The following is a 72,089-nucleotide window of genomic DNA, read 5'->3' as shown; positions in this document are numbered from 1 at the left end:
CACAATTTACCATTTTCCACCACGATGACAACGGAAAACCCAACAAAACACCCCAAAAATGAACGGGACCACTCCAAAAACAGAAGATAACCCTAAAAAAAAAACAGAAGAAATCCCCCAAAATCATAGATTCAACCCCCAAAAATCCTTAAAATCACCTGATGTTCTCCAAAATCCACAATTTACCCTTTTCCCCCATGATGACCGAGAACCCAACAAAACCCAACGGAGACCACAAAACACGTCAAAAACACCTCCCCCAAAAAAAAGAATCACCCCAAAAACGAAAGAAAACCCCAAAAACCATAGATCGACCCCAAAACCACCCTACACCTACCTGATGTTCTCCAAAACCCACAATTTACCATTTTCCACACTGATGACAACGGAAAACCCAACGAAACCCAACAGAGACCCCAAAACACGTCACAGACACCCCAAAAAAAGAACACGATCACCCCCAAAGACGAAAGAAAACACCCAGAACCATAGATCCATCCCCAAACCACCCTAAACCTACCTGATGTTCTCCATAACCCGCAATTTACCCTTTTCCACCACGATGACAACGGAAAACCCAACAAACACCCCAAAAAAAGAACGGGAACCACCCCAAAAAGAGAAGAAAGCCCTTAAAAAAAAACAGAAGAAATCCCCCAAAACCATAGATTCACCCCCCAAAAATCCTTAAACTCACCTGATGTTCTCCAAACCCACAATTTACCCTTTTCCAACCTGATGACCGGGAACCCAACAAAACCCAACGGACAACCCCAAACACCGCAAAAAACTTCCCAAAAGGAACGGGACCAGCCCAAAAAAAAACAGGAAGAAAACCCGAAAAACCATGAATCTGCCCCAAAAGTCCCCCTAAACCTACCTGAAGTTCTCTAAAACCAACAATTTATCTTTTTACACCACGATGACCACGGGAAAACCCAACGAAACCAATCAGAGACCCCATAACACGTCAAAATAACGCCAATAAAGAAACTGGATAAGAAAAACAAAACAAAACAAAACAAAACAAAAAGTATGAATTTTCCCTAATACCACCCTTAACTCACCTAATCTTCTCCAAAACCCACAATCCAGTCCCATTTATCTTAACGACCAACGAGAACCCAACGAAACCCAACGGATACCACAAAACACGTCAAAAACACCCCAAAAAAGAACACGATCAGCCCAAAAAACAGAAGAAAACGCCAAATACCATGAATCCGCACCAAAGGTCCCCCTAAACCTACCTGAAGTTCTCCAAAACCCACAATTTACCATTTTCCACCACGATGACAACGGAAAACCCAACAAAACACCCCAAAAATGAACGGGACCACTCCAAAAACAGAAGATAACCCTAAAAAAAAAAACAGAAGAAATCCCCCCAAAATCATAGATTCAACCCCCAAAAATCCTTAAAATCACCTGATGTTCTCCAAAATCCACAATTTACCCTTTTTCCCCCATGATGACCGAGAACCCAACAAACCCAACGGAGACCACAAAACACGTCAAAAACACCTCCCCAAAAAAAAGAATCACCCCAAAAACGAAAGAAAACCCCAAAAACCATAGATCGACCCCAAAACCACCCTACACCTACCTGATGTTCTCCAAAACCCACAATTTACCATTTTCCACACTGATGACAACGGAAAACCCAACGAAACCCAACAGAGACCCCAAAACACGTCACAGACACCCCAAAAAAGAACACGATCACCCCCAAAGACGAAAGAAAAACACCCAGAACCATAGATCCATCCCCAAACCACCCTAAACCTACCTGATGTTCTCCATAACCCGCAATTTACCCTTTTCCACCACGATGACAACGGAAAACCCAACAAACACCCCAAAAAAGAACGGGACCACCCCAAAAAGAGAAGAAAGCCCTTAAAAAAAAACAGAAGAAATCCCCCAAAACCATAGATTCACCCCCCAAAAATCCTTAAACTCACCTGATGTTCTCCAAAACCCACAATTTACCCTTTTCCAACCTGATGACCGGGAACCCAACAAAACCCAACGGACAACCCCAAACACCGCAAAAACTTCCCAAAAGGAACGGGACCAGCCCAAAAAAAAACAGAAGAAAACCCGAAAAACCATGAATCTGCCCCAAAAGTCCCCCTAAACCTACCTGAAGTTCTCTAAAACCAACAATTTATCTTTTTACACCACGATGACCACGGAAAACCCAACGAAACCAATCAGAGACCCCATAACACGTCAAAATAACGCCAATAAAGAACTGGATAAGAAAAACAAAACAAAACAAAACAAAACAAAACAAAACAAAAAAGTATGAATTTTCCCTAATACCACCCTTAACTCACCTAATCTTCTCCAAAACCCACAATCCAGTCCCATTTATCTTAACGACCAACGAGAACCCAACGAAACCCAACGGATACCACAAAACACGTCAAAAACACCCCAAAAAAGAACACGATCAGCCCAAAAAAAAACAGAAGGAAAACGCCAAATACCATGAATCCGCACCAAAGGTCCCCCTAAACCTACCTGAAGTTCTCCAAAACCCACAATTTACCATTTTCCACCACGATGACAACGGAAAACCCAACAAAACACCCAAAAATGAACGGGACCACTCCAAAAACAGAAGATAACCCTAAAAAAAAAAAACAGAAGAAATCCCCCAAAACCATAGATTCAACCCCCAAAAATCCTTAAAATCACCTGATGTTCTCCAAAATCCACAATTTTACCCTTTTTCCCCCATGATGACCGAGAACCCAACAAAACCCAACGGAGACCACAAAACACGTCAAAAACACCTCCCCAAAAAAAAGGATCACCCCAAAAACGAAAGAAAACCCCAAAAACCATAGATCGACCCCAAAACCACCCTACACCTACCTGATGTTCTCCAAAACCCACAATTTACCATTTTCCACACTGATGACAACGGAAAACCCAACGAAACCCAACGGAGACCCCAAAACACGTCACAGACACCACAAAAAAGAACTGGATCACCCCAGAAAACACAAGAAAACCCCAAAAAGCCATAGATCCACCCCAAATGTCCCCCTAAACCTACCTGATGTTCTCCAAATCCCAAAGTCCACTCCAGACCACCATGAAACCCATTAGGAACCCAACAAAACCCAACGGAGACCCCAAAACACGTTATAAACACCCCAAACAAGACCAGGATCACCCCAAAATGAAAGAAAAACCACAAATACCATGAATCCACCCCAAACGTCCCCCTTAACACACCTGATGTTCTCCAAAACCCACAATTTACCATTTTCCACCATGATGACAACGGAAAACCCAACGAAACCCAACAGAGACCCCAAAACACGTCAAAAACACCACAAAAAAAGAACAGGATCACCCCCCAAAAAAACAGAAGAAAACCCCAAATACCATAGATGCACCCCAAAACCACCCTAAACCTACCTGATGTTCACCAAAACCAACTATTTACCATTTTCCACACTGATGACCAACAAGAACCCAACTAAAATCCAACGGAGACCCCAAAACACGTCAAAAACACACCAAAAATAACTGGATCAAAAGAAAAAAACCCAAAACCATGATTTTCCCGCCAAAACCACCCTAAACTCACCTGATCTTCTCCAAACCCCACAATCCACTCCCATTGACCTTAACGACGAACGACAACCCAACGAAAGCCAACGGAGACACCAAAACATGTCAAAAACACCCCAAAAAAGAAGAGGATCACCCCAAAAAAACAGAAGAAAAACGCAAATACAATGAACCCACCCCAAAAGTCCCACTAAAACTACCTGAAGTTCTCCAAAACCCGCAATTTACCCTTTTCCACCACGATGACAATGGAAAACCCAACAAAATCCAACGGAGACCCCAAAACACGTCAAAAACGCCACAAAAAGAACAGAATCACCCCAAAAACGAAAGAAAATCCCCAAAACCATAGATCGACCCCAAAATCACCCTTAACCTACCTGATGTTCTCCAAAACCCACAATTTACCATTTTCCACCATGATGACAACGAAAAACCCAACGAAACCCAACGGAGACCCCAAAACACGTCAAAAACAACCCAAAAAAGAACTGGATAAGAAAAAAAAAAAAAACAAAAACCATGAATTTCCCCCCAAAACCACCCTAAACTCACCTGATCTTCTCCAAATCCCACATTTCACTCCCATTCACCATGATGACCAACAAGAACCCAACAAAACCCAAAGGAGACCACATAACACCTCAAAAACACCACAAAAAAGAAAAGGATCACAACAAAAAAAAAACAGAAGAAAACCCCACCTACCATGAACCCACCTCAAAAGTCCCCCTTAACCTACCTGATGTTCTCCAAAACCCACAATTTACACTTTTCCACCATGATGACCAGGGAAAACACAACGAAACCAAACGGAGACCCCAAAACACGTCAAAATCACCCCCAAAAAGAAAAGGATCCACCCCCAAAAAAACAGAAGAAAACCCCAAAACCATAGATCGACCCCAAAACCACCCTAAACCTACCTGATGTTCTCCAAAACCAACTATTTACACTTTTCCACACTGATGACCACGGAAAACCCAACGAAACCCAACGGAGACCCCAAAACACGTCAAACACACCCCAAAAAAGAACTGCATAAGAAGAAAAAAAAAAAAACAAAACCCATGAATTTCCCCACAAAACCACCCTAAACTCACCTGATCTTCTCCAGATCCCACATTTCACTCGCATTCACCATGATGACCAACAAGACCCCAACAAAACCCAACGGAGACGCCAAAACACGTCATAAACCCCCCCAAAAAGAACACAATCATCCCAAAATAACAGAAGAAAACCCCAAAACCATAGATCCACCCCAAAAGTCCCCCTAAATCTACCTGATGTTCTCCAAAACCCACAATTTACCATTTTCCACCATGATGACAACGGAAAACCCAACGAAACCCAACAGAGACCCCAAAACACGTCACAGACACCCCAAAAAAGAACACGATCACCCCCAAAGACGAAAGAAAACACCCAGAACCATAGATCCATCCCCAAACCACCCTAAACCTACCTGATGTTCTCCATAACCCGCAATTTACCCTTTTCCACCACGATGACAACGGAAAACCCAACAAACACCCCAAAAAAGAACGGGACCACCCCAAAAAGAGAAGAAAGCCCTTAAAAAAAAACAGAAGAAATCCCCCAAAACCATAGATTCACCCCCCAAAAATCCTTAAACTCACCTGATGTTCTCCAAAACCCACAATTTACCCTTTTCCAACCTGATGACCGGGAACCCAACAAAACCCAACGGACAACCCCAAACACCGCAAAAACTTCCCAAAAGGAACGGGACCAGCCCAAAAAAAAAACAGAAGAAAACCCGAAAAACCATGAATCTGCCCCAAAAGTCCCCCTAAACCTACCTGAAGTTCTCTAAAACCAACAATTTATCTTTTTACACCACGATGACCACGGAAAACCCAACGAAACCAATCAGAGACCCCATAACACGTCAAAATAACGCCAATAAAGAACTGGATAAGAAAAACAAAACAAAACAAAACAAAACAAAAAGTATGAATTTTCCCTAATACCACCCTTAACTCACCTAATCTTCTCCAAAACCCACAATCCAGTCCCATTTATCTTAACGACCAACGAGAACCCAACGAAACCCAACGGATACCACAAAACACGTCAAAAACACCCCAAAAAAGAACACGATCAGCCCAAAAAACAGAAGAAAACGCCAAATACCATGAATCCGCACCAAAGGTCCCCCTAAACCTACCTGAAGTTCTCCAAAACCCACAATTTACCATTTTCCACCACGATGACAACGGAAAACCCAACAAAACACCCCAAAAATGAACGGGACCACTCCAAAAACAGAAGATAACCCTAAAAAAAAAAACAGAAGAAATCCCCCAAAATCATAGATTCAACCCCCAAAAATCCTTAAAATCACCTGATGTTCTCCAAAATCCACAATTTACCCTTTTCCCCCATGATGACCGAGAACCCAACAAAACCCAACGGAGACCACAAAACACGTCAAAAACACCTCCCCAAAAAAAAGGATCACCCCAAAAACGAAAGAAAACCCCAAAAACCATAGATCGACCCCAAAACCACCCTACACCTACCTGATGTTCTCCAAAACCCACAATTTACCATTTTCCACACTGATGACAACGGAAAACCCAACGAAACCCAACAGAGACCCCAAAACACGTCACAGACACCCCAAAAAAGAACACGATCACCCCCAAAGACGAAAGAAAACACCCAGAACCATAGATCCATCCCCAAACCACCCTAAACCTACCTGATGTTCTCCATAACCCGCAATTTACCCTTTTCCACCACGATGACAACGGAAAACCCAACAAACACCCCAAAAAAGAACGGGACCACCCCAAAAAGAGAAGAAAGCCCTTAAAAAAAAACAGAAGAAATCCCCCAAAACCATAGATTCACCCCCCAAAAATCCTTAAACTCACCTGATGTTCTCCAAAACCCACAATTTACCCTTTTCCAACCTGATGACCAGGAACCCAACAAAACCCAACGGACAACCCCAAACACCGCAAAAACTTCCCAAAAGGAACGGGACCAGCCCAAAAAAAACCAGAAGAAAACCCGAAAAACCATGAATCTGCCCCAAAAGTCCCCCTAAACCTACCTGAAGTTCTCTAAAACCAACAATTTATCTTTTTACACCACGATGACCACGGAAAACCCAACGAAACCAATCAGAGACCCCATAACACGTCAAAATAACGCCAATAAAGAACTGGATAAGAAAAACAAAACAAAACAAAACAAAACAAAACAAAACAAAAAGTATGAATTTTCCCTAATACCACCCTTAACTCACCTAATCTTCTCCAAAACCCACAATCCAGTCCCATTTATCTTAACGACCAACGAGAACCCAACGAAACCCAACGGATACCACAAAACACGTCAAAAACACCCCAAAAAAGAACACGATCAGCCCAAAAAACAGAAGAAAACGCCAAATACCATGAATCCGCACCAAAGGTCCCCCTAAACCTACCTGAAGTTCTCCAAAACCCACAATTTACCATTTTCCACCACGATGACAACGGAAAACCCAACAAAACACCCCAAAAATGAACGGGACCACTCCAAAAACAGAAGATAACCCTAAAAAAAAAAACAGAAGAAATCCCCCAAAATCATAGATTCAACCCCCAAAAATCCTTAAAATCACCTGATGTTCTCCAAAATCCACAATTTACCCTTTTCCCCCATGATGACCGAGAACCCAACAAAACCCAACGGAGACCACAAAACACGTCAAAAACACCTCCCCAAAAAAAAGGATCACCCCAAAAACGAAAGAAAACCCCAAAAACCATAGATCGACCCCAAAACCACCCTACACCTACCTGATGTTCTCCAAAACCCACAATTTACCATTTTCCACACTGATGACAACGGAAAACCCAACGAAACCCAACGGAGACCCCAAAACACGTCACAGACACCACAAAAAAGAACTGGATCACCCCAGAAAACACAAGAAAACCCCAAAAAGCCATAGATCCACCCCAAATGTCCCCCTAAACCTACCTGATGTTCTCCAAATCCCAAAGTCCACTCCAGACCACCATGAAACCCATTAGGAACCCAACAAAACCCAACGGAGACCCCAAAACACGTTATAAACACCCCAAACAAGACCAGGATCACCCCAAAATGAAAGAAAAACCACAAATACCATGAATCCACCCCAAACGTCCCCCTTAACACACCTGATGTTCTCCAAAACCCACAATTTACCATTTTCCACCATGATGACAACGGAAAACCCAACGAAACCCAACAGAGACCCCAAAACACGTCAAAAACACCACAAAAAAAGAACAGGATCACCCCCCAAAAAAACAGAAGAAAACCCCAAATACCATAGATGCACCCCAAAACCACCCTAAACCTACCTGATGTTCACCAAAACCAACTATTTACCATTTTCCACACTGATGACCAACAAGAACCCAACTAAAATCCAACGGAGACCCCAAAACACGTCAAAAACACACCAAAAATAACTGGATCAAAAGAAAAAAACCCAAAACCATGATTTTCCCGCCAAAACCACCCTAAACTCACCTGATCTTCTCCAAACCCCACAATCCACTCCCATTGACCTTAACGACGAACGACAACCCAACGAAAGCCAACGGAGACACCAAAACATGTCAAAAACACCCCAAAAAAGAAGAGGATCACCCCAAAAAAACAGAAGAAAAACGCAAATACAATGAACCCACCCCAAAAGTCCCACTAAAACTACCTGAAGTTCTCCAAAACCCGCAATTTACCCTTTTCCACCACGATGACAATGGAAAACCCAACAAAATCCAACGGAGACCCCAAAACACGTCAAAAACGCCACAAAAAGAACAGAATCACCCCAAAAACGAAAGAAAATCCCCAAAACCATAGATCGACCCCAAAATCACCCTTAACCTACCTGATGTTCTCCAAAACCCACAATTTACCATTTTCCACCATGATGACAACGAAAAACCCAACGAAACCCAACGGAGACCCCAAAACACGTCAAAAACAACCCAAAAAAGAACTGGATAAGAAAAAAAAAAAAAACAAAAACCATGAATTTCCCCCCAAAACCACCCTAAACTCACCTGATCTTCTCCAAATCCCACATTTCACTCCCATTCACCATGATGACCAACAAGAACCCAACAAAACCCAAAGGAGACCACATAACACCTCAAAAACACCACAAAAAAGAAAAGGATCACAACAAAAAAAAAACAGAAGAAAACCCCACCTACCATGAACCCACCTCAAAAGTCCCCCTTAACCTACCTGATGTTCTCCAAAACCCACAATTTACACTTTTCCACCATGATGACCAGGGAAAACACAACGAAACCAAACGGAGACCCCAAAACACGTCAAAATCACCCCCAAAAAGAAAAGGATCCACCCCCAAAAAAACAGAAGAAAACCCCAAAACCATAGATCGACCCCAAAACCACCCTAAACCTACCTGATGTTCTCCAAAACCAACTATTTACACTTTTCCACACTGATGACCACGGAAAACCCAACGAAACCCAACGGAGACCCCAAAACACGTCAAACACACCCCAAAAAAGAACTGCATAAGAAGAAAAAAAAAAAAACAAAACCCATGAATTTCCCCACAAAACCACCCTAAACTCACCTGATCTTCTCCAGATCCCACATTTCACTCGCATTCACCATGATGACCAACAAGAACCCAACAAAACCCAACGGAGACGCCAAAACACGTCATAAACCCCCCCAAAAAGAACACAATCATCCCAAAATAACAGAAGAAAACCCCAAAACCATAGATCCACCCCAAAAGTCCCCCTAAATCTACCTGATGTTCTCCAAAACCCACAATTTACCATTTTCCACCATGATGACAACGGAAAACCCAACGAAACCCAACAGAGACCCCAAAACACGTCACAGACACCCCAAAAAAGAACACGATCACCCCCAAAGACGAAAGAAAACACCCAGAACCATAGATCCATCCCCAAACCACCCTAAACCTACCTGATGTTCTCCATAACCCGCAATTTACCCTTTTCCACCACGATGACAACGGAAAACCCAACAAACACCCCAAAAAAGAACGGGACCACCCCAAAAAGAGAAGAAAGCCCTTAAAAAAAAAACAGAAGAAATCCCCCAAAACCATAGATTCACCCCCCAAAAATCCTTAAACTCACCTGATGTTCTCCAAAACCCACAATTTACCCTTTTCCAACCTGATGACCGGGAACCCAACAAAACCCAACGGACAACCCCAAACACCGCAAAAACTTCCCAAAAGGAACGGGACCAGCCCAAAAAAAAACAGAAGAAAACCCGAAAAACCATGAATCTGCCCCAAAAGTCCCCCTAAACCTACCTGAAGTTCTCTAAAACCAACAATTTATCTTTTTACACCACGATGACCACGGAAAACCCAACGAAACCAATCAGAGACCCCATAACACGTCAAAATAACGCCAATAAAGAACTGGATAAGAAAAACAAAACAAAACAAAACAAAACAAAAAGTATGAATTTTCCCTAATACCACCCTTAACTCACCTAATCTTCTCCAAAACCCACAATCCAGTCCCATTTATCTTAACGACCAACGAGAACCCAACGAAACCCAACGGATACCACAAAACACGTCAAAAACACCCCAAAAAAGAACACGATCAGCCCAAAAAACAGAAGAAAACGCCAAATACCATGAATCCGCACCAAAGGTCCCCCTAAACCTACCTGAAGTTCTCCAAAACCCACAATTTACCATTTTCCACCACGATGACAACGGAAAACCCAACAAAACACCCCAAAAATGAACGGGACCACTCCAAAAACAGAAGATAACCCTAAAAAAAAAAACAGAAGAAATCCCCCAAAATCATAGATTCAACCCCCAAAAATCCTTAAAATCACCTGATGTTCTCCAAAATCCACAATTTACCCTTTTCCCCCATGATGACCGAGAACCCAACAAAACCCAACGGAGACCACAAAACACGTCAAAAACACCTCCCCAAAAAAAAGGATCACCCCAAAAACGAAAGAAAACCCCAAAAACCATAGATCGACCCCAAAACCACCCTACACCTACCTGATGTTCTCCAAAACCCACAATTTACCATTTTCCACACTGATGACAACGGAAAACCCAACGAAACCCAACAGAGACCCCAAAACACGTCACAGACACCACAAAAAAGAACTGGATCACCCCAGAAAACACAAGAAAACCCCAAAAAGCCATAGATCCACCCCAAATGTCCCCCTAAACCTACCTGATGTTCTCCAAATCCCAAAGTCCACTCCAGACCACCATGAAACCCATTAGGAACCCAACAAAACCCAACGGAGACCCCAAAACACGTTATAAACACCCCAAACAAGACCAGGATCACCCCAAAATGAAAGAAAAACCACAAATACCATGAATCCACCCCAAACGTCCCCCTTAACACACCTGATGTTCTCCAAAACCCACAATTTACCATTTTCCACCATGATGACAACGGAAAACCCAACGAAACCCAACAGAGACCCCAAAACACGTCAAAAACACCACAAAAAAAGAACAGGATCACCCCCCAAAAAAACAGAAGAAAACCCCAAATACCATAGATGCACCCCAAAACCACCCTAAACCTACCTGATGTTCACCAAAACCAACTATTTACCATTTTCCACACTGATGACCAACAAGAACCCAACTAAAATCCAACGGAGACCCCAAAACACGTCAAAAACACACCAAAAATAACTGGATCAAAAGAAAAAAACCCAAAACCATGATTTTCCCGCCAAAACCACCCTAAACTCACCTGATCTTCTCCAAACCCCACAATCCACTCCCATTGACCTTAACGACGAACGACAACCCAACGAAAGCCAACGGAGACACCAAAACATGTCAAAAACACCCCAAAAAAGAAGAGGATCACCCCAAAAAAACAGAAGAAAAACGCAAATACAATGAACCCACCCCAAAAGTCCCACTAAAACTACCTGAAGTTCTCCAAAACCCGCAATTTACCCTTTTCCACCACGATGACAATGGAAAACCCAACAAAATCCAACGGAGACCCCAAAACACGTCAAAAACGCCACAAAAAGAACAGAATCACCCCAAAAACGAAAGAAAATCCCCAAAACCATAGATCGACCCCAAAATCACCCTTAACCTACCTGATGTTCTCCAAAACCCACAATTTACCATTTTCCACCATGATGACAACGAAAAACCCAACGAAACCCAACGGAGACCCCAAAACACGTCAAAAACAACCCAAAAAAGAACTGGATAAGAAAAAAAAAAAAAACAAAAACCATGAATTTCCCCCCAAAACCACCCTAAACTCACCTGATCTTCTCCAAATCCCACATTTCACTCCCATTCACCATGATGACCAACAAGAACCCAACAAAACCCAAAGGAGACCACATAACACCTCAAAAACACCACAAAAAAGAAAAGGATCACAACAAAAAAAAAACAGAAGAAAACCCCACCTACCATGAACCCACCTCAAAAGTCCCCCTTAACCTACCTGATGTTCTCCAAAACCCACAATTTACACTTTTCCACCATGATGACCAGGGAAAACACAACGAAACCAAACGGAGACCCCAAAACACGTCAAAATCACCCCCAAAAAGAAAAGGATCCACCCCCAAAAAAACAGAAGAAAACCCCAAAACCATAGATCGACCCCAAAACCACCCTAAACCTACCTGATGTTCTCCAAAACCAACTATTTACACTTTTCCACACTGATGACCACGGAAAACCCAACGAAACCCAACGGAGACCCCAAAACACGTCAAACACACCCCAAAAAAGAACTGCATAAGAAGAAAAAAAAAAAAACAAAACCCATGAATTTCCCCACAAAACCACCCTAAACTCACCTGATCTTCTCCAGATCCCACATTTCACTCGCATTCACCATGATGACCAACAAGAACCCAACAAAACCCAACGGAGACGCCAAAACACGTCATAAACCCCCCCAAAAAGAACACAATCATCCCAAAATAACAGAAGAAAACCCCAAAACCATAGATCCACCCCAAAAGTCCCCCTAAATCTACCTGATGTTCTCCAAAACCCACAATTTACCATTTTCCACCATGATGACAACGGAAAACCCAACGAAACCCAACAGAGACCCCAAAACACGTCACAGACACCCCAAAAAAGAACACGATCACCCCCAAAGACGAAAGAAAACACCCAGAACCATAGATCCATCCCCAAACCACCCTAAACCTACCTGATGTTCTCCATAACCCGCAATTTACCCTTTTCCACCACGATGACAACGGAAAACCCAACAAACACCCCAAAAAAGAACGGGACCACCCCAAAAAGAGAAGAAAGCCCTTAAAAAAAAAACAGAAGAAATCCCCCAAAACCATAGATTCACCCCCCAAAAATCCTTAAACTCACCTGATGTTCTCCAAAACCCACAATTTACCCTTTTCCAACCTGATGACCGGGAACCCAACAAAACCCAACGGACAACCCCAAACACCGCAAAAACTTCCCAAAAGGAACGGGACCAGCCCAAAAAAAATCAGAAGAAAACCCGAAAAACCATGAATCTGCCCCAAAAGTCCCCCTAAACCTACCTGAAGTTCTCTAAAACCAACAATTTATCTTTTTACACCACGATGACCACGGAAAACCCAACGAAACCAATCAGAGACCCCATAACACGTCAAAATAACGCCAATAAAGAACTGGATAAGAAAAACAAAACAAAACAAAACAAAACAAAAAGTATGAATTTTCCCTAATACCACCCTTAACTCACCTAATCTTCTCCAAAACCCACAATCCAGTCCCATTTATCTTAACGACCAACGAGAACCCAACGAAACCCAACGGATACCACAAAACACGTCAAAAACACCCCAAAAAAGAACACGATCAGCCCAAAAAACAGAAGAAAACGCCAAATACCATGAATCCGCACCAAAGGTCCCCCTAAACCTACCTGAAGTTCTCCAAAACCCACAATTTACCATTTTCCACCACGATGACAACGGAAAACCCAACAAAACACCCCAAAAATGAACGGGACCACTCCAAAAACAGAAGATAACCCTAAAAAAAAAAACAGAAGAAATCCCCCAAAATCATAGATTCAACCCCCAAAAATCCTTAAAATCACCTGATGTTCTCCAAAATCCACAATTTACCCTTTTCCCCCATGATGACCGAGAACCCAACAAAACCCAACGGAGACCACAAAACACGTCAAAAACACCTCCCCAAAAAAAAGGATCACCCCAAAAACGAAAGAAAACCCCAAAAACCATAGATCGACCCCAAAACCACCCTACACCTACCTGATGTTCTCCAAAACCCACAATTTACCATTTTCCACACTGATGACAACGGAAAACCCAACGAAACCCAACAGAGACCCCAAAACACGTCACAGACACCACAAAAAAGAACTGGATCACCCCAGAAAACACAAGAAAACCCCAAAAAGCCATAGATCCACCCCAAATGTCCCCCTAAACCTACCTGATGTTCTCCAAATCCCAAAGTCCACTCCAGACCACCATGAAACCCATTAGGAACCCAACAAAACCCAACGGAGACCCCAAAACACGTTATAAACACCCCAAACAAGACCAGGATCACCCCAAAATGAAAGAAAAACCACAAATACCATGAATCCACCCCAAACGTCCCCCTTAACACACCTGATGTTCTCCAAAACCCACAATTTACCATTTTCCACCATGATGACAACGGAAAACCCAACAAAACCCAACAGAGACCCCAAAACACATCAAAAACACCACAAAAAAAGAACAGGATCTCCCCCCCAAAAAAACAGAAGAAAACCCCAAATACCATAGATGCACCCCAAAACCACCCTAAACCTACCTGATGTTCACCAAAACCAACTATTTACCATTTTCCACACTGATGACCAACAAGAACCCAACTAAAATCCAACGGAGACCCAAAAACACGTCAAAAACACACCAAAAATAACTGGATCAGAAGAAAAAAACCCAAAACCATGATTTTCCCGCCAAAACCACCCTAAACTCACCTGATCTTCTCCAAACCCCACAATCCACTCCCATTGAACTTAACGACGAACGACAACCCAACGAAAGCCAACGGAGACACCAAAACATGTCAAAAACACCCCAAAAAAGAAGAGGATCACCCCAAAAAAACAGAAGAAAATCACAAATACAATGAATCCACCCCAAAAGTCCCACTAAAACTACCTGAAGTTCTCCAAAACCCGCAATTTACCCTTTTACACCACGATGACAACGGAAAACCCAACAAAATCCAACGGAGACCCCAAAACACGTCAAAAACACCACAAAAAGAATAGGATCACCCCCAAGACTGGAAGAAAATCCCCAAAACCATAGATCCACCCCAAAACCACCCTAAACCTACCTGATGTTCTCCAAAACCCAACGTCCACTCCCAACCACCATAAAACCCATTAGGAACCCAACAAAACCCAACGGAGACCCCAAAACACGTCATAAACACCCCCAAAAAGAACAGGATCATCCCAAAATAACAGCAGAAAACGCCAAAAGCCATAGATCCACCCCAAAAGTCCCCCTTAACCTACCTGATGTTCTCCAAAACCCACAATTTACCCTTTTCCACCATGATGACCACGGAAAACCCAACAAAACCCAACGGAGACCACAAAACACGTAAAAAGCACCCCAAAAAAGAACTAGACGTGAAGAAAAAAAAATAAATAAACAAAAACCATGAATTTCCCCCCAAAACCACCCTAAACACACCTGATCTTTTCCAAATCCCACATTTCACTCCCATTCACCATGATGACCAACAAGAACATAACAAAACCCAACGGAGACCCCAAAACACGTCAAAAACACCCCAAACAAGAACGGGATCACCCGAAAAACTGGAAGAAAATCCACCAATACCATAGATCCAATCACAAAACCACCCTAAACCTACCTGATGTTTTCCAAAACCCACAATCCACTCCTATTTAACATAATGACCAACAAGAGCACAACGAAACCCAACGGAGACCCCAAAACACGTCAAAAACACCCCAAACATGAACTAGACGTGAAGGAAAAAAAAAAAAAAAACAACAACAACAACAACAAATACACGTCTTTTTGTTTTCTCACTGGTTCAAATCTCCTGTTGGGGGCGCTGGGCCGGTGAATGGAGTGATACGTGATTGATTGATAGGTCCTAAACCCCCTGCAAGACACTCTCACTGTGGGCAACCAAGGGCTGTGGGAATTGCCACTAGTAAAATTCCCGGATGGGTCAGATAAAATCGAAGACCAAGGACCAGAAAGGGAGCAAATTACCAGATATATGACCAAAAAGTCCATTTTGAATAATGATTAGAAATTGGAACTATAGGGGCCCCAGAAAATTAAAGAGTAAATTGAAAATGATCCAGTACTATAAGATAGAATGACCAAAAGAACCCTTAAGACCCCATGTATTTTGATCCACGGAGGACGGGGTCTGTCAGTCTTTAAACATTAATAGTAGAATACCTGTGGATCCAGAAAAGAGCAAGCTGAAACATTGGAATTAGAAATTAGAGAGCAGTTGATTAAGAACGAATATGTGCTACATTTGTGCCTGTGCTGCACTTATACCACCAGATAACAGGAGCCTCTCGGACCCCGAGAACCAGATCAAAAACAACCTCACGGTTCGGACTTTAATCAAGGGGTCTGAGATAAGGAGAACTGTTCACAAAGGGACAGGTTAGGAATATGTATATGTATAGGAATGTTCATGTATATGTAACTCTTTACTAAAGCAATTTGCCACTTAAGGCGTGCATGACTTTGGTGGGACTACCCGCCCCGTGCTGCATGGAACTGAGTAAACGTACCTACTTTACAATCTTACTGATTGTGGAGTCAGCTTTCTGTGAGTCATTTTGGTGAGCCAGGCAGGAGACAGTCTGCTCAGCTGCAGGATCGGCTGCGGCGCGGACGCCCCTAGGTGCACCCTGAGCGTTTTTGCTCGGAGGGGACTCCACTCTCAGCTGCTCACCGCAGGAGCAAAGATCTCCTGAAACTGCAGACAAACGGTACGTTTTCGGCTGCTGGAGGGATACTAACTGGAGTGTCAATAATTATATGTGTTTTTATGTATGTATTCTGTGTTGACATTTTGTATATTGTAATATTTGCATATTGTAAGTATTTTGTGTCGAAAGTGTTTGTGTAAGTGTAAGGCTTTGAAACAAAGTGTTACAAGTCACTTCACGAAGAACACAGTCAGAGACAATACTTGTTTGGTTGGTTATCATTCTAAATTATATTCCTGTGGTATGAATGAGATGTGCTGGAGGCCTCCGTGTGCGATTGTGCTGTGTGAGTGAGACGCAGCGTTCTGCAAAGCGAGTGCAGAGTTCCGATCCGTTGTTCCGTACTCTCCGCAAGGGGAGTGGGCAGAGACGAACGAAGTGCTTGACAGACTGAAAAGAAGTGCTGTTTTGTCCAAGTTTGAGTGGTGGTGCCTAATATATGGGCCCAGTGTATCTTGTGTATCTTGTGTATCCTATTTTTGCTCTTAAATGTTTTGACTGTGACAAGAAAAAGGCAGGAGCATGATATGACATGCTTCCTGCAACATATGAGGCCCGCACAGGCCGAGACCTGGACTCGCTGAGACCTGAACAGGCCAAGAGACCGGAGCGGCACCGAGAGACTGGAGCGGCGCTGGGAGACCCGAGACACTACGGAGGGAACTACCGCTGGACGGAGAGAGCCCTGAGAGACGCTGCAGAGCCACGGATGGCTCTGAGAGACACAGAATAGACCTGACAGAAGCTGCAAAACACGGGGAAATTGAAGTAATTGCGGAACATCCGAGATCGAGTTGCTACAGGAGGCCAGAGGCGTCAGTGGACACCGGTAGCCGACCCTCACCGTGTGGCGAGTCGGCACAGAGCAGAGGAGCGGACATCAGGACCCTGCAGCCTGTCTGACAGAACCATGGAGGCAGCGGCAGCAGCGGCTGTGCTGCTTCACTCTAGCCTTCTTTTTATAAAAGGTTTATCTTGCAATGCAAAAAAGACTGTTAGTCCCCAGATCGGTGTTATAACTATTACTAATGACGACTTAGCTCTATTGCAGGGCAGGAGTGCAGAGACGCAGATTACACTGCCGAATGACCACCGGCAGGCTCTTTCACAAACCTAAGGTTGCAGCTGGCACTGCCTGCAGCCGTATAGCAGATGTTACGCTCTCTTTCCTAACTAGTAATCATGTGTCTCATCCATTTGTGGTGAATGGCCAGTGGCAAAAAGAAAAGGGGGGAGACAAAGACAGAAACGGTACAAGGAGGATGCCACTGACACTAACAGCAGGGGTAATAGGAGTAGTATAAGTGACACAGGTGACGGTGCAGGGCGCTCTGCCTGCTGCTCGCTCTCGCCGGCCTGTGCACTGCTACAGGAATGTGGAAAGGGCCTTATCAGAAGATAAAAAGAAGAAAGATAAAAAAGAAAGTGTAAAAATACAAAAGAAAGTATCAGAAGATAAAAAAATTAAGTGTTTTAACAAGTAGCCACGAGAGGAAAGAATCACTGAACCCCCGATGTGAGGGACTATACCTTTTTTTTACTGGCTACTGAAACAAGGCCCCTTTCAGGTTCCTGTAGCAGGACTCATCTGATAGCCACGGCTACATTCACATTTGTAGCCACCTTTCACGTTGATACAGATTTGACTACAGATACCAGGGTTTTGGCATTCATCAATATCTCCACAGTTTCTCTTGTTTACAAACTCAAACTCAGCTGGACAGTCACAGTCATTTATGTTGCATTCCTTCAGGGGCTCATCACCCCAGTCCTTGCAGTCTCTCTGCTGGTTACACACTTTATTGATATCTATGCATTCTCCACTTCCGCACTTGAATTTGCCAGGTCCAGAGCACTGAATAACATTGTTATAGTTTGCTTCATCAGTGCTATCCAGACAGTCTCTCACACCACTGCACTGCCTACTCCCATGGACACAGTTCCCATCTTCACATCTGAACTGGTCTGGCCTGCAGGTCCGAGAAGGGCAGTTAATTTCATCACTTCCATCCCTGCAATCAGGATCTCCATCACATCGCCACTTCTTGTGGATACATTCACCTGAGCCGCACTGCACCTCACTCGTAGAACACTTCACTGGAGGTGCAGGCAGGCGGCCACACTGCTCCAAAGATTCATCCGAGTGGTCGGAGCAGTCAGCATCATCATCACACACCCAGCTGATAGGGATGCAGGTAGAACTCTTGCACTGAAACTCATGAACACCACAGGTAGGAGGTGCACACTCCAGCTCATCGCTACCATCACTGCAGTCATCTTGAACATTGCAGACAAAGATTTTGGAAATACATTGCCCACTACTGCATGTGAATTCTGCTGCACTACAAGTCACAACGCCACAATTCTCTTCATCTTCTCCACTGTCACAGTCCTTTTCACCATCACATTTCCAGGGCACCAGGATACGCTGGACTGACTGAGGACCACAGCTAATTTAATTTACCCGATATGTTCTCATATGACACAGATCAGCACTCTCATCAGACCCATTTTCACAGTCCGGATCCCCATCACACAGCCATCTGTTTGGCACATACTGACCACTGTTGCACACAAAGTCAGGTTCAGCACGCGTCTTCTTCACACAAGCACTCTCATCACTGCCATCTGAGCAGTCTTCACATTTTACTCTAGCACTGTCGGCGGCAGTGCACAGGCAGGCGAGGGCAAGCAGCAGGCAGAGCGCCCCACAGAGCAGCAGCGCCTGCCACTGCTCCGCACCTGTGTCACTTATACTACTCCTATTACCCCTGCTGTTAGTGTCAGTGGCATCCTCCTTGTACCGTTTCTGTCTTTGTCTCCCCCCTTTTCTTTTTGCCACTGGCCATTCACCACAAATGGATGAGACACATGATTACTAGTTAGGAAAGAGAGCGTAACATCTGCTATACGGCTGCAGGCAGTGCCAGCTGCAACCTTAGGTTTGTGAAAGAGCCTGCCGGTGGTCATTCGGCAGTGTAATCTGCGTCTCTGCACTCCTGCCCTGCAATAGAGCTAAGTCGTCATTAGTAATAGTTATAACACCGATCTGGGGACTAACAGTCTTTTTTGCATTGCAAGATAAACCTTTTATAAAAAGAAGGCTAGAGTGAAGCAGCACAGCCGCTGCTGCCGCTGCCTCCATGGTTCTGTCAGACAGGCTGCAGGGTCCTGATGTCCGCTCCTCTGCTCTGTGCCGACTCGCCACACGGTGAGGGTCGGCTACCGGTGTCCACTGACGCCTCTGGCCTCCTGTAGCAACTCGATCTCGGATGTTCCGCAATTACTTCAATTTCCCCGTGTTTTGCAGCTTCTGTCAGGTCTATTCTGTGTCTCTCAGAGCCATCCGTGGCTCTGCAGCGTCTCTCAGGGCTCTCTCCGTCCAGCGGTAGTTCCCTCCGTAGTGTCTCGGGTCTCCCAGCGCCGCTCCAGTCTCTCGGTGCCGCTCCGGTCTCTTGGCCTGTTCAGGTCTCAGCGAGTCCAGGTCTCGGCCTGTGCGGGCCTCATATGTTGCAGGAAGCATGTCATATCATGCTCCTGCCTTTTTCTTGTCACAGTCAAAACATTTAAGAGCAAAAATAGGATACACAAGATACACAAGATACACTGGGCCCATATATTAGGCACCACCACTCAAACTTGGACAAAACAGCACTTCTTTTCAGTCTGTCAAGCACTTCGTTCGTCTCTGCCCACTCCCCTTGCGGAGAGTACGGAACAACGGATCGGAACTCTGCACTCGCTTTGCAGAACGCTGCGTCTCACTCACACAGCACAATCGCACACGGAGGCCTCCAGCACATCTCATTCATACCACAGGAATATAATTTAGAATGATAACCAACCAAACAAGTATTGTCTCTGACTGTGTTCTTCGTGAAGTGACTTGTAACACTTTGTTTCAAAGCCTTACACTTACACAAACACTTTCGACACAAAATACTTACAATATGCAAATATTACAATATACAAAATGTCAACACAGAATACATACATAAAAACACATATAATTATTAACACTCCAGTTAGTATCCCTCCAGCAGCCGAAAACGTACCGTTTGTCTGCAGTTTCAGGAGATCTTTGCTCCTGCGGTGAGCAGCTGAGAGTGGAGTCCCCTCCGAGCAAAAACGCTCAGGGTGCACCTAGGGGCGTCCGCGCCGCAGCCGATCCTGCAGCTGAGCAGACTGTCTCCTGCCTGGCTCACCAAAATGACTCACAGAAAGCTGACTCCACAATCAGTAAGATTGTAAAGTAGGTACGTTTACTCAGTTCCATGCAGCACGGGGCGGGTAGTCCCACCAAAGTCATGCACGCCTTAAGTGGCAAATTGCTTTAGTAAAGAGTTACATATACATGAACATTCCTATACATATACATATTCCTAACCTGTCCCTTTGTGAACAGTTCTCCTTATCTCAGACCCCTTGATTAAAGTCCGAACCGTGAGGTTGTTTTTGATCTGGTTCTCGGGGTCCGAGAGGCTCCTGTTATCTGGTGGTATAAGTGCAGCACAGGCACAAATGTAGCACATATTCGTTCTTAATCAACTGCTCTCTAATTTCTAATTCCAATGTTTCAGCTTGCTCTTTTCTGGATCCACAGGTATTCTACTATTAATGTTTAAAGACTGACAGACCCCGTCCTCCGTGGATCAAAATACATGGGGTCTTAAGGGTTCTTTTGGTCATTCTATCTTATAGTACTGGATCATTTTCAATTTACTCTTTAATTTTCTGGGGCCCCTATAGTTCCAATTTCTAATCATTATTCAAAATGGACTTTTTGGTCATATATCTGGTAATTTGCTCCCTTTCTGGTCCTTGGTCTTCGATTTTATCTGACCCATCCGGGAATTTTACTAGTGGCAATTCCCACAGCCCTTGGTTGCCCACAGTGAGAGTGTCTTGCAGGGGGTTTAGGACCTATCAATCAATCACGTATCACTCCATTCACCGGCCCAGCGCCCCCAACAGGAGATTTGAACCAGTGAGAAAACAAAAAGACGTGTATTTGTTGTTGTTGTTGTTGTTGTTTTTTTTTTTTTCCTTCACGTCTAGTTCATGTTTGGGGTGTTTTTGACGTGTTTTGGGGTCTTCGTTGGGTTTCGTTGTGCTCTTGTTGGTCATTATGTTAAATAGGAGTGGATTGTGGGTTTTGGAAAAAATCAGGTAGGTTTAGGGTGGTTTTGTGATTGGATCTATGGTATTGGTGGATTTTCTTCCAGTTTTTCGGGTGATCCCGTTCTTGTTTGGGGTGTTTTTGACGTGATTTGGGGTTTCCGTTGCGTTTCGTTGAGTTCCTAATGTGTTTTATGGTGGTTGGGAGTGTGCTTTGGGATTAGGAGAACATCAGGTAGGTTTAGGGTGGCTTTGGAGTGGATCTATTGTATTTGGGATTTTCTTCTATTGTTTGGCGTGATCCTGTTCTTTTTTGGGGTGCTTTTTACGTGTTTTGGGTTCTCCGTTGGGTTTTGTTGGGTTTTGCGTGGTCATCATGGTGGAAAAGGGTAAATTGTGGGTTTTGGAGAACATCAGGTAGGTTTAGGGGGACTATTGGGGTGGATCTATGGCTTTTGGGGTTTTCTTTCGTTTTTTGGGGTTGATCCTGTTTTTTGGGGGGCTGTTTTTGACATGTTTTGGGGTCTCCGTTGGGTTTCGTTGTTTTCTTCTTTATCGTTAAGATAAATGGGTAGGAACTGTGGTTTTTGGAGAATATCAGGTGAGTTTAGGGTGGTTTTGGGGGGAAATTCATAGTTTTTGTTTTTTTTTTTCTTCTGATCCAGTTCTTTTTTGGGGTGTTTTTGACGCGTTTTGGGGTCTCCGTTGTGTTTTAGTTGGGTTCTTGTTTTTCATCATGGTGGAAAAGCTAAATTGTGGGTTTTGGAGAACATCAGGTAGGTTTAGGGTGTTTTTGGGGTTGATCTATGGTTTTGGGCGTTTTCTTCCAGTTTTAGGGTTTATCCCGTTCTTGTTTGGGATGTTTTTGACTTGTTTTGGGTTCTCCGTTGGGTTTTGTTGTGTTCTCGTTGGTCGTTAAGGTAAATGGGAGTGGATTTTCTGTTTTGGAGAAGATCAGGTGAGTTTAGGGTTGTTTTGGGGGGAAATTCATATTTTTTGTTTTTTTTTTTCTTCTGATCCGGTTCGCTTTTGTGGAGTTTTTGACGTGTTTTGGGTTTCCGTTGCGTTTCGTTGAGTTACTAATAGGTTTTATGGTTCTTGGGGGTCGACTTCGGGATTTGGAGAAGATCAGGTAGGTTTAGGGTGGTTTTGGGATTGGATCCGTGCTTTTTGGGGATTTTCTTCCAGTTTTGGGGGTGATCCCGTTCTTTTTTGTTTTTTTTTTTTTTTGACATGTTTTTGGGTCTCCGCTGGGTTTTGTTGGCTTTTCTGTGGTCATGGTGGTGGAAAATTGTAAAAAGTGGGTTTTGGAGAACTTCAGGTAGGTTTAGGGGGACTTTTCGGGTGGATTCATGGTATTTGGGATTTTCTTCTGTTTTTTGGGGTGATCCTGTTCTTTTTTTGTGATGTTTTTGACGTGTTTTGGGGTCTCCATTTGGTTTTGTTGGGTTCTCGTAGGTCATCATGGTGGAAAATATTAAATTGTTGGTTTTGGACAACATCAGGTGAGATTAACGTTTTTTGAGGGGTGAATCTATGGTTTTGGATGATTTCTTCTGTTTTTTTTTTTTTTTTTTTTTTTTTTTTTTTTTTTTTTTTAAGGGTTTTCTTCTCTTTCTGAGGTGGTCCCGTTCTTTTTTGGTGTGTTTTTGATATGTTTTGCCGTCTCTGTTGGGTTTTGTTGGGTTCTTGTTGGTCATCATGGTGAAAATTGTAAATAGTGGGTTTTGGAGAACTTCAGGTTTAGGTGCTCTACTGCGGTGGATCAATGGCTTTTTGGGTTTTCTTTCAGTTTTGGGGGTGATCCTGTTCTTTTTCGGTGTGTTTTTGACGTGTTTTGGGGTCTCCGTTGGTTTTCGTTGCGTTTTCCGTGGTCATCATGGTGGAAAAACGTAAATTGTGGGTTTTTGAGAACATCAGGTAGGTTTAGGGTGGTTTTGGGGTGGATCTATGGTTTTGGGGGATTTTCGTCCAGTTTTGGGGGTGATCCCTTTCTTTTTGGGTTGTTTTTGACGTGTTTTGTGGTCTCCGTTGGGTTTCGTTGTTTTCTTGTTGGTCATAATGGTGATAAAGTGTAAATTGTGGGTTGTGGAGAATATCAGGTAGTTTTAGGTTGGTTTTGGGGTGGATCTATTGTTTTGGGGGTTTTCTTTCGTTTTTGGGGGTTATCCCGTTCTTGTTTGGGGTGTTTTTGACGTGTTTTGGGGTCTCCTTTGGGTTTCATTGGGTTTTCCGTGGTCATCATGGAGGAAAAGGGTAAATTGTGGATTTTGGAGAACATCAGGTAGGTTTAGTGTGGTTTTGGGGTGGATCTATGGTATTTGGGATTTTCTTCTGTTTTTTTTTTTTTTTTTTTTTTTTTTTGTGGTGATCGTGTTCTTTTTTGAGTTATTTCTGACTTGGTTTGGGGTGTCCGTTGGGTTTTGTTCGGTTCTCGTTGGTCGTTAAGGTAAATGGGAGTGGATTGTGGGTTTTGGAGAAGATCAGGTGAGTTTAGGGTGGTTTTGGGGGGAAATTCATAGTTGTTTTTTTTTTTTTTTTTTTTTTTTTTCTGATCCAGTTCTTTTTTGGGGTGTTTTTGACGTGTTTTGGGGTTTCCGTTGTGTTTCGTTGAGTTTCTATTGTGTTTTATGTTGGTTGGGAGTGGACTTTGGGATTTGGAGAAGATCAGGTAGGTTTAGGGTGGTTTTGGTGTTGGATCCATGCTTTTTCTTGATTTTCTTCTAGTTTTGTGGTGATCCCGTTTTTTTTTTGGGTGTTTTTGAGGTGTTTTTTGGGTCTCCGTTGGTTTTTGGTGGGTTTTCCGTGGATGTCCTCGTTTCAGTTAGAACAGAATTAATTTTCTTCCTAGTAGCTGGTGGATTGCTGTGTTTTGGCTTAGGATGAGAAGAGTGTTGATAACACCCCGATGTTTCAATTGTTGCAGAGCAGTGCTTATACTAAGCCAAGGACATCTCAGCTTCTTGCTCTGTCCTGCCAACAGGCAGGCTGGGGGTGCAGTAAGAGCTGGGAGGGGACAGACCCAGGACAGGTGACCCAAACTAGCCAAAGGGGTATTCCATAGCATCTGACGTCAGGCTAAACAATACATAGGGGTGGCTAGCCAGGGGGAGGGGGCCGGACTGCTCGGGGTTAGGCTGGGCATCGGTCAGCGGGTGGTGAGCAATTGCATTGTGCATCACTTGTTTGTACACATTATTAGTAGTGGTACTATTATCATCATTGTATTATTATTATTATTATTATTATTATTATTATTATTATTATTATTATTATTATTATTATTATTATTATTATTACTATTTTGTCTTATTAAACTGTCTTTATCTCAACTCACGGGCTTCACTTTCCATTTCTCTCCCCCATCCCAGAGAGGGAGGGGGGAGGGTGAGCGAACGGCTGTGTGGTGTTTAGCTGCTGGCCGGGTTAAACCACGACATCATGGTGGTGGAAAAGTGTTTAATGTGGCTTTTGGAGAACTTTAGGTAGGGTTAGGGGGACTTCTGTGGTGGATTCATGGTATTTGGGGTTTTCTTCAGATTTTTGGGGTGATCCTGTAAGTTCTTTGGGATGTTTTTGACGTGTTTTGGGGTTTCCGTTGGTTTTTGTTGTGTTTTCCGTGGTCATCATGGTGGAAAAAGTTAAATTGTGGGTTTTGGAGAACATCAGGTAGGTGTAGGGTTCTTGTGGGGTGGATCTATAGTTTTGGGGGATTTTCTTCCAGTTTTGGGGATGATTCCGTTCTTGTTTGGGTTGTTTTTGACATGTTTTGTGGTCTCCGTTGGGTTTCGTTGAATTCTCATTGGTCGTTAAAGTAAATGGGAGTGGAATGTGAGTTTTGGAGAAGATCAGGTGAGTTTATGGTGGTTTTGGGGTGGATCTACGGTTTTGGGGGTTTACTTTCGTTTTTGTGGGTGATCCTGTTATTGTTTGCGGTGTTTTTGATGTGTTTTGGGGTCTCCTTTGGGTTTCATTGGGTTTTCCGTGGTCACCGTGGTGGAAAAGGGTAAATTGTGGGTTTTGGAGAACATCAGGTAGGTTTAGGGTGGTTTTGGGGTGGATCTATGGCTTTTGGGGTTTTCTTCTGTTTTTTTTGGGGGGTGATCCTGTTCTTTTTTGGGGTGTTTTTGACGTGTTTTGGGGTCTCCGTTAGGTTTCGTTGGGTTCTCGTTGGTCGTTAAGTTAAATGGGAGTGGATTGTGGGTTTTGGAGAAGAGCAGGTGAGATTAGGGTGCTTTTGGGGTTGGATCCGTGCATTTGGGTATTTTCTTCCAGTTTTGGGGGTGATCACGTTCGTGTTTGCGGTGATTTTGACATGTTTTGGGGTCTCCATTGGTTTTCGTTGGGTTTTCTGTGGTCATCGTGGTGGAAAAACGTAAATTGTGGGTTTTGGAGAAGATCAGGTAGGTTTAGGGTGGTTTTGGGATTGGATCCGTCCTTTGGGGGGATTTTCTTCCAGTTTTGGGGGTGATCCCGTTCTTCTTTGGGGTGTTTTTGACGTGTTTTCTGGTCTCCGTTGGGTTTCGTTGTTTTTTTTTGTGGTCATCGTGGTGGAAAAACGTAAATTGTGGGTTTTGGAGAAGATCAGGTGAGTTTAGAGTGGTTTGGGGGTTGGATCCGTGCTTTTGGGGGATTTTCTTCCAGTTTTGGAGGTGATCCCGGTCTTGTTTGTGGTGTTTTTGACATGTTTTGTGGTCTCCGTTGGGTTTCGTTGGGTTTTCCATGGTCATCGTGGTGGAAAAGCGTAAATTGTGAGTTTTGGAGAACATCAGGTAGGTTTAGGGTGGTTTTGGGGTGCATCTATGATTTTGGGGGATTTTCTTCCAATTTTGAGGGTGATCCTGTTCTTGTTTGGGGTGTTTTTGACGTGTTTTGTTGTCTCCGTTGGGTTTCGTTGGGTTTTCCATGGTCATCGTGGTGGAAAAGCGTAAATTGTGAGTTTTGGAGAACATTAGGTAGGTTTAGGGTGGTTTTGGGGTGCATCTATGGTTTTGGGGGATTTTCTTCCAATTTTTGTGTTGATCCCGTCCTTGTTTGGGGTGTTTTTGACGTTGTTTTGGGTCTCCGTTTGGGTTCGTTTGGTTTTCCGTGGTTATCATGGTGGAAAAGTGTAAATTGTTGTTTAAGGATAACATCATGTAGGTTTTGTCGTGGTTTTACTGTGGATCTATGGTGTTTGGGATTTTCTTCTGTTTTTTGGGGTGATCCCGTTCTTGTTTGGGATGTTTTTGAAGTGGTTTGGGGTCTCCGTTGGGTTTCATTGGGTTCTCGTAGGTCGTTAAGGTAAATGGGAGTGGATTGTGTGTTTTGGAGAAGATCAGGTGAGTTTAGGGTGGTTTTGGGGGCAAATGCATAGTTTTGGGGTTTTTTCTTCTGATCCAGTTTTTTGGGGGGAGTTTTTGACATGTTTTGGGGTCTCCGTTGGGTTTTGTTGGATTCTTGTTGGTCATTATGTTAAATAAGATTGGATTGTTGGTTTTGGACAACATCAGGTAGGATTAAGGTTTTTTTGGGGGTGAAATCATGGCATTTTGACGTTTTTAAGGATCTGGGTTGATTTTGGTGTGGTTTTGAGGTGTTTTGGGGTCTTCATTGGGTTTCGTTTGGTTCTTATTGGTCATCATGGTGAATGGAAGTGAAATGTGGGATTTGGAGAAGATCAGGTGAGTTTAGGGTGGTTTTGGGAGGAAATTCATGTTTGTTTTTTTTTTTTTTTTTTTTTTTTTCTTCACGTGTAGTTCTTTTTTGGGGTGTTTTTGATGTGTTTTGGGGTCTCCGTTGGGTTTTGTTGTGTTTCCATTGGGTTTTCTGGTGATTGGGAGTGGATTGTACATTTAGGAGAACATCAGGTAGGTTTAAGGTTTTTTTGGGGGGTTAAATCACGTTTTTTCTTCTGATTCGGTTCACTTTTGGGGTGTTTTTGATGTGTTTTGGGGTCTCCGTTGTGTTTCGTTGGGTTTTCCGTTGTCATCGTGGTGGAAAAGGGTAAATTGTGGGTTTTGGAGAACATCAAGTAGGTTTAGGGTGGTTTTGGGGTGGATCTATGGTTTTGGGAGATTTTCTTCCATTTTTGGGGGTGATCCCGTTCTTGTTTGGGGTGTTTTTGACGTGTTTTGGGGTCTCCTTTGGGTTTCATTGTGTTTTCCGTGGTTATCATGGAGGAAAAGGGTAAATTGTGGATTTTGGAGAACATCAGGTAGGTTTAGTGTGGTTTTGGGGTGGATCTATAGTATTTGGGCTTTTCTTCTGTTTTTTTGGGATGATCCTTATCTTATTTGGGGTGATTTTGACATGTTTTGGGGTCTCGGTTGGTTTTCGTTGGGTTTTCAATGGTCATCGTGGTGGAAAAGGATAAGTTGCGGGTTTTGGAGAACATCAGGTAGGTTTGGGGCCTTTTGGTGTGGATTCTTGGTATTTGTGTTTTTCTTCTGTTTTTTAGGGTGATCGTTTTCTTTTTTGGACTGTTTTTTACTTTTTTTGTCGTCTCCGTTGGGTTTCATTAGGTTCTCGTTTTTCGTTAAGGTAAATGGGAGTGGATTGTGGGTTTTGGAGAAGATCAGATGAGTTTAGGGTGGTTTTGGGGGGAAATTCAATGTGTTTTTTTTATTTTATTTTTTTTTCTTCACATCTAGTTCTTTTTTGGGGTGTTTTTGACGGGTTTTGGGGTCTCATTTGGGTTTTGTTGGGTTTCCATTGGGTTTTCTCATGGTTGGGAGTGGATTGTACATTTAGGAGAACATCAGGTAGGTTTAAGGGTGGTTTTGGGGTTAAATCACGTATTTTCTTCTGATCCGGTTCTTTTTTGGGGTGTTTTTGACGTGTTTTGGGGTCTCCGTTTTGTTTCTTTGGATTTTCCATGGTCATCATGGTGAAAAAGTGTAAATTGTGGGTTTTGGAGAACATCAGGTAGGTTTAGATTGGTTTTGGTATGGATCTATGGTTTTGGGAGTTTTCTTTGGTTTTTGGGGGTGATCCCGTTCTTTTTTGGGGTGTTTTTGACGTGTTTTGGGGTCGCCGTTTGGTTTACTTGGGTTTTCTGTGGTCTTCATGGTGGAAAAGTGTAAATTGTGGGTTTTGGAGAACATCAGGTAGGTTTAGGGTGTCTTTTGGGGCAGGGTCATGGATTGTGGTGTTTTCTTCTGTTTTTTTTTGGGGTGGTCCCGTGCTTTTTTGGGAAGTTTTTGAGGTGTTTTGTGGTGTCTTTTGGGTTTTGTTGGGTTTTGAGGGGTCATCATGGTGGAAAAGTGTAAATTGTGGGCTTTGTAGAAAATCAAGTAGGTTTAGGGTGGTTTTGGAGTGGATCTATGGTATTTGGGATTTTCTTCTGTTTTTTTTGGGGGTGATCCTGTTTTTGTTTGGGGTGTTTTTGAAGTGTTGTGGTGTCTCCCTTGGGTTTCGTTGGGTTCTCGTTGGTCGTTAAGGTATATTGGATTGGATTGCGGGTTTTGGAGAAGATCAGGTAGGTGTAGGGTGGTTTTGGGATTGGATCCGTGGTTTTTGGGAATTTTCTTTTAGTTTTGGGTGTGATCCTGTTCTTTTTTGGAGTGTTTTTGACGTGTTTTGGGGTCTCCGTTGGGTTTCGTTGGGTTTTCCTTCTTCATCATTGTGGAAAAATGTAAATTGTGGATTTTGGAGAACATCAGGTAGGTTTTGGGTGGTTTTGGGGTGGATCTATGGATTTGGCGGTTTTCTTCCAGTTTTGGGTGTGATTCCGTTCTTGTTTGGGGTGTTTTTGACGTGTTTTGGGGTCTGCGTTGGGTTTCGTTGGGTTTTCCGTGGTCATCATAGTGGAAAAGAGTAAATTGTGGGTTTTGGAGAACATCAGGTATGTTTAGCGTGGTTTTCGGGTGGATCTATGGTATTTGGGGTTTTCTTCTTTTTTTTGGGTGATCCTGTTCTTGTTTTTTTTTTTTTTTTTTTTTTTTTGACTTATTCTGGTGTCTCCGTTGGGTTTCCTTGGGTTCTCGTTGGTCATTAAGTTAAATGGGAGTGAAATGTGGGATTTGGAGAAGATCAGGTAGGTTTAGGGTGATTTTGGGATTGGATCCGTACTTTTTGGGGATTTTCTTCCAGTTTTGTGGGTGATCCCGTTCTTGTTTGGGTTTGTTCTTGACGTGTTTTGGGGTGTCCGTTGGGTTTCGTTGGGTTCTCGTTGGTCGTTAATTTAAATGGGAGTGGATTGTGGGCTTTGGGGAAGGTCAGGTGAGTTTAGGGTGGTTTTGGGTGGAAACTCATAGTTTTTGTTTTGTTTTATTTTGATCCCTTTCTTTTTTGGGGTGTTTTTGACGTTTTTTGGGGTTTCCATTGGGTTTCGTTGGGTTCTCGTTGGTCGTTAAGGTAAATGGGAGTGGATTGCAGGTTTTGGAGAACATCAGGTAGGTTTTGGGTGGTTTTGGGTTTGGATCCGTGGTTTTGGGGATTTTCTTCCAGTTTTGGGGTTGATCCCGTTCTTGTTAGCGGTGTTTTTGACGTGTTTTAGGGTCTCCGTTGGGTTTTGTTGTGTTTTGAGTGTGTCATCATGGTGTAAAAGCGTAAATTGTGGGTTTTGGAGAACATCAGGTAGGTCTAGGGTTGTTTTGGGTTGGATCTATGTTTTTGGGAGATTTTCTTCCAGTTTTGGGGGTGAACCCGTTCTTGTTTGGGGTGTTTTTGACGTGTTTTGGGGTCTCCGTTGGGTTTTGTTGGGTTTTCCGTGGTCATCATGGTGGAAAAGAGTAAATTGTTGGTTTTGGAGAACATCAGGTAGGTTTAGGGTGGTTTGGGGGTAAATCTATGGTATTTGGGTTTTTCTTCTACTTTTGGGGATGATCCTGTTCTTGTTTTTTTTGTTTTTTTTTTTTTTTTTTGACGTATTCTGGTGTCTCCGTTGGGTTTCCTTGGGTTCTAGTTGGTCATTAAGTTAAATGGGAGTGAAATTTGGGATTTGGAGAAGATCAGGTAGGTTTAGGGTGGTTTTGGGATTGGATCCGTACTTTTTGGGGATTTTCTTCCAGTTTTGTGGGTGATCCCGTTCTTGTTTGGGTTTGTTCTTGACGTGTTTTGGGGTGTCCGTTGGGTTTCGTTGGGTTCTCGTTGGTCGTTAATTTAAATGGGAGTGGATTGTGGGCTTTGGGGAAGGTCAGGTGAGTTTAGGGTGGTTTTGGGTGGAAACTCATAGTTTTTGTTTTGTTTTATTTTGATCCCGTTCTTGTTTGGGGTGTTTTTGACGTTTTTTGGGGTCTCCGTTGGGTTTCGTTGGGTTTTCCTTCTTCATCATGGTGGAAAAGGGTAAATTGTGGGTTTTGGAGAACATCAGGTAGGTTTTGGGTGGTTTTGGGGTGCATCTACGGATTTGGCTGTTTTCTTCCACTTTTGGTGTTGATCCCGTTCTTGTTTGGGGTGTTTTTGACTTGTTTTGGGGTCTCCGTTGGGTTTCGTTGGGTTCTTCTAAGTCATTTTATTAAATAGGATTGGATTGTTGGTTTTGGACAACATCAGGTAGGTTTAAGGTTTTTTGGGGGATAAATCATGGCTTTTTTTGCGTTTTTTAGAGTCTGGGTTGATTTTGGTGTGGTTTTGAGGTGTTTTGGGGTCATCATTGGGTTTCGTTGGGTTCTTATTTGTCATCATGGTGAATGGGAGTGAAATGTGGGATTTGGAGAAGATCAGGTGAGTTTAGGGTGGTTTTGGGGGGAAATTCATGTGTTTTTTTTTTGTTTGTTTTTTTTTTTTTTGTTTTCTTCACGTGTTGTTCTTTTTTGGGGTGTTTTTGATGTGTTTTGGGGTCTCCGTTGTGTTTCGTTGTGTTTTCCGTGTTCATCATGGTGGAAAAGTGCAAATTGTGGGTTTTTTGAGAACATCAAGTAGGTTTAGGGTGGTTTTGGGTTGGATCTATGGTATTTGGGCTTTTCTTCTGTTTTTTGGGATGATCCTTATCTTGTTTGGTGTGTTTTTGACGTGTTTTGTGTCTCCGTTGGTTTTCGTTCGGTTCTCGTTGGTCGTTAAGGTAAATGGGAGTGCATTGTGGGTTTTGGAGAAGTTCAGGTGAGTTTAGTGTGGTTTTGCGATTGGATCCGTGCTTTTTGGGAATTTTCTTACAGTTTTGGGGGTGATCCCGTTCTTGTTTGGGGGGTTTTTAACGTATTTTGGGGTCTCCGTTGGGTTTCCTTGGGTTTTCCGTGGTCATCATGGTGAAAATGTCTAAATTGTGGGCTTTAGAGAACATCAGGTAGTTTTATGGTGGTTTTGGGGTGGATCTATTGTTTTGGGAGTTTTCTTTCGTTTTTGGGGGTGATCCTGTTCTTGTTTTGTTGTTGTTGTTTTTTTTTTTTTTGACGTGTTTTGTGGTCTCCGTTGGGTTTCGTTGGGTTTTGAGTGTGTCATCATTGTGGAAAAGGGAAAATTTTGTGTTTTGGAGAACATCAGGTAGGTTTAGGGTGGTTTTGGGGTGGATCTATGGTTTTGGGGGTTTTCTTCCGTTTTTGGGGGTTATCCTATTCTTGTTTTATTGTTTTTTGACGTGTTTTGTGGTCTCCATTGTGTTTTGTTGGATTTTGAGTGTGCCATCATTGTGGAAAAGGGAAAATTTTGTGTTTTGGAGAACATCAGGTAGGTTTAGGGTGGTTTTGGGGTGGATCTACGGTTTTGGGGGTTTTCTTCCGTTTTTGGGGGTGATCCTATTCTTGTTTTATTGTTTTTTGACGTGTTTTGGGGTCTCCGTTGGGTTTCGTTGCCTTCTCGTTGGTACTTAATTTAAATGGGTGTGCATTGTGGGTTTTGGTGAAGAACAGGTGAGTTTAGCGTGGTTTTGGCGTTGGATCCGTGCTTTTTGCGGATTTTCTTCCAATTTTGGGGGTGATCCCGTTCTTGTTTGGGGTGTTTTTGACATATTTTTGGATCTCCGTTGGGTTTTGTTGGGTTTTCCGTGTTCATCGTGGTGGAAAAGTGTAAATTGTGGGTTTTGGAGAACATCAGGTAGGTTTAGGGTGGTTTTGGGTTGGATCTATGGAATTTGGACCTTTATTCTGTTTTTTGGGATGATCCTGTTCTTGTTTGGGGTGTTTTTGACGTGTTTTGGGGTCTCCAATGGGTTTCGTTGGGTTCTCGTTGGTCGTTAAGGTAAATGGGAATGGATTGTGGGTTTGGAGAAGATCAGGTCAGTTTAGGGTGGTTTTGGGGGGAAATTCAATGTTTTTGGTGTTTTTTCTTCTAATCCCTTTCTTTTTTGGGGTGTTTTTGACGTGTTTTGGGGTCTCCGTTGCATTTTGTTGGGTTTTTCGTGGTCATCATGGTGGAAAGGGTAAATTGTGGGTTTTGGAGAACATCAGGTAGGTTAAGGGGGACTTTTGGGGAAGATTCATGGTTTTGGGTGTTTTCTTCTGTTTTTTTCGGGTGGTCCCGTACTGTTTGGGGAAGTTTTTGAGGTGTCTGTGGTTCTCCGTATGGTTTTGTTGTGTTCTCGTTGGTCGTCATGGTGGAAAAGTGTAAATTGTGGGTTTTGGAGAACATCAGGTAGGTTTAGGGTTGTTTTGGGGTGGATCTATGGTTTTGGGGGTTTTCTTTCATTTTTGGGGGTGATCCCATTCTTGTTTGGTGTGGTTTTGATGTGTTTTGGCGTCTCCGTTGGGTTTTAGTGTTGTTCTTTTTGGTCATCATGGTGAAAAAGGGTAAACTGTGGGTTTTGGAGAACATCAGGTAGGTTTAGGGGGACTTTTGTGGTGGATCTATGGCTTTTGTGGTTTTCTTTCGTTTTTTTTTTTTTTTTTTTTTTTTTTTTGTGATCTTGTTCTTTCTTGCGGTGTTTTTGACTTGTTTTGGGGTCTCCGTTGGGTTTTGTTGGGTTTCCATTGGGTTTTCTGGTGGTTGGGAGTGGATTTTACATTTAGGAGAACATCAGGTAGATTTAAGGGTTTTTGGGGGGTTAAATCAAGTTTTTTCTTCTGATCCGGTTGGCTTTTGGGGTGTTTTTGACGTGTTTTGGGGTTTCCGTTGTGTTTCGTTGAGTTCCTAATGGATTTTATGGTGGTTGGGAGTGGACTTTGGGATTTGGAGAACATCAGGTAGGTTTAGGGTTTTTTTCCGATTGGATCCGTGTTTTTTGGGGATTTTCTTCCAGTTTTGGGTGTGATGCCGTTTCTGTTTGGGGTGTTTTTGACGTGTTTTGGGGTCTCCGTTGGGTTTCGTTGGGTTTTCCGTGGTCATCATGTTGGAAAAGGGTAAATTGTGGATTTTGGAGAACATCAGGTAGGTTTAGGGTGGTTTTTGGGTGGATCTATGGTTTTTGGGGGTTTTCTTCTTTTTTTTTTTTTTTTTTTTTTTTTTTTTTTTTTTTTCCAAAGAACCATATAAATTACATGCAAAACATTGTACATAGAGATTAATATCTAAATGCAATACACATCACGTGAACTTTAAGCTGGACTCTAGTATATGGCAAACACACCACGATACATATTGCTTTGAAACCACCATTTTTTTTTAATGTCATGCATACCACAGAATATTCAGTCTTTTGTTTTGTATTTGTCTGATTTTATACAAATATACCAGTGCTTATTATACTATTTACTGGAAAAGAACAAAAAAATCAGATCTGTGTGCCCTCTTCAAATCAAAATTTTGTTGTCAGAGCACTGGATAAATATATATACATACACCAACAAGTGTCATAAGCTTTGCCTTTGCTGACGGAAGATAAATTGTACAAAGAAAGTCTGTCTAGTTTGTTTTACAGGCTTGTCTTTCTCAGTACGGAACAAACTGACCTCCCTGGTCTAACTTTGCAGTTGCCTATTCTGCCTTTGTCCTGCAGAGAAGAGCACGAAAGGAACAAATCTATTTTTGCACCCCAAAAATGCATTAGAGGAGGATTATCACACCCACCTAAGGGTACTTCCTTGTTTGTTTATAAAGCACAAAGCATTTCTCTTGGACAGTCTCTGTTGCTGGCCTCTTTTGTGCCTTCCATTTATAATAAAGATATTAAGATGCTTACCCCTTGCTTGTTTTTTTTTTTTTTTGTTTGTTTGTTTGTTTGTTTGTTTTTGTTTGTTTGTTTAAAGAACAGTGGAAGTGGAGAGTCGGATGACAAGCAAGAACAAACACTAGCAAATCCTTGTTCTGCCCCTGCTTTTTAATCACCCAGCATCACCCCGGCTGCAAAACAGCCTCTGCTGATTTACCTGCTTGTTAAAGCACCCCACAGGCTGCAAGTGCGGTGTGCTAGGTGTCAAGTTATATTTAACGGTGCACACGTAACCATTCATCTTCCCACAGTCGAAGCACAGAACAGCCTCTTGCTAACAGAACTCATCCCTGCTGCTGCAAGAAACCTCATGGCCTGCAGGAAAACCCCAAGCTAAGAGTTCCAAAGCAAAAGCAGAAAACGCATCATTTGTACTCTTTCTATTTGAGGGAATTCTCACTGCTAAACGCTGCCTACATCTGAGGGCACATTCTGAGGCTGCCGGGAAGGACACTCAACACCCACTGACAGCAGGAGTGCAAAGATGCCAGCCAAGAAGGCAAAGGTTAGAGCTGAACGCTGCCTCAGCTTCCTCCAGCAGCCAGCTGGGGGGTCACCTTTCACCACGCTCTCTGAGACTCAGAGCCCCGAGTTACCGCAGCCGCCACGTACAGCTGCTCCTTGCTGGCCCAAACTATTTGAAGAGTCTTCAGACTTCAGGGACCTGTTTTATGACAGCCTCAAGATCAAATTCATCTGTTCCTGAAGGCGCTGATCGTCCTGCTGTTTCTGTAGCTGTCAAAGAACAATCCTGAACTGAGGCACTCGTCTGATCAAACAGTGCTTCGGCACAGATTTGTCTTTAGCTTGACACATCAAGCTGAAGAGGAATCGATTCTTGCAAGCAACCTCTCAAGCAGGGATCTAATAAGGTGACCAAAACGACAGATCTGTTGTGCAGATCTGAGCACGTCACTCTGCAGGGAATCACTTTCAAGCCTAAGATGTTTCACCCATCTCCCTGCCCCAGAGCGACACAAGGAAAGCTCTTAAGCAATTGCTAGCCTCTTCTCAGTGCTCACGAGTCCCAAATCACTAATTTTACAATATATAAACCATGGCAGCTGGCACCTAGTTGGCACACGGTGACACTGCACACGTTGGCAGTGCTGTTAGGAGCTGGAAAGTCAGGGGTGAGGGGGTTAAGGGAAAACCACACATCAGTTTAGCAACTTGACTCCCGTAGGATACTTCCTACGGCAGGAGTTTTAGCAAAGTCCCTCCCTCAGAGGGACCTGCTGGCTAATTAAAACAGGACTTCTGCTGGAACCGTCAGAAGGCAGCAGGGTATCAGGAGATATCCAGTGGGCATCACCGTCAGTCTGTGGCAGTTTGGGGTCCAGGTATCAGTGGTTATGCGTGGTTTTCTCTGCTTCACTTTCTCCAAAGCTGTGAAAAAATAGTTCTTTTACAGCACTGTACAGTCACACGTTACGGATGGAACCAGCTGCATCAACTTCCAGTACGACGGTGTTGGAAAAAGGTGCCTTTGGTGGTCAGGAGCACAACAGCTCTGGTGAGGTGTTATTTAAGTGTGTTCTTACATCTGAGTTTCCTCATAGCAGTATGTAGCTGAGGGGGTCCAGGTTTCCCAGGTAAGATTTATGTTTTTTCTCCTACCAAGCACCAGCTCAGTTTACAAAGCTCTGTTAATAACACCCAAGCGTGTAGATGTTAAACTAAAACTGCTTTTAAACCTATTTGTTGTTACAAAAATAGCTTAATACACCATCTTCACAGGGTAAAAATTCACATGTAAGGACAAAAAAAACCAGAAGCGCTTCCTGAGCTTCAGTTTACCAACAGCACCATCGGATTTAGATCCTGGCCTGGCAGCCAGGATGCAGGGTCTGTAAGCATTGCTGTGATGTGCAAGTGCCAAGGCAGGTTTCTGGCCTGCCCTGACTAAAATACCTTTTTTTTTTTAATACAAACAGCGTGCCAGGTACGCTGTAATGCCAATGTGCCAGCTCAATAGAGGATGTCAAACAACAGAGGCGTTTATCCTAATTTCTGGCATGAAAACACTTTTAACAGCATTCTTTTCACAAAGAAAGCCCTCTCTATCTTCTCCAATGCTCCAGGATCTGCTGCAGCTGCAGCAGCCGCGCTGGTACAACCCACATCTTTGCCAAATCTTTTCAATAATTGTGCTTTACCTCGGCAATGTTGAGGTCACTCCTCTTCCTCCTCCAGCTGAGCAAGCAGCTCGCTGGCTCTGCCACACCGCAGGTGCGGAAGCGAAAGCTGGGAACACAGGAGTCAAACTCTCAGTGCTCACGAAGCCACCAGGGCAGAGGGCTGACACAGAGGCACCCCAGATCCGCTCTCCCTCCCCGCTGCGAGGCTCGCAGCAGCCCCAACCCGAAGCGCACACAATGCTTCGCATGGTGATGTCACCGCTGATTCTGTGTCCCCAGGTGAGGATCTGCCTCACCACTCTCAACGTTGGTGTTGGTTTTTGCTTTTTGTTTTTTTTTTTTTTTTCTTTTAAACATTCTCAGCTTATGGGAAACCATCAGGTAAACCACAGATCGCTAGGGAAGAAGGCCCACACGAGGGAAGTCCGTGCTTTTCTTCCAGGCAGTGGCACATGCTTTAACACGCCGCGTTCGACAAAGCAGCTCTCCCCGTTTTGCTCAGTGGCAACAGGCACGACTGCAACGCACACAGGTGTAGGCAGCACCTGCAGGTCCCAAACCCTTAACCCGTTTTTAGAGAGCACCAATTTTTTAAGTAATGCTTTTCCCTTAATCCATGACCCCTTCTTTCCTTTATTTCTATTGGGTGGCTCTCCTCCATTTTCCTCCTCAGTGTCTGAGCAGACACTGGGAATCGTTTCCGGAGGAAGGGCACTGCTGAAGCTCCTCCACCTACTCTCCGAGAAAAGAGAGTATGTTAAAGAATACATCTTTCCTTTCTTTTCCCTTTTTTAAATACAATTTCTGAAATCAACGCTGCGGCCTGGCAGCAAATACCTACAGGACTAAAGACGATTCCTCATCCTCACTCTAACGTTGTAGTTAACCTCCCAACGAACCCATCTCCCCAGGAAGCGGCCATTTGAGATGGGAAGGGGCAGAGCAAGAGGAAGCTCTCCTTAGCCTAGCTCTTCCCCCAACACCACCTCGCCACCCAGCACCAAATTCAACTCACCTGCTCCGCCCGATCACTCGAACGGGCGTCCGACGCTGGCACACGCCGCAGTGGTGGTTCTGACGTGCCTTAAATCACCTCTCCGCAGAATATCTCGGGTCTGTACGCTCAAATAACGCAGTATTTGAGAAATAACGCCCAGAGCTCACACTCTGAGTGCAGCACAACAGCACCGAAACACCGGTAGGCTAAACATTCCGAACCTGGCAACAAGGCTGACCCAAGCAACAGCACGGAACCCTTCTGCACCTTCAGCGTGGACATCAGCGTAAGGAAACACAGACCTCCTCGATCCAAATTTTAAGCGAGAAACGCAAAAGGTCACCCAACCGGCTTGTTTTCAGCAAGCTAAAGGAGAAATTAAGGCGACAACCGGGTGCATCCAGAGTTAGTCAGATCCTGAAGGCAGTTCCTTGGGGGAACGGAGGAGCAACGCGCCAGATGAGGGCTGCCTTACTGCGCACCCCTTAGAGGCACTGCTACGGAAGGAAGGCAGAAGGTTGGAACTCGAAAGAACTCGCAAGGTGCCCGTTAAGGGGGAAATCTTTCATTTTTTTCTCAGCAGAACCTCCCCACTCCCTCCCCCCCCCCCCCCATGAAGGCAGCCCGGGGACTCTTTGCTTCCTTAGGGAGAGGGCAGGGACGGGGCAGGGTGGTGGGACAGATGGCCAGAGGGTCGGATGGACGGACAGACAGCCGGACAGAGGGCCCAGCAAGGCCTGACGAAGGGCTCAGGAGCGGGAGGGAAGGGCAGGGCGAGGGGAAAGGCAGAGAAGTACAAATCTTTTTTTCCTTGTGATAACTTTTCTTGACCAAAAAACACGATTGTGAATGAGGCAAAATGAAAGATGTAACATGGGGACGTGCGGCTACTCACGATGATGCAGCCTTCTATCCGCATGTTCACCTGCTCATAGAGCCACACCTGGATCCTCGACCTCTGCAGAACGAAGGAGGAGAGTAAGTCGGGCCACAAACACTGAGCACTTTTGTTCTCTCATGTGTTCAGAAATACCTGCTAGCCACAGCCACGACAGCTCCCAAACGCTCCGAGGAGCAACTCTCAGGGGCAGTTTCAATGAGCAATCTGACATGTGAGCGTTATACCATCAGTTGAATACTACACGTTTGGTGAAGAACATGTTTCCAGTCACAAGGGAACACCCCTGCACGCCCGGCTACACGAGGGGGAAACGCCGGGCTCCTTGTGCCCACCAGCACGCCGCACAGCTCTCCATCCCCCACAAACCCGTCCCGGGACACGGCCAGGAGCCGAAAACTCACCGAGGGGAATCCCCAGACCCTCCCCACTCCCCCCACACCCCCCAAATCCCCATCCCCACCCCCTCCCCACGGTACTCACGTTCTGCAGGTAGCGGAAGATGAGGTTCTGGGGTGCTGCGTTAAGGGCTCAGCACGGGGACGACAGTTCCGGGCTCGGGACAAGGCCCCAAACCCCACAACGAGGCCTCAGGGCCCCGCGACAAGGCCTCAAGGCCCGGGCCGAGCCCCCTGAGGTCTGAGCCGCCCCCCACCCACCTCCCCGGCACCCCCCCGCCGCAGGAAGGATACGATGGTCTGCACCATCACCTTCTGCACCTTCTGGCCCTGCCCGCGGTACACCATGGCTGCCGCCGCCTCGCCGCTCCCGCTCCCAGCACCACAGGCAGAAGAGGCGAAGGCTGATGGTAGAACAGGGCTTTTTGGGGTGAAGGGAAAGCGAGGGCAGGTGGGCGCAGTCTCTGAGCTCTCCTCCTCCTGATTTTGCTTTTTCTCCCCCATTTCTGAGCCGGCAGAAGTCCCCGTGAAGTCCTTCGGCACGATGAAGGCCTGCGTGAGCTCCAGCAGCAGTTTCGTCGGCGGAGGTTTTCCCTGGTGGGGCCGGGGCGTCACAGCACACACACACACACACACACAGAGACGCGTGGTTTTGTCCAAACACTAAGTATTTACAACAAATTCAACAAGCGCTTTTCCTCTGCCAGCAGCAAATGCCTGAGGGCCCCCACAGCTTCACAAATCATAGCGGGAAGTGCCTACCGTGCCGCGAAAAGTTCAGAAAATAATTCAAAATTGATCTGCTAGGGGAAAAAAAACGATGGCTGGTGGCAGGGTACACAATACACCCGAATCTCAGCTCTGTCCTCCGCAGGGTCAGTGCCCACGCCCAAGCGCGATGCTGATGGCACCCGAACATTTGCTGTAGCAGGCAGCAGAGCCAGCAGCTCAGGGGAGCAAGTTTTAAAACCAAGAGGCACTTAAACAACCCTTCATCGACCCCGTGACTGTGGCAGAGTCCCGACTGCTCGCCCCGGAGTCCTCACACAGGCAAAAAGCACCAAGCAAAGCCTGGGGGAACTTTGGTATAGCACAAGAGAAGGGAGTGGGGGTAGCGGAGCCGCATGGCAGAGCTGCTGTTTTTCACCATTTGATCCTCCCTGATAATTGAAAGTAAGGCTGGGTGGGCTGACCCCCACCCCCATTCCTGGCAGCAAGTTTGGTCCACAACACACTGGAATAACGATTCTGCTCCCTCCCACCCCTACAGCTTCATCATCTGACACGGGTACAGTCAAAACAATGGCATACACGAGTAAAAGTCAAGAGTTGACATACTAACTCCAGGATTTGGCTATCAACTGTCCGAGAAATCAGAACACCGAAGCTTCACAATGTGCCCAACATCGAGTTGTGCCAAGGGCGGAGGAAGGAAGAAGCTTTACATTTAAGCCTTCAGAGCATCGCTCCCTCAGAAGATCGATTTGCAGCCACCATGGCGTGCCAATGGAGATCTTTCTGTGCCAAAAGAAGTGCTTTGTCCTCTCGATATCGAAGGTAACCACCTATAGTTACAGAACGGATGCACAAGACCTTAACTCTGACCAGCAGGGAAATTTAGGACAACTGAGCGCAGATCCTGCCAATTTCTACCACTTCGGACTGTGCTTTAAGTCTCATTGCAAAGCCTCAGTTAGAAAAAGGATCACCTCGGATACCGGTAAAAGAGTGCCATTCATCTCATAAATACAGAAGGGTTCTACAAGCATCCTGGAGACAGCTACTGGATTTCAAAGGAAACAGAAGGCCTGCAGAACGTTTGAGTTTTCCACCTTTTCTCCTAGAGGAGGGTAGAAATTTAACAAGGGATCCATCGCTGCATTAGCCCCTGGCCTTACCATGGCTGCTTTTCTGGCTGGAGGTCCCATCATGTCAGCATCAAAGGCAGTCTGTAGTTCCACAGCTGCTATGGCAGAGGGATAACTCCCAGGTGCCTTACGTTTCAGTGCCTTCTTCTTGGGGAAAGTGACTTTCCCACGTGAAGGCTTCGCAGATGTCATAAAGTTGGCTAGAGTAAAAGGAAGAGAGAACTGATACAGTCTTGCTCTGCCTCAGGAAAAATCCAGGTTCTCTTAATCATTTCCACAGTCCTTCTACACAGTTAAATGCATTTGGCCAGCACAATTACACCGCCATTGCCTGGATTCTCAGGAATCTTTTCCACATAGTAAACTCTGTCTACCAACTATCCATACAAACGAACAAAGAAACCGAAGAGCTACAGTAAATAATAATCCAGGACAAGGGAAACCTCAGACACATAGCAATCCTAAGTGCAAGCTAGGTTCACAAGTATAGACAGCTTTTATATTTAAAGTCCTGCTCCCGCTAGGAAAGGAAAAAGCAGCAGTTATAGTAGGACAAGAGTGTATGCAACTGTTGTACCAGCTTCCTCTCCCTTGCAGTGATGTCCCACAGTTAAGTTGTTCTACAAAGTCCACATTTGTAGTGTCATTTTCTAGTCTCCCGTTCCTTACCTAACATCTGGCTGGCAGGAAAAGAAACAAACTAAGAAAAAGAAAGTACACCCTTCGCTTCGTAGCACTGCGTGGCAAAATGCACCCAGCCAGAGTTACAGCATGAGAATTGTCATCTTCTGTCTGTATTTCAGAAGACAACCTAAGTAACTCTTAACCTTCAACACTTACTTTTAGCTTCCTGGCCCTGAAATTGAGCTGCCACTTTCCCTGCTGGTTCAGTATTAAAGAAGCCAGCAGTAGATTTGACAGCAGCTTCCTCCTGCCGAAGCTTCTCTTGTTGTTCTCTCTGTTGCCACTTCTCCCACCGTCTCTCTTCAAAGCTCTTCTCTGGACATTTACGAGTTCCACTCTGCTGAGTGGGCTAGAAGGAAAGAAAAGTAGTGCATGAATAGGACAAAAAAAAAAAAAAAAAAATCCGTGGAGATTTCGTTAAGAAAATCTGATCAGCAATCCCTCCAAAATGGTCTTGATGTGGAACAGCATATTAATCTCGTTCAGGTTACTGTTGTTTTTTGTTTTTTTTCTCCATAAAATTCTGCCTGTAACAAGAGCCATGCTTTACTATGGACGCAGTCTCACATATCTGCAATATCCACTATGGCAAGCTTCTTTAAACAGCTAGGGTGTTCTGCTGTACATCTATTTATCACATTCTTTTTAAGCAGCAGAAAGTCATACAAGTTCCCCTATACAGTATCCACTGACAGATTGATTTCCTTGAACACAGAACTCTGGCCTTCTGTATTAAATCCTTCATGTCTGACAGATCAAGTCAGTAAGAACAAAAAGAATTCCCTCCACGTTAACTGTGTAGATTTCAGCTGGTGCTAACAGGGTTTCTTTGTTGCTGTGGTATAAACAGACTGATTCCAAGTTTGAGGATTACAGAGTTGTCTGGAAATGCTGCTGGCGATAGGATTTAGACTGCACTGCAGCTCCTACCAGCTGCTGAAGGGTAAGAACACACTCAAGAGGGTGGCACACGGTGAGTAACAAAACTTGTTAGAATTATCAGAAATTGTACGAATGTATGTGTGTCTTCACAGAGGACTCACCTGTACATCAGGTCCAGAGGAAAGTTTAGGAAAAGGCCGGTTCAATTCCACTGCCTTCTTTTCTTCTTTTTCAGGTGCTTTAAAAAAAGACAAAAAAAAGTGTTGTCAACGGCAGAAATAAAGAAAGCTGGGTACTTGTTTCCTTTGTGCATTTATTTCCTTGTGTCCCATGAGAGAGAGAGAGAAAGGCTACAATGTGCAAGCCATTCAGCATTTATCCATGAAGCAGATCCTGAGCAAACTGAACTTGCTCAATATGGGAAGCACCTCACTGGGGCAGGCATTAAAGCATCTTATTACCTGTTAGTTTTGTGCTCCATAAAGATTTCTGCTCTGCTGGGGCAGGTCCGGGTTGTGCTGAGGGAGCTGGCACATCTCCTTCACTCTGCTGCATCCGCAGAGCTTTCTCACGCTTTATTTCTTCCAAGGTTTTAACACGCACTTCTCCTTCTGGCTTGACTTTTCCTGCCGGCTCCTTCACCTGCCCTTTGCTGGGCCCGGACAGAGCGAGCTGCTTCTTGGACTCACCCTGAATTTTGCTCTTGCTATGGCATTCTCCTGCTTTTTTCTTCTCTTCTACCAAGCGATTATTCTTTTTTTCAGACAAAGCTTCAGAGAAAGTTTGGATGCGACCTGCACGAGCAGCTCTTGCCCCTGCGCTGGAATCTTCACTTTTACCATGCCCTTCAGCCTCGGCTTTGGCTTGAGTTTCGCGTCTCTGAAGAGCTTTCTCACGACGGATTTCCTCCAGTGTTTTCACATGGATCTCTCCCATCGGCTTAGCAGCCTTCCCTGCCATCATCAAGAAATGAGGAGAAGCACCAACATTTAAAGAGAGTCCAGCAATATTTTAAGTCTCCAAAATTTGTCAGAGCACTAAGGAAAACTCATCTTGAGCGTTCCCAATAATGCATCTTAGAACAATATCCTTAGAACAACATTCTCCTCCTCCTCTGAGCCACTTGTATTTTGAAGACCAGCCCTATCCAGAGAGAACTGCTACACAGAAATGCTGCTTTACTTTATTACTATTTCAGACTGCATTTCAAATTCCTGCTCCTGGCAGTGGTTCTATTCTAATTGTATGTAACGGTTCACAGAAGCAGCTAAAAACCTCGACAAGGCACAAGTAGAAAATGAACACACACCTAGAGCAAGAGTTCTGATAGTTGCTGTCAGAAGAGCTTCAGCACTCAAGCAAGAGGCGTCAGTTCTTTGTTTTCGTTTAAATTAGTTTGTAGGGATGTATGAAAGCAGTCCAAGTTCATGGAAAGGAAGGAGGAGAAAGCATATTTAATATCTAGCTGTTACCTCTCTCAGTACTGGTTTGTTTAGGAGGTAATCCCAGCCTGTCCTTCAGAGACTTGGGAACTCGAACTGCAAAACAGAAAAAGAACGAATTAGGGAGGCTGCATAATGTCAACTTCAGGTTCACATTTCAAAACAAGACAGGAAAGGTAACTTTGAATCCCAGTGATTACGACCTCAGCCAACATGCAAAAAGAAACATCACTGGAAAAGGACAAACAGAAAGACTAAATACAAAACCCAGGAATCCAATCCAGATGCCCGTTTAGTACCTGTCTCTCTCTTGGGTGCTTTGTCAGCATTTCCCGGAGCCTCTACCTTCTTCCCCAGCCTTTCAGCAAGGCTGCGCTTCACTGGAAGGCTGCTTACATCAACTTCAGAGAAACCAAGGAATACTGTAAGAACTTTTCTTTGCAGAAAGGTTTGAGAACAGTCAACAATAAGCTTCTCTTTTTCAAGCATATTTTCATAGAATTGCCTTTCAGCTGCTAAATGATTTATTTTATTTTTTTTTTGCCATATCTGCAGTCAACACAGATCTCCACTGCAATGTATTTTCCTTTCATACATTACAAATACTCTTTAATGCAGTCATATATAGAAGGCAGCACCTACGTAACAGCTCGTAAAAAGTTCTTACCCGCGGAGGCTTTCCGTTTTGCTTGTCTATCAGCAAGATCTAGTTGAACCACAGGTTCCTCCCCTAAAACAAAAGGGAATTTTTTTTTCTATTTCACAGAAACCAGTAGCCAACAGAAATAGTATCCTGTTAGCCCATGTCCAACAAACCCTAGTCAGACACTGTTTTGACAGCTAAACCACATAAACTCATATTTTAACTATAATTAACATGGAAAAAAAAAATATTAATAGTCTCAGTGCTTGCTTCAAATTCCAGCTGAGATAGTAGAGAGTGAATCTGAGTCTGCTTGACACCTATACTTTGTGCAGAACAAAGCTGCATAAACAAGCAGAATATTCTTAGGTACAAATGCTGAGAAATATTCCTTTCTAAGGTGAATGTCTACGAGTAAAAGTACTTCCACACTTTTTTCCCTTTAAAAGGCATTTGCACAGCTCTAAACAATTTATACACAAACTCCTGTCATACTGTGTCCACACCTGCCACTGTACGCCTCTTTAATGCTTCAGAAATTGCTTCTTATATAGCACTGGCTTCTACAGCTCGCTCTTCTCGTTACTCTTCTGTTTTTCAGTTACCCCCCTATTGGCATACTGACACTTTTTTTTTTCTCCTGCCACTGCACTTAACCTGAGCACCAAATCTTTCCAGTACAACCAGGGACTTTAAGCATAAAAGCACGTTTTGAACAGAAGGCAGCACCAGAAGGCTAACGTGGGTGAATTGTTTTAAGTATTGCTTAACCCTCCAGTTTAGGAGTAATGAAATCAAAACAAAAGCGTTCATTATTACCTTTCTTGGAAGACACTGTCACAGTTCTCACCACTGTCCGGACATTTTCCTTTTCTGGAGCAGGAAAAATCATAGAATCAACGGGACGAAGAGATGATCTTGAAGAACCTTCTGTTCAGAGCAACCAAACCATAAGGAAGTTTACCCAACATAAAAAACTATCACAAAGAACAAAAAACTTTAAATGATTTGTTACTGTCAAAAATACAGCAAGCAGAGCATGTAAAGAAGAGAGGTGACTAATTTGCCTCTGGTTGCCCTTTGAACTCCCATTTAGAATACCAGCTGGCTGAGAATCAGGTTGCTTTATGCCCCCAGCTAAAAATGGAAGTCTGTCCCTCAAGCAGCTCCCAGTCACCATCACCTGCCGTGAACAGGATAAGAAAGTAGGGAATATTAACTCACCACCGTGTCTCTTATTTTTTTCCTTCATCTTCTGCCATTTGATTTCCTCAAGTGTTTTTATTCCAAAATTCAGATTGCCCTCTGAAAACAGGAAACAGTTCATGAGACAGGCTTAGAGGCACTCACTGAGGACCACAGGTCCTCAGGCTTCTTAGCGCTCAGGAACTTTCTGAAGTATTTCGAATAAAGCCTGTCAACACTCCTCACAAGTGAAAGAGCCATAGAACCAATGGCATTTTGCCCCTCCTTTCATCCTTCAGGGTTCAAAATGTAGTTTTAATTTTAATCCATTTACACGATATTAGATCCCTCTATCGTTAGATATGGCTTATCAACAGTGGTTGCAAGGCTGCACGTGCAGCCATTTAAACTCCATGCTGTGGCCCTGTTTTGTTCTCCAAAAGTAAAGAAAAGGAGTTCACCTTTCTGACCCAATGGGCACATGATGGTATTAATGGCAGAAATGAGATCATGGAAATAACCGACTCCATTCAGCACCCCTACATTTTGTTGTGTTTTTACACCACGCTGCTTTTGAGTTAACTGTCAAGTTCTTCTGATTTATCCTACTAAGGTGCTGGCATACCTTGTTTAGTAGTAGTAGAACTGCCTTTCCGAGTGGAAATCACCCATAATCCATTTTTGCCTTCCGCAGCTGGATGCTGGACGGGAGTTTTAGTTTCTTCTCCTTCCTCAGAAAGTTGGTCTGAAGGGGAAAAATCGATTCAGTTATGCATAGACCAGATTGGTCATGATTACGTAGCTCATGCAGTGACACTTCAGCCCATGGTTCATATAAGAAACTTTGTTGCTGTTTTTTTTTTTTTTTTTGTTTGTTTGTTTGTTTTTAAACAGCTACACTGACCTGATGAACTCCTAAGTAGAATACACTAGGACAAAACATCTAGGACTCTAGATTCTCTCTGCAGCTTTAACTACTACACAACACATTGCTCTTCAGACAGAAAAAAGAAATTTCCTTCCTAGTTTCACATAGAACTTTACACAAAAGACCAGCTAAAGCCAGGAGTGGTTCTAAGCTTTCCTCCAACGTTTCAGCTTCTGTCCACTGACTGCCAGACAAAGCCACCAGTGACCTGGCCAGACTGCCTGCCCTATCGCTAGTCAAGACCTCAGGTCATCTGTGATTTATACATTCATTTACAGCACAGATTCCTTCAAGAACCAAAGATTTAACACATTCATTTAGAGCACAAATTCCTTCAAGAACCAAAGATTTACACTATCATTTACAGCACAAATTCCTTCCAAGAACCAAAACATGCTCACCATCATCATCTTCATCATCATCTGCAGCATTGATTACAACTGGAGGGTGTGTAGGGCTTGGGACATTTTCAGAGTTTTCCACTTTCGTCACCCCCTTAGCTGTGGAGAGGGATTTGACTGGACAGAAAGTTTGTTTTGCTGCAGTGACATCTGAGCCACTTTCAAATCATCGTCCGCGGACTCAGGCGGACTTGGCAGTGTAGCTAGAGGAAGAGGAGGATCATCAGTAATATGGCAGTTTAAAACTTTGACCACAATGCAAAGAGATGGTAGCAAAGGCAGATAACCCGCACAGACAACGAGTTCAGCATCTCCTTTTGCCCATCCCATCACTGCTTACACCGTGAACAATGACTTCCCTTCGAACAACAACACATCTCCCTACCACCCAGCAAAAGAGGAAACAACAGGAAGCAAACTGCAAGGCAAACATCACACAAAGCAAAGAGAAGCTGAGCACGAAAGCAGAAAACAAACACCAGCAGTACACTCGGTGCAGTACACCTATGACTGCAGACCTTTTCCTGCACTCACAAATGAACAGTTACCTGATGCCCCCTACAGGATTGGCACCCACTAAGTAATACTCAAAATTAATTCTTCAGCGCTTAAAGAAAAAGGACCTAAACTCACTCTTGCTTGGTGGTAAGTATTGTCCATCGATGTAACGTCCCTTTGCATGATGAAAAGCACAGTTGGCTTTCTGACAGCCTGTCGGCTGGTTCTCCCAGTAGCAAGGAATCTCACTGCGCTTTTTCTGGAGACAGAAAGAAAGAAAAGCTTGTGATAACATGCACCTGAGGCTTGCAAAGAGATGCACAGCTCCAGATCGTGACAGCTGTCACAACACAGTGCTGAAACATCATTCCAAAGGTCAGTTTCTCAGTTAAGTGTAGTATTTCTGGGCATATTCACAAAGTTTGCATAAGCTGTAACCACTATGCACATTTAGTTTGGTCATCATTCAGTTTGAGAAGACAGGCACTCTCAGACATCAGTTGAGGGTGGGTTAAACTAATACACCTAGGATTATACTAGGATTATTCAGAGGGAAAAAGAACATCTGAAATTGCCTAGGTTAACTCTGTCTAGAACTACTTCTTGGAGACTTAGTTCTGCTGCACCTTTAACTTTCCCCACTTCCTACCCCAGGCAGCTACAACAGCGTTATCTGAAGGACTGTGGGTCAGAAGAGACCTGATAGTTCATTATCAAGCCTGCTCCCATGAGGATAGAACAGCCTGTTTATTACCCCCCTGCTCCAGCAGGTTTTAGCAGTCTATTTAACAGCTATTCTGCATCTCTTGAGAAAACTGTCAGCATCTATTAAAAAAAAAATAAAAAATATCTTGCTAAGACATACCTAAGGCATTGATTTTATTTCCCTCTGCTTCCCCCCACCCCCTCTCTTGGTAACAGAAACCAGTATGATTTTGAAGCAAACGAATCTATCCTGCAAAAGCACAATCAGTACACCTACGGCACTGAAAAATGCTTTTGTTGATTTATTTTGAGAACACATCGTTAGGCACTCACGTCAATTTCCATGTGTCTGAATCGGCAGACATTCCTGAAACAACGACCCTCCTGCCACAGCTTGCAGACCGTCTCATTGCCCAGAGCAGCTTCGCAGTGGCGGTAGGCACATTTGTCTCCCTGGAACCAAAAGGAAACCAACAAGGAAAATAGAGTACAGCCTCAAAAATGGCCATGCTGCTGCCTAATGGTGCTACAACTGAATTCACAATCTATCTGGTTCTCAAGTTAACCAAAGACCAGTGTACTTCCTCCTCCTAATCTACTCCTTCCTGAAAAAAAGGGGAAAAAAAAGCAAAGCAAAGGAAAGCCAGCCATACCTTGGTACAGGTAGAATAGAAATAGAAGTAGCAATCGTCTCCTTGTTTAGACATGCCGACGAGTTCTGCTAACAAGCTCGGGTTCTCTCCACAGGGACTTCCTCTGCTCTTGGAGAGAGCTGTCTTCACCCTTGCTTGGGCTGAAAGTCTTCTACTGGCTTGTGATCAGTGAAATCTTCTTTTTAAAAGTAACCCGAAAGAAAGTAACAAGTGAAAAATAATGAGGAACGAACATTTTTCCAGCTTTCTTCAGTTAATCAAATCAAGTTATCAGTCTCTCAAAGAGAGCAAAGCCTTGAAATCAGCTGTTACATGAACTAACTAAATATTAAAGTTCTGTAAAGCTGCCAGGAGCTTTGTCAGCAAGCGTTCTCTTCCACATCCTCAATAATATGACTTGGAGCACATCTGGAAGCCTGAAAACGGAGTCACTCCTTAAAAAACCACCTGATGATACATGCAAGTCAATAATCAACTATGGCTACAAATAACTTCTCTAGAACACAGTTAGGACGCATTAAACAGCATGTTCCAGGCCCTGTGGGTCTTCGATTTCACCTACCTGGACAACCTCAGCAAAGTTATCGATCTTCAAAGGCTTCCAGTTAACTGCTCCTGTAGGCCGAACCAAGACTGAATCCGTGAATTAATAATAAAGGGGTAGGAAGAATTTTCCTCCTCGCTTTGCCAAGGGAACCTCTCATCCACAATTCAAACATAGGATGCGCTTTTAAACAGCTTATAACTAAGAGAGGAAGCAAGTCCATTTGAATGCTCTCTCAGACTGGACGCAGCCAGGGTTAGTTAGCTCTTCAAAAAAATAAAAAACAAAAACCAAAACAAAACAAAAACAAAAAAAAAACAGCGCATTTAGAGATGAACTCGTGATTCAAAGTGGCTGCAAAAATGAGGCTCCATCTTCCACAGCCGGACAATTTAACTTTTTTTTTTTTTTTTTTTTTAATTTAAAATTCAGCATGTTCCAATCTCTGGTCTTCAAGATTTCTTCACCTATTAAGAAAACACAAAAACCTTTCCCCGTCTTTATTACCTGTACAGCAAAAAACATACCAGTGCATCTAAATCCACAGATGTGCATACGCATACACACATCTGTGTTTATACACACACGAGGAGGGAGTGAGAGAAAGTTAGCGAGAGCGACAGTGAAAATCAGAATTTTTGCCTTTTCGACACAGAGAGCGCGTAAAAATTCTCTCATTTTGAGGGCACTAGAAAAAAATGGAGGCTATACAAAAGATTTTGATGAGTATACCTTCTTTGTAACATGAGGGATCTGGGGGCCAGCACACAAATATGCATATGTATGTACATGCATACAGGATAAACATATCTATACACACAAGCGTGCACAGTATATGTTGTATGATCTCCATATCGAGAACAACTCGTAGCCCTGATCAGACACGTAGAGTTGCAATCAATTAACAGCAGCAAGACAGCAGATCAAGGGTACAGCAAGCTTTGAGAGGCAGGGGAATGCTCACTTTGCCAGTGGCATGGCTGCATGATACCAAGGATTTTGAATTAGTTTGATTTTTTGGAAGCAATTTGGTTTTTCTTTCTGCGCTGTAGCAAATACCACAGGTTTGCCATCACGTGCTGTTCCCTAATCCATATATCCATCATCATCCATTGCTGCAGGATCATGAAAGGTTAGAGAAGATGACTTAGGTCCAATTTAACAGCCAATGATTTTTCGATGAGCAGAGCTGCAACAGATTTTATTTCGCCACAAGCATTTTTTTTTCTTTTTTTCTGATATGAAGTCAGAAATTTTGATTATTTTTTTTTTTAAAGACACTAAATGTCACAAAACCTGCAACCAGTTCAAATTAGAGTGATTCTGAATCCTTTCATTAAAACGCTGCACATTTCTGTGTAAATTATTTCTGACTCTTCTGGACAAAAGTGGATGAAATAGTTCTTACAAATTAATAATAAAAGGTTGGAAGCTTTTACTCACACAAACACTAGTGAATTTTCCAGGAAATATTTTTTTGGCAGGGAATTTTCCCAAATCTAAAATAAAGAGAGGAAAAGTTGGGTTCTCATATTAGTTACTGCTTTTGACTGCTGGACAAAGGGAATAAAAACAGTAGTCAAGTGCAAGGTTTCCTTCTCTTCTTTAGTATGGATAGGAATCGTCACTTCGGACCTTTAGCACCTTCAGAAACACACCCAGTGCCATGCAGGTTCCTCTGCAGCTACTGCTAACAATTACTGGAGCTCCTTAGCATGGAAGTTTGACTCAAAACACTCTCCAGATTTAGCTCTTTTGACTGCCCAAGGAGCTCATCATTTTGCTTGTTGCCTTCCATTTTCCTGAACAGACCGGGAACGCTGTTCAGAATCTGAATGGATCTGGTCTAAGGAATGGGAAGAAAGCAAAACCAACGATACCTTGCAGTTTTCCAAATTCCAAAAAAGCAGTCTCATTTTAAAAAGGACCTCAAAAGCTTTTTTTTTTTTTAAACTGACATCTGCTAACAGAGCAATCCAAGCGCTAAACCAACTGAAGTTGCCCCTGAAAGCCTGAATAAAAATGAGTAACTTTGGTGCACTCAGCAGGTCTGTAATAGAAGTTGGTAAGGGTTTTAGATTTCTTTTTTTTTGCTCCAGCGTGCTGGTAAAATTTTTGCATTAAGAGATTTTGAACCTTTTGTACCAAAGAATTAGAGATGCGCTACAGTGCCAGTAGCTGGGGGTCTGGAAATACACACCAACAAGTGTCATAAGCTTTGCCTTTGCTGAAGGAAGATGAATAGTACAAAGAAAATCTGTCTAGTTTGTTTTACAGGCTTGTCTTTCTCAGTACGGAACAAACTGACCTCCCTGGTCTAACTTTGCAGTTGCCTATTCTGCCTTTGTCCTGCAGAGAAGAGCAAGGAAGGAACAAATCTATTTTTGCACCCCAAAAATGCATTAGAGGAGGATTATCACACCCACCTAAGGGTACTTCCTTGTTTGTTTATAAAGCACAAAGCATTTCTCTTGGACAGTCTCTGTTGCTGGCCTCTTTTGTGCCTTCCATTTATAATAAAGACATTAAGATGCTTACCCCTTGCTTGTTTTTTTGTTTGTTTGTTTGTTTGTTTGTTTTTTTAAAGAACAGTGGAAGTGGAGAGTCGGATGACAAGCAAGAACAAACACCAGAAACTCCTTGTTCTGCCCCTGCTTTTTAATCACCCAGCATCACCCCGGCTGCAAAACAGCCTCTGCTGATTTACCTGCTTGTTAAAGCACCCCACAGGCTGCAAGTGCGGTGTGCTAGGTGTCAAGTTATATTTAACGGTGCACACGTAACCATTCATCTTCCCACAGTCGAAGCACAGAACAGCCTCTTGCTAACAGAACTCATCCCTCCTGCTGCAAGAAACCTCATGGCCTGCAGGAAAACCTCAAGCTAAGAGTTCCAAAGCAAAAGCAGAAAACGCATCATTTGTACTCTTTATATTTGAGGGAATTCTCACTGCTAAACGCTGCCTACATCTGAGGGCACGTTCTGAGGCTGCCGGGAAGGACACTCAACACCCACTGACAGCAGGAGTGCAAAGATGCCAGCCAAGAAGGCAAAGGTTAGAGCTGAACGCTGCCTCAGCTTCCTCCAGCAGCCAGCTGGGGGTCACCTTTCACCACGCTCTCTGAGACTCGGAGCCCCGAGTTACCGCAGCCGCCACGTACAGCTGCTCCTTGCTGGCCCAAACTATTTGAAGAGTCTTCAGACTTCAGGGACCTGTTTTATGACAGCCTCAAGATCAAATTCATCTGTTCCTGAAGGCGCTGATCGTCCTGCTGTTTCTGTAGCTGTCAAAGAACAATCCTGAACTGAGGCACTCGTCTGATCAAACAGTGCTTTGGCACAGATTTGTCTTTAGCTTGACACATCAAGCTGAAGAGGAATCGATTCTTGCAAGCAACCTCTCAAGCAGGGATCTAATAAGGTGACCAAAACGACAGATCTGTTGTGCAGATCTGAGCACGTCACTCTGCAGGGAATCACTTTCAAGCCTAAGATGTTTCACCCATCTCCCTGCCCCAGAGCGACACAAGGAAAGCTCTTAAGCAATTGCTAGCCTCTTCTCAGTGCTCACGAGTCCCAAATCACTAATTTTACAATATATAAACCATGGCAGCTGGCACCTAGTTGGCACACGGTGACACTGCACACGTTGGCAGTGCTGTTAGGAGCTGGAAAGTCAGGGGTGAGGGGGTTAAGGGAAAACCACACATCAGTTTAGCAACTTGACTCCCGTAGGATACTTCCTACGGCAGGAGTTTTAGCAAAGTCCCTCCCTCAGAGGGACCTGCTGGCTAATTAAAACAGGACTTCTGCTGGAGCAGTCAGAAGGCAGCAGGGTATCAGGAGATATCCAGTGGGCATCACTGTCAGTCTGTGGCAGTTTGGGGTCCAGGTATCAGTGGTTATGTGTGGTTTTCTCTGCTTCACTTTCTCCAAAGCTGTGAAAAAATAGTTCTTTTACAGCACTGTACAGTCACACGTTACGGATGGAACCAGCTGCATCAACTTCCAGTACGACGGTGTTGGAAAAAGGTGCCTTTGGTGGTCAGAAGCACAGCAGCTCTGGTGAGGTGTTATTTAAGTGTGTTCTTACATCTGAGTTTCCTCATAGCAGTATGTAGCTGAGGGGGTCCAGGTTTCCCAGGTAAGATTTATGTTTTTTCTCCTACCAAGCACCAGCTCAGTTTACAAAGCTCTGTTAATAACACCCAAGCGTGTAGATGTTAAACTGAAACTGCTTTTAAACCTATTTGTTGTTACGAAAATAACTTAATACACCATCTTCACAGGGTAAAACTTCACATGGAAGGACAGAAGAACCCAGAAGCGCTTCCTGAGCTTCAGTTTACCAACAGCACCATTGGATTTAGATCCTGGCCTGGCAGCCAGGATGCAGGGTCTGTAAGCATTGCTGCGATGTTCAAGTGCCAAGGCAGGTTTCTGGCCTGCCCTGACTAAAATACCTTTTTTTTTTTTTTAATACAAACAGCGTGCCAGGTACGCTGTAATGCCAATGTGCCAGCTCAATAGAGGATGTCAAACAACAGAGGCGTTTATCCTAATTTCTGGCATGAAAACACTTTTAACAGCATTCTTTTCATGAAGAAAGCCCTCTCTATCTTCTCCAATGCTCCAGGATCTGCTGCAGCTGCAGCAGCCGCGCTGGTAAAACCCACATCTTTGCCAAATCTTTTCAATAATTGTGCTTTACCTCGGCAATGTTGAGGTCACTCCTCTTCCTCCTCCAGCTGAGCAAGCAGCTCGCTGGCTCTGCCACACCGCAGGTGCGGAAGCGAAAGCTGGGAACACAGGAGTCAAACTCTCAGTGCTCACGAAGCCACCAGGGCAGAGGGCTGACACAGAGGCACCCCGGATCCGCTCTCCCTCCCCGCTGTGAGGCTCGCAGCAGCCCCAACCCGAAGCGCACACAATGCTTCGCATGGTGATGTCACCGCTGATTCTAGTCCCCAGGTGAGGATCTGCTTCACCACTCTCAACGTTGGTGTTTGATTTTTGTTTTTTTTTTTTTTTCTTTTAAACATTCTCAGCTTATGGGAAACCATCAGGTAAACCACAGATCGCTAGGGAAGAAGGCCCACACGAGGGAAGTCCGTGCTTTTCTTCCAGGCAGTGGCACGTGCTTTAACACGCCGTGTTCGACAAAGCAGCTCTCCCCGTTTTGCTCAGTGGCAACAGGCACGACTGCAATGCACACAGGTGTAGGCAGCACCTGCAGGTCCCAAACCCTTAACCCGTTTTTAGAGAGCACCAATTTTTTAAGTAGTGCTTTTCCCTTAATCCATGACCCCTTCTTTCCTTTATTTCTATCGGGTGGCTCTCCTCCATTTTCCTCCTCAGTGTCTGAGCAGACACTGGGAATCGTTTCCGGAGGAAGGGCACTGCTGAAGCTCCTCCATCTACTCTCCGAGAAAAGAGAGTATGTTAAAGAATACATCTTTCTTTTCCCTTTTTTAAATACAATTTCTGAAATCAACGCTGTGGCCTGGCAGCAAATACCTACGGGACTAAAGATGATTCCTCATCCTCACTGTAACGTTGTAGTTAACCTCCCAACGAACCCATCTCCCCAGGAAGCGGCCATTTGAGATGGGAAGGGGCAGAGCAAGAGGAAGCTCTCCTTAGCCTAGCTCTTCCCCCAACACCACCTCGCCACCCAGCACCAAATTCAATTCACCTGCTCCGCCTGATCACTCGAACGGGCGTCCGACGCTGGCACACGCCGCAGCGGTGGTTCTGACGTGCTTTAAATCACCTCTCCGCAGAATATCTCGGGTCTGTACGCTCAAATAACGCAGTATTTGAGAAATAACGCCCAGAGCTCACACTCTGAGTGCAGCCCAACAGCACCGAAGCACCGGTAGGCTAAACATTCCGAACCTGGCAACAAGGCTGACCCAAGCAACAGCACGGAACCCTTCTGCACCTTCAGCATGGACATCAGCGTAAGGAAACACAGACCTCCTCGATCCAAATTTTAAGCGAGAAACGCAAAAGGTCACCCAACCGGCTTGTTTTCAGCAAGCTAAAGGAGAAATTAAGGCGACAACCGGGTGCATCCAGAGTTAGTCAGATCCTGAAGGCAGTTCCTTGGGGGAACGGAGGAGCAACACGCCAGATGAGGGCTGCCTTGCAGCGCAACCCTTAGAGGCACTGCTACAGAAGGAAGGCAGAAGGTTGGAACTCGAAAGAACTCGCAAGGCGCCCGTTAAGTGGGAAATCTTTCATTTTTTTCTCAGCAGAACCTCCCCTCTCCCCCCCCCCCCATGAAGGCAGCCCGGGGACTCTTTGCTTCCTTAGGGAGAGGGCAGGGACGGGGCAGGGTGGTGGGACAGATGGCCAGAGGGTCGGATGGACGGACAGACAGCCGGACAGAGGGCCCAGCAAGGCCTGACGAAGGGCTCAGGAGCGGGAGGGAAGGGCAGGGCGAGGGGAGGGGCGGCCCCGGGCCTGACAGGAGACCTTGGGCCTAACCCCGGGCAGCAGCTCCACGTCTCACAGGGCCCAGAAGGGGCTGATACAGGGGGAGGGAACACCCCAGCCCCCAGCCCTGCCTCCAGGCCCTGCGGCCTTCACCCCCCCCCTCCCCTCAGGGCACCTCGACCCACAGGGCCCGCAACACGGCCTGCTCCCCCTCAGGGCAGCAGAGGGGTGCCCGGCCGGGCAGGAGGCCTTTCCCCTGCCCCCCCTGGTCTATGAAGGGCTCTAGTTACCGGCGAGCAGGGATTTTTACTGATCCTGGCCGGACAACAAAGACTACTTATTAGAGAAGTACAATTCTTTTTTTCCTTGTGATAACTTTTCTTGACCAAAAAACAGGATTGTGAATGAGGGAAAATGAAAGATGTAACATGGGGACGTGCGGATACTCACGATGATGCAACCTTCTATCCGCATGTTCGCTGCGCTGCTGGGATAGCAGCTGCGGGAGCCTGGCAGCAGAGGGCAGTGAAGCCAAGCAGCTGGGATCCGTCTCTGGGGAAGGGGGCACTGAGAAAGCGCTTGCAAACGGGGCACAAGCCCTCAGCCTCTGGAGGCGGTGCCTGTCAGGCGTGAAGGAAAGGGATCCCTTCTGGGAAGATGCTGTGGGCTTGCTGAGGCTCGAAGAACAGACGGTGCTGGCTGCTACCAGCGTGCTGCAGCAGCGGCAAGACAGAGCTGTGGTGGTTTTCCTCAGCTGGGCAGCTGAGCTCCAGCACAAGCGCTCTCTCCCTGCCCCTCCTCCAACGCCAAGGGGAGAAAAGAGGCTGGCAAGGGCTCAAGGGCTGCCAGAAGGACAGGGAGATCACTCCACAAGGAGCGTCACGGGCAAAGCAGGCTCAGCACAGCCTGTTCCAGTCCAGCCCGGGGCCTGCTCCTGAGGGGGCTCTCCACAGGCCGCGGCCTCCTCCAGGCCACAGCAACCTGCTCCACCGGGGGCTCCTCTGGTGGAAGGTGATGCCATGAGGCTTACAGGCTAGTAATGTTCTAGTGAAACCCAGCCTTCCTAAAGAAACCTGCCTGACTACTTGATGTGAATAACAGACTCTGTTCAGCTCTTTCCTAACATAGAAACGCTGCTGACTGCTTCTTCAGAGTAACAGAAGTTAGTGATACTACTGAAATAGTTGTGGTTCAGATGTAGATCTGATTTCTCCTAAGCACACTGAATTCACAACTGTTGATCCTCCAGAGGAGGCTTTGCAATTGAACACCTGGAGAATAGGTAAATTTCCCGCTGTTGTTCTCCTCTCCTCTTGTTTTGTTTTGTTTTGTTTTGTTCCTAGTAGCATAGGCTTAAGACTCTGAAGAAACAGGCTGCTTTTTTTCATTTCCAGCACTGGCTGTTTCTCCTGAGCCCCGCCTTCTATTTTTGCAGTCATAGGATATGTGAATGTAACTTCGTGGAGAGAGGTAGAAAACTCTTTCAACTGGTGTTTTTTCGGCTATGTGGGGAGAACAAATAGAGTGGCTTTGAATATTCTGGCTCTTATTCAGAGCAGCATGTGGAGGGAGACAGATGCGTTTGCTTTTTTAGTGCAATGGCTTCAGAAGCAAGAGGGGAAAAAGCACTTTCTCTGGGAGCTGAAGAAGGTGTCCTAATCACAGGAGAGGTTTCTAAATGGCATATCTTTGCGAGGGTTCCTGTAGTTCGGAGGTTTTTGTTTGCTTGTTCGACGTTGGAAGGTTTTACTCTTAATATTCAGGTCCTTCAGCAGAAGTGAGAAATGTGATTTTATTTTGTGCAGTGTCGTGGACCCTCCGAAATCTCCTGGGAATGATGAATACCTCGCCCAGTACCAATGTGATGACGGTGGAGACAAGGAGAAAGCAAGAAGATCAAAAGAACGTGACCTCATTTCGAAAGAAACCGTTTTGTACGGCAAAGAGTCTTGTGAGCCTGGTGAGAAATTGCGGCATACTTCCTCTCTCAAGTCTGACACTGAATGTAGCTCTAAAAACCTTTCCTCCTCAGCTGTTACAGAGAGATGCCAAGATACAAAGGACAAGACTAAAACCACTGAGAAAGAGCATTACGAATGCAAGAGGGAACATGCTCCTACTGAAGAGAAGGAGAGTCAAAAAGCAGGTCCTTCCAGCAAGAGAAGGGTAAAGTTGAATACAAAGAATACAAACTTGAGCTCCTGATTGGCTTCATGCTGAACTCTGTGCTGTTCTTGTCCTAATCTTGGTCTCTCCATAGATAATATGGTTTAAATCCAAATAGAATCGTGCGATGAGGAAGATCTCACTGCAACAAATTCAACATCCAAAATCAAAGTTGACATTTTCCGTGATTTTCTTCCTGAGCAGAAGTGTGCAGTACTCCTTTTATATTAACGTAGAGATTATTTCAAACAGTCTTGAAGTGCTTGATGACTTAACAGTCTGCAGATTTATTATCAAATCAAAAAAACCCCGACTTGGTAGACTATTTTTTTCCCAGTTTTGAATGACCACTAGGAAGAAGGTTATTCCGGCATCAAAAAAGTCATGTGGAATGTAACAAAATTTACTGAACCAGTAAGTAAAAATTATATTTTTCTATTAGTTCCATTGTTTCAACTCTTCAGATGCTTATGGATGGCATAGATAACAAAGGGGAGATCGTGGTAATTGGAGCTACCAACAGACTGGATTCTATAGATCCTGCTTTACGAAGACCAGGACGCTTTGGCAGACAGTTCCTCTTCAACTTGCCAAATTAAGAGGTGAGAACTTAAATTCAACGTTAGTGCTACCATGGCAAAGTCCAACTTTATAGGAAAAAAAAATAATTGACAACTTGAACAAAAGAGTGACACGTGGAGACACTGCGTTGTTCCATGGAGGGCAAATCTGGTATTGAATATATATGGTCAGGATGATACCACCAAGTAGTTAGTTCTATAATCAAACCTTTCATTCCCAAAGTTGTACCTGTTTGCTTAATTATTTAGTCCACTTGGGTGTTTTCATCATGAAGTTGTGTTTTTGGTCTCAATCCTTCACTTATGAGTGAATAGAGGACGTGTTTGCATTTGATTGTGCCCTGGATCAGTGGTAGTAGTTTGAGTCATAATCCTTTTCTTCTTTATAGTAATTGTAGCAATTGGAAGCATTGTGCCAGAAGTGCTTTCTGTGAATTTACTGACTGGAAAGCAAATGTGATGAAGTAATGAGACTGTCCCAATGAAAGCTTGCTAAGTTTTAGAGAAGTTTTTTGGACAGCAAAGAAATGTTTCTGGATAAATTTTTCATTACAGTATTTTCCTCTGGGTCCTTAGGTCTCGTAGTTTGGAAACTTGTTATTGAAGCTATAAATGCCTTTTCTTTCATTGTAGGTTCCTAGAAAAAGTTCAGTATAACAAATAAGAAATATTCAATTTCCTGGTTGAAAATGCAGAGTGTATATTAAATAACTGTAAAATACTTGAAAGTTGAGCAAGTAAGAAAAGTGTATTAATAGATGAGGGGTTTTGAGGGAGGACTGTTTTGGTTTTTTTTTGTCTGTTTGTTTGCCTTTTGGTTTGTTTGTTTCTTGTTGGTATTTTTAAGGAAAACTTGGGACAAGCTAAAATGCAATGATTTTGCTTCCAGGCTAGAAAAGAAATTTTCAAGATTCATACGCGTGACTGGAGCCCTCAGCCACCGGACATGTTGCTTGATGAACTAGCTGAGAAATGCATTGGTAAGACTGAAACAGAAACGGATTCTTGCTTGTGACCAAGTTGGAAAGAACCTTAGGTTGTACCAGGCAGTACCCATGCTCTTGTGCCTTGCTGCACAACTAGGCAACGAGGCAGCTGGCACACCTTCATAGCAATCAGAGTGAGATGCTTTCGTCTATTTACTCTTTGTTGTCATTCCTCTTGTTGTCTGAGAACATTAAATGGTTCTGGGGCATCTTCCTCAAGAGTATAGTTTTTGATGAGGAGTCTGCTTCAGCTGCATAAGTGCAGGATATCAGGCAGTGAGCAACATGAAACATCCCTGCAGAGCGGTAGCACTTTGAATTCCCTGTTATGCTGTTTGGTTTTGGCATTACAAATTCTTTAAATGTTGCATGTTGTAAACCTGGGCCTTGACTGATGTAACGTTTGATTTTTGTTTGTTAGGATACTGTGGTGCAGATATCAAATCTTTATGTACTGAAGCTGCGCTGTGCTCTCTACGCCGATGCTATCCTCAGATTTATGCAAGTAGGGAGAAGTTGCTACTAGACGTTAATTCTATTAAAATAAAAGCAAAGGACTTTTTCATGGCTATGAAGAAGGTTGAAGGTTGTTCCAGCTTCAAACCGGATCAAGGCTTCACCCGTACAAGAACTATCACCCATTTTCAAGCCACTTTTTAAAAGATCAGTAGAGAATATTTTACAAGTTGTGCAGAAGATCTTCCCGCATGCACAGCTTGCGCTAAAGAAGGACCGACAGCAAGGTATAACCACAGCATCCACTTCTTTATAATTCTGCTAAAGCAAAAACTTGTGGTTTGTGCAATCAACTTAAACCTTTCAGACATAACGGTGGTAGAATTTTATTATTTCCATGTGCATGTCTTTTTTTTGGGCAAGTCTGGAATACAACACATAGGTTTTATTGTGGATTCGAAACTGAAATGCCAAATGGAAGCTCTAAATGACTCAATACACAGTAAAGGACGATGCGTTCTCTACTGAAGCATCCTGCTTCTGACGGCAGCTAAGATAATTAGCATTTGTAGAGGTTGACTTGAGGTTTGAAGTATAAGGCACCTATTTTTCTTTAAAAAATCAAAACTCAGATCTTTGGAGGGGAAGCATTTCTAGGTCAATGTTTCTAATTCCTTTCTGAAGAATGTCAGGACCAGGATACAAGTATAACTGGTCTAAGCTAAATACTGTTTTAGCTATCATCATTTTTAACCAGTCTCCTAATTTAAATGTTTGTGGATCGTACTATACACGTGAGATCAATTAGCATTGATACTTACTAGATGAATGGAATTCTGTGGCCATCACATCCTTTATCCCCGTGCTTTCATTGTGGGAACCTCCTCCAGAAAGAAATGGTCTTGTTTGTTTTTGTTTTTTTTTAGCTATTTAGCAACTGCAGAAATTGTTCGTAATCTCCTTTATTCTAAGGGGGAGAAAAAAATCACCAAGAGTAGCGTACCTTATACGTACACATCAGTGGGACTTAGTAGAGCTTTGTAGGGCCTTGTGCCATCTCCTTAGATCTGTGGTGGGCTGAAGTCTAGGAAATAGCTTTCAGTGTGTGCTCTCAAATGAAGAAAGGGTTTTGGCACTGATTTAGAAGCTGTATTAACGGAAGAGAAAGAGACAAAGGCTATTCAGGAAAGTTAACAAACCTCTTTTGCCTTTCAGAGCATTTCAATCCTATTTTACAAGATGATATGTTTGACAGTGATGACGATGCATCCTTGGTTTCTGGAGATGAATTAAAAGATGGAATGCCTGACGGACCAGAGAAAAATTGCCTCTGTTTCAGCAGGTAAAGAAAGATAGATCCCTGTTATGTTTAAATTCTCAGGTCTGCTGAGTCTTTGTAAACAGTTCCAGCTGTTAAAAGTGCGAGGGGTGGTAGACGAAGGGGCAACATCAAGTTTGTGTGTTGAAGGGGTGCTTGGTATTCACAAGAAGAAAGGGTGGAGGGACTAAAGTTGTAATGAAGTTGCTCTGAATGACCAAATTGAAAAGCCCAGGCTTCTCTTCCTAAGCCAAAGTGATCCGTAGACTACCAGAACACGTTGACTTAATCCATGGCATTCTTTGAAAGACTCAAGACCACATAAATGTGCTGTCTGTCCTTTTAGCTAAAAATACCCCAACTTTATGGGTTTGTGTTGCCACCTTTTGCCCTTCTGTTTTCCAGGATTGTTAAACCAGTAGTGAATTATGTAGCAGAAAGAAAACTGAGAAAGGGCTTGTTAAAACACCTTGAGAAAAATTTGAATGGTGTCTTTATTTGTTAAGCCACCAAGTTGTGTTAATCTTGTGATATTTTAGTATGGAAGTCATGCAAGCCCACAGTTGGAAAGTTAGATCATGTTGTCACAGCTGGATCAGTTATTTTTCTCAGTTTCTATTGCTGTGCTGTCCAGAAGATTTTCTGTGCTTTAGAGCAAGGCTAAGTCTCTAGCATCTTTGATTTAAGCCAGCAAAGGTACAGCCTGATTGTGGTGGGGAAACAAATGCTCCTCACAAATTTATTTTTAAATAAAAATAAATTTATAATAAAGTAAATAATAAATATATAATAAATAATAAATTTATAATAAAGTAAAGCAAGATTGCAGGGATATTAATTTGCAGTCTTGGTTTAGTAAAGAATAGGAAACACAAGGTGAAACAATTGGAATGACTGAACAACTTAACTGGAAATCTTACATGTATTTAATGTACCGCTGCCATTTGGATTATTTGGGGAGGGAAAAGAAAGACTATAGGAAAATTACTTGGAACATCTGTGTGTCTATTCAGCACCTCATTTCTAAACTTGTTTTCTTAACTCTTGTTCTAGGAGTGCTTTCTGCGAACCAACATCATGCCAGCCCCGTCTGCTAATAGTAGGAAAAGAAGGATATGGCCAGGTTTCTTACGTGGCACCCGCGGTGTTGCACGCTTTGGAGAAGTTTCCTGTTCACACCCTGGACCTTTCTGTTCTGCTTACAAACGTTGCACCGCCAGAAGAAATCTGCGGACAGGCACCTTTTTTCTTTTTCTTCTCATCGGATTCACTGACTGTATGTAAAGGATCAATGGAGTTGCAAGTAAGGTGAGCAAAATTCATTGGTAATGGAGGTGGCCTTGTTTTAATGTGCTGGGATGTTTGCTTCTGTCTGAAAATCCCCTTTTCTTTTAGACAGCACCACAAACAATCTGGATGTTGTACATGTCGACATTTTCCATACCCAATTTTACAGTGAGGCTGTTGCTAGCAGCTCAGGAAGCTGGGCGGTGTTGCTAATAAACATCTCGTTGTGGAAAGAAATGCTGCTCATGTCACTGGGATCCAGAAAGTAGTTCTCATTGCTTCCTAAGACTGTGTGCTCCCAGTAGATGGTTCTGTATCAGACTGCATGTCGGCTACTTTTTGTAGCCTTCTTCTAAATTATATTAGTAAGGCAACCAAGGTTTGGGGCTTCTGTTTATTTTGTTTTCACACGGACATACACAACTTGTGCTGTTGCAGTATGTGCAATAAAAGCATTAACATTCAGAAAACACTTCATTTGCACGGTGATGTGGTTTTAACTAGAAAAAATGAACAGATTTGGTGTTTTTACTTTTAGGCAGGAAATCCATTTTCTTGTTTGGCATCACTACCTTAAAATATTTTTACCTTTAGGGGAAACGTTTGAGAGCCATACAAGTAAGGACAGACATGTTACACGACTGAATACTGATGTGTCCCTTAAGAGGGACATTTCCTTTCTTTGTTATGCGATGATTGTGGCTGTGGCCATATAGCTACGGTGTCTAGCCACTGCCTGAATATATCCTTCCCATCTTCTGACTAGAGTTCTCCGAATACTGATAATCTGAAAGGATGCACAGAGAAATTCCTTATGTGAAAGGATGCTTGCCACTCTGTTCACGTAGTTTCATTTCATGGGGCAGTCAGATGGCTATGTAGCTATGTATTAACAGGTTATTGTACGTGTTTTAGTTTTCTTACCCAAGCTTTCCTTTTCACTAGCTGATCCGAAATGCTCAGAAGACAGCACCAAGCACAATTTATGTCCCAGATATCCATTTATGGTGGGACAACGCTGGACCTGCCTTGAAACTTACTTTTCTAACTCTACTACGTAACATTCCAGCATTTTCGCCAGTTTTGCTGCTTGCTACGTCTGATGTACGTCACTCAGATCTCCCAGAAGAGGTATTTGTCAATACTTTTCTTACTATTTCTTCAGTGTCTTGTAATTTATGAATGCTTTCAGCATCAAAATGCTGTGCTTTCTTAAATGCATGCTGTTATTACTCAGGCACCCTAACAAATCACTTAAAATTTACTTAGAGAAAAAGAATACTGTGAAAGCATCTGCTTCAGTTTTTTTCTGAGTCAAGCAAGTGACTTTCACCCCCTTCTCACACATGCAAATAATAAATTAATACAATAATTCTGGTGGCTACAAAGTGGTTCAGTCAAGAATATGCAGTGTTTGAAATGACAAGAGGATGTTTTTACTGAAGAGATTGCTTCTGACAGTCTGCCATTCCATGCTATGTTGGGTAAACTGCTAATGATGCAATTTAGTAGATAATTGAAACACTTTGATTAAAAATAAATAAATAAATAAATCAGTTTCTTTCTTCATATAGGCCAAAGCTTTCCAAGCTGGAAAGCTGAGTTCCAATTTCTGGTAAAGTAACTTTGGAATCGAATTCTAGTTGTAATCCTAAATAAACTGTAGTAAAAGTACGTGCAGAACTTCATTGACTTCTGAGAGTTTACATTAAGGGAAGGTGCCCAAAACAGGACCACGCTGTTGTCATTCTGATGATTTGGTCTCAGTCACTGGGGGAAGAGAACGGGTCTTACCTAGACGTGTTTATTATCAACTGCTTTGAAAGTGCTTGAGTTCCCACAGAAGTTTTTGTACAGGCTGTAAATTCCTTCTAAAATAAGTAGTGAAATTCCTCACCTACCTTTTAATACTAGAACTTGAAAATGGAGGAAGACGTAGAGGTACTAGCTACTTCAGACACCTTTTGGTAGAGAAATAAAAACTCAGCAAAAAGCCCTCACTTGTCTGCTGAAGCCTTTCTCTTCCCTCGATAGCCAGAAAGGTTCTAAGTAAAGGCTGCAGCAAGGCAAGTAAATACAAAGGAGACGCTGTTGGATGTGGTGAAAGCCATTACTTTATCAGTGTAGCGTACAATCCGTTCAGCGAGCTTTAATTCTACAGGTGATTCTTAAAGGTGATATTTGAATTTGCCGTGCCAGCCTGTGAAAATGTAGCCTTTTAAGGCCAGGAAGATAACTTTTTTCAGTTTGTGTTCTTCAGGTTATTATTAATTTGAAAAGGTACTCGTCTTTTTGGAATAGAAGATGAGTTTTTTGTGGCCTTAAATCTGAAATGTCTCTCCTCCTTCTGCTTTAGATCCAAAAATTATTTAATACGGAATTTGGAGAAGTGTGCAATATTGAGTTGCCTGGTAGGGCAGAGAGAGCAGCCTTTTTTTGAGGACCTAATTCTAAATGAAGTGGCTAAGCCTCCTGTAAAGAAAAGAGGTGAGGAGGATATGAGAAGTACATCTAAAACTTTCCTATCGAAGTTACTAGCTCGTTGGGCTTTGCTTTGGTGGTCATTTTCTGTCAGTAATTTGTCATATGCTTGTATTTGAGTACTGTAAATTGGCTAATTTTTCCTGATTAATTGAAGTTGATTGGACATTGGAAGTCGTGCCTGTAGCACCACCAGCTGAGCCTCAGAAGCCACAAGAGTGATCCCCACAAAAGTAGGGATGCTGGAGGAGGAAGAGGAGAATACCTTGCGTGACCTTAGAATTTTCTTGAGGGACGTTACTCACAGACTTGCCACTGACAGACGTTTCAGGGAATTTGCAAAGCCCGTTGACCCACAGAAGGTAAAGTAGTGCTGATCTGTGTGTGTCTGTAACTTCTCAGTGTTCATATTTCTCAGCGTTTTGGGGAAGGTTCAACTTTGTTTTTAGGGCTGCACTGTAAGGATTTTGCAAGAAGCAGAGGCAGTGCTTTTACTTCTGCTGACTCTCAAATGTCTCTTATGGGATTATTCGCTGAAAGCCCTAGTTTCATTCTAAAAAGCCAGTCCAAATGCCAACACAGTTTGCTCGTGAAAAGGCTTTGATATGTAGGCGTCACAGCACTGAAAAGCAGAGATCTTTCCTTATAATTACAAACAGTATTTACAGGACTACTTGAGTGAAGTCTGAAGCCCTTTCTTGGACTGTCAGTTCCTGTGGGAACAGGAATAAGAGCAGCAGTTTGTAAAAATAAGTTTTGAGATCCTGTTCTCTGTTTCATCTGGAACTCCTCAATAGGAATCAACCATAAGTGCAGTGTGTTTTCTTTTTCCTCCAATTGGCTGCTTAGATGCCTTTTTCTCCTTAATTTATGAGATAAGCCTAAACTAGGGGCGTATATTTCAAAGACAGATGTAACTTGAATATACCTGGGGATCAGCAAAGTCGTATTCTTGTGGGCATTCACTGGCTTTTCTTCCCCTTTTCTCCTAGGTTCTTGAGCTGTGAAAAATCTAGACAGATACATATGTCCTCATCTGAACTGGTCATTAGTCTCCTCTTCTGGTCTGAGGGAAGAAATGAGCACCTCAGGGCCCAGTTATCTCATTCTAAAGTAGATGCCTGCAATAGGTACTTCACAGGTGCAATTCATGCACCTTTTCCTCAATGTCGACAACAAAGAGAATGCTGGATGGCTTGCTCAGCTTTCACTGTTGTGATTTTCTGAAGCAAAGTGAAATGAATCTCCCACCCTCAGTGTTTCTTCTCTACCATGCATGTGCTTCTGACCTCCCTACTTCTTGTTGTCCTCTCCTAGCCGCTCTAATGAAAAATGAAAGAGCCCTTCCATTTTTGAGAAGCAAACTGGTTAATTTCAGCGTCTTCTGATGCATCGCAAATGTTCAGGGTTTTTAGGAAGTCGTTTATTTAAAGTTTTCAGAATAATTTTGGTAGACAGTGTGCAAGGTTGAGAAAACCTCTGAATGCTTGTATTTGATCTGCAGGTAACTGACTATGCCACAAGGATTAAAGAGCCGATGGATCTTTCAAGAGTTCTGACTCAAATTGACTCGCGCCAGTACCTCGCTGCAGGAGACTAGCTTAAGGACATCGATCTAATCTGTAACAATGCCTTAGAGTACTACCCGGATCAAAGATCTACAGGTGAGGATGTGCTTTTTAACCCTAGTTTAAAAAATCTGTCAAACATATAGATGGATAAATGCTGTGTGCGGACAATAGACTTCGGATGGATTAGATGATTTTGGACATCCAGACTGTAAATATTTTATCATTTTGCTACTTGGGCATGGAATTGTGATATAAGTGTTCCCAAGGAACTAGTGCTTTTGTTTTAATTAACTTCGATGTTGTTATGCTGAAAATATTCACTGAGATAAGCTTTCGGAACCAACCTATGAAGAAAGCAATTTTTTTCTGTGATCAAAACAGTTTCATTGGTTGGTAGACAACATTCAGTTAAAGTCTGTAAAATTTCAGATCGTCACAGCGCCTATGTTTTGGAAGGCACTGCATATTCAATGGTGAGGAACGAAACGGATACAGAGTTTGGACGACTTTGTGAACAAATTAAAGAATCTCGTGAGAAAAGAGGTACGTGCTTTAATGCTAAGGATTTGAAGACTTGTCTCTGCATTTGTAACTGAAAATGCACGACAAAGATCTTTGGTATCTATTCTTTCTTGCAAGGTCGCACCTCTGCAGCGTGTGCTCCATGCGACAACTCCAAGTCACCACAGCAGAACCCTGCTACTGAAGACGAGAAACCAGATGAAGAGAGTAATGAAAATGAGGAGATGCCAGCGGCACCTGTAGATGCCAGTACACCCATTTCTAATGGCAAGTTGCATTTTATTCAGATGCTCTTGTCGTTCATACCTTCTCTGTTCTTGAGGCGCAACAGGTGTCTCTGATGCCTGGCTCTTTATGGCAGAGGTATTTTGTTTTCAAATTGACTTCCAAATGGGAGAGAGAAATCCAGAGGTCATTCATTCAATATAGTGATGAATTAAAGTTCAAAGAAAGTTGGTTCATTTGATGTACTCTTACTGGAACTTCATTTTGTAAACAGAACGACCCCCCACTCAAGGATATCACAGCTTCCCTCCCGTACTAAAAATGATAGTACTCACCCTTGTAGGAGCAGCAATGTGAAGAAGGTCAAGGGCAGTAAGAAGGGTTTGAAGCTTTGATATAACAAGCCTTACACTTTTTTTGACAGAGCTCCTAATAAGCATCTTTAGCAAGGCCTGGAGATGGGAGAAAAACTCAAACAAGATTTTAATTCTAGGATGTATAATGTCAAGCTTGACTGTTCCTCTGAACAGTCAATTGAATTTAAATTTTTTTAATTTAAATTAATTAGTTTATTTTTTTTAATTTAAATTCAATTGAATATAAAGTTTTTTTTTGTTGTTGTTGTTTTTCATGAAACACTAAGTTTATGTGAAAGGTTTTGCTGCAATATCTTTTTGCCAAGGATATTAAGCTTAAGTTATCCACAAGAAAACGGTGGGGAGAGGGAAGCTTTAGTTTTGAAAGCTTTTTTTTTTTTTTTTTTTTTTTTTTTCTCTCCAGGTTTTTCTTGAGCACAGCAGCGTTTCAGTGTCTGCCTGCCATTAGTTGCCCCACTACCAAGTCAGGAGGGTCAATTAAACTTGCGTGAGGCAGAATTTCTTTATCTGAATCTACGTGGTTCACATAAATATATTCTTGTTTCCTTCTTTCCCTAGGATTATTCTTCTACCAGTATTGAATGTTTCAACGGACACCTTTTAAGATCAATGAGCAAAAGCATCCTGCGGTGTTCAGTCTCCAGCTTTGAAGAAAGTATGGCGATACTGAGGGGAAATGTCAAGAGAAGATGCTTTTCAAGGTACTGTATTTCTATATGTTCAATCTCTGTTCGATTTGTAGATTGAAAAGCAAGAGAGAAAGCATGTGCAGTGAGTTGTGGCCTGATAAACCTCCGGCTAAAATCAGCAGAGGCCTATGAGCATGCTGATGGCGTACCAGTACCTTAAAACTAGAATCCCTCTTCTCAGTGAAAGTCTTCTGCTTTTCTAAAAAAAACATGTTTTTTTCCCCAACCCCTTTGAGGTGTTGTTGTGGTTTAACCCGGCCGGCAGCTAAACACCACACAGCCCTTCTGCAACCCTCCCACCTCCCTCTCTGGGATGGGGGAGAGAAATGGGAAAGTGAAGCCTGCGAGTTGAGATAAAGGCAGTTTATTAAGACAGGAAAATAATAATGATGATGATGATGATGATGATAGTACTGCTACTAGTAATGTGTACAAAACAAGTGATGTACAATGCGGTTGCTCACTACCCGCTGACCAGTGCCCAGCGTAACCCCTAGCAGCCCGGCTGCCCCGCCCTATCCATGGTGCAGCGTGTTGCCATAAGGCATAGAATTCTTTGGCCAGTTGGGGTCGGCCATCCTGAGTCTGTCCCCTCGCAGCTGTTGCTGTGCACCGATTCTGATCGCCAGTAGGACAGTGAGACACCGAAAGGTCCTTGGCTTGTTGTAAGTACTGCTCTGCAGCAATTGAAACATCGGGGTGGTATCAGCACTCTTCTAAACATCCTTTCACACATCCTCAGCCAAAACATAGCAACCTACCCGCTACTAGGAGGAGAACTAACTCTGTCCTAACTGAAACCAGGACATGTGTCTTTTCCACTTGGGTGCTATTGCTCATAATTTTGAGAATTCAACATGAGCAAGCTAGGAAATGTGGGTACATACAGAACCGCGTGTATATGGCACGCAACAGACTTGGGATGTGGATCCTGCGTGAGGCCTACAGGCTTCTCTTTGTATACCATGGAGCACTGGCTTGTAAACATGGTGAAATTTCCCATCCTTGATGGGTCTAATACAACAAGTCTTTTCTCCCTTCTCTGCCCTGTCCTCTTTCTTAATGTAGGCAGTTGAGAAAGCCAAAATTGGAACGAAAAAAAAGAATATAACACAGGTAAGTGGCTGTAAGTCCCCGGGATACCTATTTACGCTGGTTACTGAAGAGGATGGCACTTGGTCACTCCATCGCTTTCATTTGGCCCCAAAGCCTTCTGTAGTCAGCTGAATTCACTCCTCAGTGACTTTTCTGTGAAGAGAGGTAGGTGCAAATAGGAGATTTTATGAATTCCTTGGGGAGGGAGCAGTGTGAATTGCAGCTTGGTAGGCACAAAACAAACTGTTCTAATTGTGCAAAGTAAATCGATCCTTGATAAGTTCAAACTTAGTTTTATAGCTGGCAAGCACAAAAGTAAACCTTAGCTGTGATCCTACCAGCACAGTGGTGTAGCTCTTCCCTTCCCCTTGTCCTCTTGTCTCTTTTAATGACAGTGCAAGCAACAAACCTGTGCCAAAGGGTGCTGTATGGTAAACAATGGGCAGGCTTTTTTCTAAAAAGCACGAGTTTGAGTTATCTGGTGTTTGGGTGTTTCTCTTGAAACGATTCTTCCCTCCTTGAGCTGTTAGATCCTAATGCAGGAAATGGAAGTGCTGCATGCATAAACAGAGTAATCAAACATACACCTCTTAGGAAGAGGCTTGCAATGTCATAGTGTTTGTTTTGAGCACTGTTAGATACGGTTTTACATGAATGGAGTGAAAACACCTTAGAGAAAGGTGTTGATGGTTCTCACTTTTCCAAGACAGAAATAACTGGAGTAGATTTCCCTCCTGCATGGAACAAAAGTTGCACGTTTGTTTTTGTCTGGCTAGCTTTCAGTCTCTTTAAAAATTTCCCTTTGTCTATTTTCTATATTTCTATATTCCCTTTGTCTATTTTCTATTTGTCAAATAGAATTTTACATTCTATTTGACAAACTTATGACAAAGTAAGTCATCTTTTCTTGCAGACCTCTTAGAATGATCTTTCTTAGCAAGCCTTTGCACTATGGCATGATGTTGGCCTCGACTTGCTCTTTATTTTGACAGCAAAGAGGTATGGCTGCTCCTGGCATTGAGAGTTCAATTCGTTGAGTTTTCCCCATTTGGCAGTTTTCTTAGCATCAGAAGTGCCTTCATTTTTAATGAACTTTTTGTTCCATACTCACAAAAGTGAATGTAATGCTTGGTTAAGAAACTGAGGATGGTTTGATACAGTCAAAGCAAAGTAGTCCTAGCGATTCTGCATTTCTGTCCATGGTTTATTTCTGTCTCTGAAGCCAAAATTGTTTTCTGCTTCAGAATTTGCTTTCCTTTCATTTCATCATTTTCTACAATACGAAACTTAGATTCCCATGTAGCGAAGAACAGCCTTTCCTTGGTTAACAAAAAAGGACTTAATGCTACTGTGCAGAGCAACTTAAGTAGGATTAAAAGTTGACATAATTTTTGTATAACATCTTACTAGGATGTCAGAATTCTTATTTTCCTCCTGCATTTAAATATATATATATTTTAAATGTGCTCAGTAAGAGGGGAAAATAAACCTGAAAACAGCGTATGTTTGCAAATCCTCAAAAGCTTGTTCTTAAATCTCTATCAAAAATAAAGATTTGACCTAATTTTTTGGTAAAGCCTAAAATCTTGGCTAAGTGTCAATGACTTTTGCTTTGTGCATACTACATTAAAATCTCTTATTGATTATGTGTGCTGTTTTATTTTTTTCATACATGCCGAACTTTGCTCTTACATGTCAACTTTGTATCTTAGTACTGCGGAAGTTGTGCTACAAAAAATGGATGAAATGGAGCAGATGCGTAGATGTTGGGAAGATGTTGAGGTACAAATGACAAAGCAAGTACTCCGTCAGGTTGCCATTTTTGTAGAGTATTTCCCGTAGGGAAGTAACTTAGTTGTAATTTTAATTGAATTGAAATAACTTCCTTCCAAAGAATAGTGTGGTCTAAACTACCATTTGGTCTTGCTCTCTGGTTATATCTTCATGTCTTACTGATACGGTTGTGCTTCAGATATCTTTTCAGAGTGGAGGAAGCATCTTCTGCAGAAGATGTGGGATAACGGGGAGATACTGAAAATCATGTCTTCCACTCCAGTTTCTGAATTGCCTTCTGCTTTTTGAATGGACACTGTTTACAAGCAGCTGTTTCGGACTTGGGTTTTTACTCCAAATGTTACTAAAAGCTCTGCCTGGGGAACTGAATATGCAAACAGACTGGTGCTTTCCATCAGCTTGGCAGTTTAAGCTGTTTAGCTTTTTATCC

At 43.5% G+C, this 72,089-nt stretch overlaps 1 protein-coding gene and 1 pseudogene across 2 annotated transcripts; both read right to left on the bottom strand.

Annotated features, from left to right (window-relative positions):
* Positions 1-18,246: 18,246 nt before the first annotated feature.
* LOC311220554 (very low-density lipoprotein receptor-like) lies at positions 18,247-38,223 on the bottom strand (annotated as a pseudogene). Its single transcript has 3 exons — positions 38,180-38,223; positions 36,963-37,050; positions 18,247-19,413 (listed from the first exon to the last, which is right to left on the bottom strand). The product of its transcript is annotated as a very low-density lipoprotein receptor-like (transcript).
* Positions 38,224-38,280: 57 nt separating this feature from the next.
* On the bottom strand, positions 38,281-49,180 carry LOC311220553 (zinc finger CCCH domain-containing protein 11A-like; the record flags this gene model as incomplete). Its single annotated transcript, XM_084304117.1, is given in 14 exon segments — positions 38,281-38,307; positions 38,837-38,899; positions 39,499-39,831; positions 41,136-41,305; positions 43,133-43,624; positions 44,144-44,209; positions 45,576-45,629; positions 45,981-46,061; positions 46,567-46,686; positions 47,271-47,360; positions 47,363-47,473; positions 47,904-48,027; positions 48,807-48,926; positions 49,127-49,180. Coding segments are annotated over 14 exon segments (1,905 nt in total).
* Positions 49,181-72,089: the final 22,909 nt, after the last annotated feature.

This window comes from Netta rufina (genome assembly GCF_964035555.1).
Source record: "Netta rufina genome assembly, chromosome: 34".
In the NCBI taxonomy this organism is placed as follows: Eukaryota; Metazoa; Chordata; class Aves; order Anseriformes; family Anatidae; genus Netta; species Netta rufina.
This window is presented reverse-complemented; position numbering and strand designations above follow the sequence as displayed.